General features: G+C 44.4%; 2 protein-coding genes and 1 long non-coding RNA gene across 7 annotated transcripts; 1 reads left to right on the forward strand and 2 right to left on the reverse strand.

Annotated features, from left to right (window-relative positions):
• Window positions 1–6,652: 6,652 nt before the first annotated feature.
• LOC146173132 (Y+L amino acid transporter 2-like) lies at window positions 6,653–31,420 on the reverse strand. 4 transcript variants are annotated; one of them, XM_084583162.1, is made up of 7 exons: window positions 31,059–31,420; window positions 19,602–19,823; window positions 19,288–19,389; window positions 14,002–14,264; window positions 10,908–11,033; window positions 10,705–10,801; window positions 6,656–7,927 (listed from the first exon to the last, which is right to left on the reverse strand). In XM_084583162.1, exons 2-7 carry the CDS (start codon window positions 19,676–19,678, stop codon window positions 7,126–7,128), a joined length of 1,467 nt encoding a protein of 488 aa, XP_084439288.1. In that variant the 5' UTR covers window positions 19,679–19,823; window positions 31,059–31,420; the 3' UTR covers window positions 6,656–7,125. The 4 variants fall into 4 exon arrangements, with proteins under 4 accessions (XP_084439290.1, XP_084439289.1, XP_084439288.1 ...); XM_084583161.1 differs by having other exon boundaries at window positions 6,661–7,927; window positions 14,002–14,259; window positions 31,057–31,420; XM_084583164.1 differs by lacking the exon at window positions 19,602–19,823 and having other exon boundaries at window positions 6,653–7,927; window positions 31,057–31,420.
• A 2,856-nt stretch (window positions 31,421–34,276) lies between these two features.
• LOC146173133 (15-hydroxyprostaglandin dehydrogenase [NAD(+)]-like) lies at window positions 34,277–57,574 on the forward strand. 2 transcript variants are annotated; one of them, XM_084585029.1, is made up of 9 exons: window positions 34,277–34,508; window positions 36,541–36,600; window positions 41,329–41,496; window positions 43,819–43,942; window positions 44,830–44,936; window positions 49,259–49,355; window positions 52,160–52,236; window positions 56,191–56,342; window positions 57,060–57,574. In XM_084585029.1, exons 3-9 carry the CDS (start codon window positions 41,401–41,403, stop codon window positions 57,184–57,186), a joined length of 780 nt encoding a protein of 259 aa, XP_084441155.1. In that variant the 5' UTR covers window positions 34,277–34,508; window positions 36,541–36,600; window positions 41,329–41,400; the 3' UTR covers window positions 57,187–57,574. The 2 variants fall into 2 exon arrangements, with proteins under 2 accessions (XP_084441155.1, XP_084441154.1); XM_084585028.1 differs by lacking the exon at window positions 36,541–36,600.
• Window positions 57,575–61,787: 4,213 nt separating this feature from the next.
• Window positions 61,788–63,873, reverse strand: LOC146173134 (uncharacterized). The gene is made up of 3 exons (XR_014702312.1): window positions 63,361–63,873; window positions 63,135–63,273; window positions 61,788–62,308 (listed from the first exon to the last, which is right to left on the reverse strand). It is a non-coding gene; the product is annotated as an uncharacterized LOC146173134 (long non-coding RNA).
• Window positions 63,874–71,645: the final 7,772 nt, after the last annotated feature.

The following is a 71,645-nucleotide window of genomic DNA, read 5'->3' on the forward strand; positions in this document are numbered from 1 at the left end:
ATTTGAACAGAACACGGACTGCCATTACTAACGACTGGTAAAAAAAAGCGGAAAAAAAGCATTACAGTTATGTTGTCACTGGCTGCGCGTAGCAGCTTTAGAAGGTAATTTACATTTCTTGAATTTCGCGTAAATAAGTAAATACCCTATATTTAGGGGCACCACAAGAGTCGAATAAAAGGGGCTTAGAGCCCCTCTTTCCGGTTTCAGTTAGGCCTCACGCAAAGTGTATCAATAAACGTCATTGGTGCTAACAATGTTTACTTCGAAAACTCCCGCTTATTTGTCAGTTGCACTGATGTGTCACCTCTGTTACCAGAAAAAGGCTCTGTTTGCAACTTTAGTTATTTTTCATACTTACGTCTGTGCATATTAGTGACAAGAGCCTGCATCTACGCTATGAATCCTTTGTTGTCGTCGCGGCCTTTGGAACCTTACCTTGGTTACGAAAGCGTGTTAAGTAAGAGAGAAAGCTGAAGCAGGCGCAGAACCGCTAACAGCCATCGTAGCGTTTTCAAAGATGTGGGCATATTGACGCTACCTGAACACCATTGTAATACGAGACGCGTAGAAAAGACCATTCTAATCTTGTCCTGAGGCGCGTGCTATACAAGAAACTATACGGTTCCGTAAATGGCCCATCCATTTCGTTTCTTCTCACGCCTTTCTCCAGGCAGCCATCACAATGGTACGCGGCCGGTTACATAACCCCGAGCTACTGTACTCCGAGACAATGTAAAATGTAAGAAGAAATCTGTTGTCGCTGCCAAGTCTCCACTCGCATTCACAATCGCAACGTGCGTACTACTAGTACCTGCTGTCAGCAACCGGTTGCAGAAACAAATACAGGCTTCCTGCCCGGGGCAAGGGATGTCGTGCCACTGTAGGAGTGTATCCCGGAATAAGAACAGGACGCTTGCACGAAGGCATCCGGGGCGCGCGGGTGAAGCAGCCTGCTTCGAGGCGGGCTAAATTGGCCGACCACTTAATCACGACGGCCTGCCGGTCCCTCCAGAGGCACGGGGCTAAGGGGTGGGGCTACTAAGGGGGGGGGGGGGGGGGGGGGGCCGCGGACTCCAGAATAGAAAGTCATTGTTCGCTCGGGTGATTGCGCGCCTCAGGAATTCTGCGAGCGCTTTGTTATACTTTCTTTGTTGAGTTGATTCCGCACTCTCTTCCTTTAGTTTGTTTTTCTTTTTTTTAGGCTCGGAGCACATCTGCGGTATTTGTCGGCACGGCATCGTTCCAGGTAAGAGAGAGAGCATTGTCGTAACACCGTCCGTTTTTGGGCGGGAACGATTGTTCCGCGTTGCGGGGCTTAAGGAGAGTCTCTTCCTTTGTGCAGGGTTTCTCTCTCGCTTGGCACCAGTTCCGTTTTCTCTCAAATGTGTCGTAAAAACAGCGAGGAGATCAGTGAATCACAAGTCGTGGCTCTCGAAACGAAAGTCTTCGCTTCGAGCCGCTCTCCAGCATTCTGCAGCTTCGCATTAAGTGCTGTAGCAGGAAGAGAGTGCAGTTTGAATGCACTTTCATGCTGAAAACTCGACCGTTTCGTCTTTAAGACTTCATACTGCTATTAAAATTGGCCGCATCTATTCGTTTTATTTTATGTAGCGTACACGGCAAATTTCAAAAGGACTACTATTACGTAGTTTAAGCGCACGTGTCACAAATAGCCGTCTATATTCCTAGTTCTGCATACACGAGGCACGGCTTCTCGTGAGGTAAGACGCTTGCTCATTCAGATTCCGGATTCAGTTGCAAAGTACACACGGTCTAGTTGTTTTGCAGATCCTAGGTTGTCATGTAAAGCGCGTTTTATGTCCTAGGAGAATTAGCCGTTGTTATATGTTAAACTCAACTATTTGCATATCCGGCAGTTCAGGTTAAATTGTCAACAAATCGCATAGTGTGCAAATGCAAGTTTCCCACACAAATGAGTGGTGATGTTGTCTGTTTCTTTTTTTTTTTTGGTTTTTTTGTTGCTCAAATAAATATTGGGTTGGTCATTCATGTTTATCAGAGATACAAAGAGGCCAGTGGATGGTGACGCAATGCACTACAAGGATTACGCAAAAAAATAAAACCGAAAACAAGATATCCCTGGACAGCGAAGTACCATTTTATTGCAACACGGTATGTTAATAGCGAAATTAATTCTAATACCAGGGCTGCAACTAAGCAGGACATTTCGCTCAGAGCGCACTGAAAGAAGGCGGAGTTGCAGATGCAGCATGGCCGTATTAACGGGCCACGTTTTTTTGCTTATGTCGCAAGGGGAACGTTAAAGCGAGAAATTTACTTCCCCCCCCTGAAAACCTTCCACCAGATACTTATGTGGTACTAAAGGTGTAATCTTTGCTGGTCGGTTATATAATCATGTATTTTCATCAAAACAAATACTTCTTGCTCACTGCGCGTACCGATCGTTACAACATTTTATTGGTGCCATTTCAAATCCACGGAATAGTGAGAACGCATCGAAGGGGGATACGCAATATGACAATGCATTACGGGACATAATAAGCGTCTTAGAGCAAGACGCTTATTAGTGCATCAGTTCCTCTATTAGAAAACAAAGTTAGAGATACGACAGCAGTATCCGGACGGAGTGCTCCCAATTAAATAGCCTCGTTTAAAAATAGCCGCTGGCGACCGCATTCTGCCAGCATAACAGAGGGCTGTCAACCGCTGGTGGCCGCTGACTCACGTCGGAACCATTACTAACCTGATGCTTTATTTCTGGCACCGCTGTGAATGTATAGCATTTAAAGCAGGCTTGTTTGGACCATGACTGACACCGCTGAAATTCCGGCACATTAAGGGGATCAGGAGACGCGGCCTCAGATTTATGTGTATATTTCGAGAGCACGTCATTGTCCGCCTGTAAATGAAAGAGAAGCTCTACTCAGAAGCGATGAAAGTGGATGGCGTTTAGAACGCTTTCTGGCTTGACTCCACTTTGGAAATGTGAGGGCAATGTGTAAAATATAAGTAAATTATTACGTCACACATCATTAAGGAGGGAACATTTAAAATGCTACTTACTACTGGTGAGCACAGAGCTGCAACAGGTTCTGCTGGAAAACGTATCTCATTAATTGATGTGAGGAGCTTCTTAGCCGAGTAAAAACCGATTTTACCCACGCCTTCTTGCACCGGAGATCGCTGACTAAAAGAAAGCTCTCTCTCTCACACACACACACATACACAAGCTCGCGCGCAGCAAACGTTCCCGCGCCAACAAACACAAACACACACACAAATAAGAAATTAAAAGAAAACACAATGGCCAGCACCACCACCGAAGACTTAAAACAGCGGAAGAAAAAAATTCCAGAGGTTCCGCATGGCTACACTTGCAGTACCGTGCGAAAGCATCAGTGGGGTGTAGTTTTTCTTGGTTATTTTTAGCAAACACAACTGCAAATAACTTTAATGTCAAAAGTCAAAGATTTTGGTCAAAGGTCCACCTTTCATACCTCTTGGCATTCATATTTGTCCCGTGAAGTAGTGTTTTCGCAGTAAAAGACCACAGTGGTTAGTTTTGGTGTGCAATGTTTAGTGTCTCGAAGCCAAGCAGGAAATGAGGAATGCCGTAGTCGAAGGCTCCAGATCAATTAAAATCACCTCCTTTGCTTTCACTTGCACCGAGGTCGCGCAGCACACGGGTGGCTCTCCGTTTCGCCTCCATCAAAACGCATCCGCCGCTAGAAGATGGACCCCAGCAGTGCTTATATTCAAGCAAAGTCTTATTATTTAAATCGGTTGTTTAAAACGCGGTACAGTTGGAGCATAATTTAGAAACAACGGTTTGGAAGTGCAAAGAAGGTCACACCGCAGCTGCTGACTATGCGTCTTTTTAGAATCACTGTGTTAAGCCGTACTCACGTTAATGTTGTTACAAGGCTCTGATGTGTTTCCGCTGTTACTTCTATGTTGGATAAAGGTTTTCTCAATGCGAGAGTATAGACATATCTTTTTCTGCAGGGTTGTGAACCATTGGAGGTGTTAATGTGTGCGATGAAATATTTTTATGAATTGGGTAGGAAATATGTAGCTACGTGTACAAAGTTTAGTACATTTTTATTACCACATTCTTATTAAAACGCAAGAAAAATAGATTTATTTTTACACCTCACTAAGAAACAAAATTTTTACATTCTTCTTTTTGGTCAGAAAGTTGTGACAAAAAATCCTAATCACATAACTACCTTCCGAAAGACCGACTATGTACCCGAATTCAAGCTCAAAAAATGTCGTCCTCTTTTTTAATTACCACAATCGGAAAAACATAAGTCCCAGAAGCGAAATACCCGCATTACACTTTTATTATCAGCTTTTAGAAACAGTAATGTTTGCCCTTTTTCCCCACGGATTTCTTCAGCACTGAGTTAAAATGAAAGTTCTTAGGAGCCATTAAAAGTACGTCCGCTTCATTCGTTTACTCAGGGAACAATTTTAGCGAGCCATGTCCAGAGACAGATTTCTTCCAGCGAAACGCGACATGTGGCGCGACACACACTTATGAGAGAATGGGACATGATGCGGTCCACGAAAAAAAATATAGCATAGACGAACAGTGGAGCCGCACATTTTTCATATCGAAGTACAACTTATGAATAAAGTGGCTGATGTCTCTCAAATAAGGCTCTACAACAAATGGCGTGGCCTGACTATCATAACATAATGGTCAACCTGTTATTCTTGGATATCCTCTTAGCTTCCGCCAGCTCCCTTTACAGTCATGTTACCAGCACCAAATGTCATAACTATACAATGTCATGGGAACCGATTGACGTCAATGGTTGAAAAACTGCTGCTTTTAGAGTCACACAGCCAAGATCGCATTACCTTCAGTTCTTCAAACCTAATTAGTAAGTAATAAATAACTAACTTTCTATTGTCAACTGACCACAGTAGTTGTAGATTCCCCACATAAACAGCGGACTCCAATTTTTGCACCATGCTATGATTTAGTTAGAGTAGTATTTTTTCTACCGGTCTTTGAAGACAGCTCCTGCAATAAAAAAGCTCCCACATAACAGCAGTACTACTTGAGTGGCACAAAACGCGTCTCAGAGAACAAAATCCATTTTCCATGGTGCGCTCTCACCGATAGTGCTTTACATAAGCACTGGTCTAGAGACATGAGCCAACAACACGCCACGTAATACCTTTGTTTGATGGCCGGTAAATATATGAGCGTAAATAGTACCATCGAGCGACCACTGCAGTCATCTGCTTTTCAGTGTGTACCAGTTTCCATTTGACATTGCTTTTCAAGCCAAAATATACAGATATAGCTAATTATTGTTATGTAATTAACGGTATAGGGCCAAAACAATACCACAAACTTGGTCAGGCGACTCTCAAAAGCCTCCAGCTTTCTTCACTGGAGCTAGGAGACATCGTTGTTTAAGATTGGTTGCACTAGCTCGGACATCTTGTATAATATGTCACATGGACATGATTGTCGGTAATACATTCTTCTTGGGGAGCAGAACATTTTCGATAGAGCCGCCTCCAGCGGCGAAGGACTGCTTTTGCCTTTTTTCACGAGGGGGCATTCGAAGAATAGTTGTTGCACAACTGAACATAATATGTCATACAATGTATCTCTGACGTGATCAACAGACGCTGACAATTTGCTGAGAGAGATTTGTGTGCCTGGTGCAAGAAAGGAGGAGCATGAGCAGTAAAACCCTTTTTTTTTTGGTCGTCCTAATTTTGATCCCGAAGACACTGATCGTCTGCCGGGGTCCCGCTAACGATCACTATTTTCGTCGCCTAATGACTATCAATTAATGCTTTCTTCCTTCTCCGCTTACAGCAGGTACACGAGTCTTGTATCAGGTTCTGAGCCCCTGTTGTCCATACAAACAGCGCAGTGCACAGAATGCTTTAACCATACGTAAATTGCGCACTATTCTGGTATTACTTCATTAGAAACACGCGAAGGTGTGCTGTTATGAGGTAGGGAGTGTGACGGAGGTGAGAAAAAGCGGTTGCGCTAACATTTTTGACGACAGCTAGAACTCTTTAATATTACCAGTTGCGAAACTTCCCATAGGGCACATGTGTAAAACAAATGGCGGTTCTGATTGGTCGAAATTCGGGTGTTTACGAATAGTGGCCATGGCGGCGTCCGCGGCAACTAAACAAAACTCTGCTTAAGTTGCAAACTTTCATATTTTTGATAAATGCACAACCAGAGGGAAAGTCCAATACACTGAAGATTTGCAGGAGCAAATGATATTACATGTAACAGTCGTAGAAGTAATTAGGTTAGAAAAAGAGAAAAAAAAATTTCCAGAAGGCAATGACGGCAATCTCAGAAAGCTTCTATTGACCGCTTCTAGATGGCGCGACAATTGAAAACTATTGGAAGATTGGTGGCCTAAAAGCCGAAAAGTAACATAATGTCAGTAATGTAGAAACACAAATTCAATAAACAGAATGGTGGTATAGTTAAGCGATGTAAAACAATAATAAGATATATGAAAAAACACGAGCATGATAGCAGCTGCTACCGCCCCGTTTCAATGGAGACACTCCTATACTCCATCCATCGATCCCATTCACCCGAAAAGTATACGTATTAAAACTAGATGCTTTTTCAAGCGGAGTTTCCCAACTGGTGTGATTACTAATGAAACGCGAAGACGCGACTTATAATACAACAAAAATCAAATATTTCCTGCGAAGAACAGCTCCACGCCTTCTGACAGAAAAACGCCTGTGCTAGAAATAAGCTTCCCCCGAATAAAACAATGTCATTTTCCCAGCGCATTAGTACTTTGTATTTCATTCCTTACTGATGTTACACGTCGAAGGAAGGGAGCATACTGAACCGCCGTAACATCTTTATTAATGTGCTTCCGAGAGAAAAATAAAAACTTTTGGTTTAAAATCTTTTTCACGGAACAATTTTTCACAGATATCTTTTTCTTAATTTTAACTCTTGTCTTGTGGCACAAGATGAAGGTACCGGTAAAACAAAGACAGTGGATTTGATTGCTCAGCAAAAGAACTGCTGTCGAAACAGTCCCGCATACTCAGCCCCCTCCTTTCTTCAAGGCAACTGTAGAGAGCTTATCACATAAATATCACAGCAAGTCGGGACTAGTCCCAGTGAACGATGCGTTCTTCGTCTTTCACGAGCTTTTCAAGTTCGCTTGCGCATGGAGCAGAATTAAGACACTTCTGCAGGAACACGCAGATACGCTCACATCCACGAAGCCTAATCTTCTTCCATACAAACAAATAATAGTAAATAGCACCGGTTGCGAACGTGGCCGCCAACAAGGCGTATTGGTACGCGTACCGCCTTGCTTGCACTAGGGTCACAGCAGCTAGGGCGATGCACACCAACAGTCGGAAGACGGCGATCACCGTTGGTACTCTGTATGGTCTGGGCGAGTCCCTCATGGAACGGCGCAGCAGGAGCAAGCTGACGACGCAGGCCGCTTCCCAGACGTTGCCAAGCAGAATACTAACCTCTATTAAGAAGTGAACGGAGCCTACGAGGGTGAAGATAAGGGACAAGATGCAGCGACCAACCACGGCCGCAAGAGGCACTGAATTTTGTACATGAACGAAGGACATGAAGCGGGTCAGATGCCCTTCTCGACTAGCAGCGAAGAAGATCCTCGAAGAGGCAAGCACGTCCGCACATGTAGACCCGAACACAGTGAGTGCGATGACCAGCGGCATGACGGCGGCCATGCCGCGACCCCAGGTGGCCCGAACGAAGGTCACGGCAACCGCGTCCGTGCTTGCGATTGTCTCAGCGTCAAGCACCACAAAGAAGGCAAGGTTTGTGAGCAAGTAGGTTATTACAGTTATGATCACGCTGGCTGTGATGGCGATGGGAATATTTCTGCCAGGATTCTTGATCTCTTCAGCGACGCATGTGATGCAGTTCCTGCGTGAGTGAGGGTAGATATTGTTATGCTGATTTTATACAGATCATGGCAGTCTAGATGAAGCACATTGCACTTTTCTTCCGCAATCCAAACGCAAAACTAGATGTGTGAGTTTACACAGTGTCGCTATTTATTAATAATCACCGTGAACGAACAACTGGGCGCTAATCAAGATATATTATTTCCTCTTCCAGTTATCCGCATACATGCTATTTCATCCACCCACGCAGAAAATACGTTCATATGTAAACTTGATCGGTTTGATTCAGTTTATGGGGTTTAACGTCCCAAAGTGACTCAGGCTATAAGAGACACCGTAGTGGAGGACTCCGGAAAATTCGGCCACCTGAGGTTCTTTAACGTGCACTGACATCGCACAGCACACGGGCGCCTTACTTTTCGTCTCCATCGAAAACCGGCCGGCGAGGCCGGGATTCTATCCCGCTTCCTTGGGAACAGTAGTCGAGCGCCGTAACCACAGCGCCACCCCGGCGGGGTTCAACTTCATTGCTATATCAAGTTATTTAAGGGTATTAAAAGCACCTTTTATGTCTTCGACTGCGTGCTACGCTTTTAACCAAAGAGGCCGCTTGGGGTAAAGTTGTTAAATATTTATTTTTCGATGGTAGGTTGATTATTTTAGTTTTTGTCGCCCTTTGCTGACGTTCACATGGTGAAAAGGCGAACTTAGTGCAGACACATTTTGAATATAAGTTGGAATATTTTGTCGCCACTCAATAACCTGATGACGTTGATTTTAATGCCTTGGCGTTAATAACCTTCTTGATGGCTCGTTCGTTAGCCAAGATGGTAAAGTTCAAACTTATGTGTCAGTGTTAGAAAAAGTAGGAGAGGCTCGACTTGATTAACCCAATGGTAGTGTGCTAAGGGGTACTGGTATGGTTCAGGTCGAGGCATTTGGGTAAATCAAGGGTCCAAACAACATGAAGTCAAAAGTCGAAGGTGAGATCATTGCCAGTCATCGGTCAATTATAGGCTAAGCTAAGCCAGCCTCAACTTCAATTACATGAGCGAGAACACATGGATGTCACGTCAGGAAACAGCCGAGCTCATCAGAGAGGTGCACATGATATACAACGGTGGTCGATTGTCATTTCACCCTTCATATACCAGCGCCTTGACTTGTGACGTACCAACTACTACCTCCTGTAAGATACAGGCTCGCGATTTTTTGAAGCTGCGAACTACGAAAGAAGAAATGGAGGGTGCGTGTGAATATGTGTGTGGAGAGCCCGGCGATTGCTATGGCAATCTCCTTATGGAGGTCTTTATGGAAACTTCTAATTATGTCACGAAACAGCTCAGCCAATCAGAGTGACAGCACACAAAATTCCGACGCTTGGCTTGTCTAATCATATGAGTGTACTTCTCAGCACACAAATAGAGAGTGCTCACAACACCACAGTCTGCAGGAGAAAATTCCTTGGAGGCACTTAGATCTCTTACTTAGATGTTACCGCACATAGAGTGTGGTAAGGCGAAAGCCTTTCCTGTGACTATTTGCACTCACTTGCTTCATTTCTCTCTCTTTTCTTTTGTCCTTTTTTTTCTACTGTTTACACTTCTTTCCCTTCTGGTTATTTTCTTTACTCCCTCATTCTTTTGCACAGTTTTGACGTCCGGGGTTGTTTTGATATCTGCACGGTATATCCACGTTCCTGGATATTCTAACGTCTAATTGACTTTTTGTGTTCAATTATTTAAATATTTACTCCACAGCAACGATATTGGGCACAAAGACATTTTGTTTCATCCTCTACCTCATATAAGTAACCTTTTACTCATCATTCAGTTCATTTCTCGACAATACGATGTGACATCCTCCGCGAACGCACGAATCCTGTCCACACTCATGAGCTTACAAAGGCTTTCGCCCTAAAATCAGATTATGTCCTCGATATCAGTTCATTTTAGTGCGTTATCGCTAGGGCTTCCGCTCTCCTAAAAGCCTTTGTGTGTGCAGGTGAGAGGGATTGCATGCGTAGGTGTGTGCGTCTGCCCGCCCGGTCGTCCTCAAGAACATGTTTCAGGCAGGTGGTAGTTTAAAGGTGACGTCACCGCTCATTGATAGACTTTCATTTCTATGACGTCCCGAGAAAAAATGGTATTTAAGGCTTGGCAGTAGCTGTCAACTGCTGCTCTTTGGTGATGGTAATAAACCCAACGGCACCTTTGGAATCCTGAGTTAAGCACACTTCTCCAATAAGCAATGCAAAGATCTTTGTGTGGCTTTGTTAAAGTGGGGCTGTATGTACCTGTCACCCCTGCCGTCTTGGAAGGTATGCATAAAATGTGTCATCCTATTCTAGGGAAAACAACATTAACAGAAACCATGAAAAGTCAAGGTAATAAATCGTGCAAAACCGGAACTACCCATGACAGCTGAAAATAAAGCGCGGTTAGCCCTAAGATAAACAGATCGGTAATTTTTTATACATTTTCCAGATAACTAAACCTTCATTATCATATACGTTCAGACATTAGAAGGCTGTAATCAGTTTATATAGTTCAATCTGTTCGCAGTGTATCATTCCCGGCAATTTCAAACGTTGGTATTGTATGAATAAAGTAAACAAAGTCATTGCTGGCATTTGAATTGCGGTAATTTATTAGCCGCTCGATATTGCTCAATACCATGAGTTTCTTTCGCCAATACCAAGATTCTTTTCTCTTTGAATGCCATTAGCGGTTAATCTGTTGCGCCAAAGCGACACCTAAAGGTCTGTCGCGGCAAGAAATGAGTGAAGTGAACTACCATCCGGAGTAGCAGTAGATCGCAGAGTACGTTGCCGCTGCAAGGTCACCGGCCGAGGGTTGAGTATCGGAGGTCTGAGCATCCCAGATATGATTTCCTAATTTCCATGAGAAAAAAAAAAGAAGATAAAGGAGCACCATATTATGGCACTCTTTATTTATATAACCGCAATCTTATCATGGCAGTTCTTACACCCAACCTACCTCGAAATGCATGCACAGCGCCTGTGATAATGACTGCATACAGGAATGCGCACTTTAACCCCGAAAATATATCCTGGACCTTCGAGGACATCTTTACAGAGAAGCAGTTCATCGCCGCTGCCAAAGCTGCGAAGAGAAAGTGAAAAGGAAGGATATCAGGATCCGTTACCGCATTAAGTAGGCGGAGCAACGATTGTGCTAACAATAGAAATACAGATAATTCACAGGGCGACGTGTAAACTGAAGGCGGCAACGGGAAGCAGGAGACAAGCTTCCGTGATTATTCTTCACATCAAAGCGCCACGTGAGACCGCCAAGCTTGCGGGCATCTTGCTCTCCGTCTCAATAAAACAGACATCGCCTGCAACAGCACCAGCAGATGTTGACAGCCTATTCGCGTCATGCCAGCGGGTGGCCTTTAGCGCTTGCCGCCTTATGCCGGAACCGTCATCAACACGAGGCTCCATTCTCGCAAAGACAGGATATGTAAAGGATGCCTTCTACCTAAACAGGTTATGCACAACTGCGCTGCACTTTAGGTCAACGGTAACGCTGCATTTGTACCTCTCTCAGGCTTTCTTTTTTCGGCTAAACACATCGCACCGTCTAAAGATGTCCGATGTAAACGGATGCAAGGTATTCGATCCACGATGCTCGGCAATATTAAGGTTGACTCTATAGAGCTGCAGGTAACATTAGACTGTTGGGTAAACACATTAAGGACAAAGGACGACATAAAGCGATAATCTTTTTGGAAATAATATTATTTTCTTCTGGCCCCTCACTCAGCTGAGGTCGAGATGTAGCCCTTGGTTGGCTCATGCAGTCGCTTGAATGCTGTCCTCCATGTAAATCAATTTAGGTTGCCTCGTTTGAACGATTTCATTTGCGAGCCAATGTTGTCCAAGAGGCAACGTTTCAGACTATAATAGCAGCTTAATTGTCCATTATGGCAAAATCAACCATCTAAGCTGTCTGAGTACCTTGCTCCTCCCGTTATTCCCGACGTTTTAAGGGAATACGACCTTCGAAATGACGGATGCTTTTTTCACGTGAAGGAAATTAAAAGAAAGGTAGGACGGAAACGAATAATGCGTGAAAAAGGAAATTATCCTCAAAACTTCTATTTTCCTATGATGCGCTACCGCCAGGTAGACCACAATGCACATTTTCTGATGTTCACTCACATGCTAGCTTTTAAGCAACGTTTCATGATTTCACACCCTGCTCCAGAATGTACTTGTATTTTGTTTGGTTTGCGGGATTTAACGTCCCGAAAAACTAAGGCTACCGTAGTGGAGGGCTCCGGAAATTTGGATCTCCTGGGGTTCTTTAACGTGCACTGACATCGCACAGCACACGCGCTCTCTTGCTTTTTGCCTCAATCTAAAAGCGGCCACCGCAACCGCGATTCAATCTTGCATCCTTGGGTACAGTAGTCGAGCGCCCTAATGACGGAAAAATCACAGAGGGACGTACTTGCATTTTCATGACGAATAACTGTGATGCCGTAATGGCATTCCACTTCGATTTCCCCTTCTCTTTTGCTTACGAGTGCACCATCCTTCTTCAGGGTAAAAAAGAGAATCTCAATTTTACCCTGAAGAAGCACGGTACGCCGTCCGAAACTGTCGGTAAAATAAAATAGGATAATCGAGAAAGTTGTGTGACATCCTGACATTCTGTCTGCGTCATCACCCGCAGAAAGAGCCGAAAAGAAGTGTCAAGGAAAAAATATTCTCTTTATACCACGACATTGCTTGGAAAAAAATGCGCCTTTTTTCTTTCTGAAAAAGTAATACATAACAAAACACAACAGTCGTTTTAGAGAGAAGAACAGTTTGATGCAAGTGTCCACACTATGCTTTTATCTGCAACTCTTTCAGGCAGCCTGGAACCACGTGATAAAAGGTGGCAAGCTGCTAACTGCGCTTCCTCTCAGCTCCTATGATCACAGGGAACGCGAGAATCTGCTCCAGTGACTGCCAGCACGTGTTCCTAGTTGACAAGACGTCAATGGCGCCTAATTGCGTTCTCCTGTTGATCGGTTGCTCCTGTTTGCCTTTGTACCCGCCAGTTGTCCGCGCGGCAATATTTTATTGCCGCACATGACATTAAAAGCGTTCACCCCTGATAAATTTGGCTTTTTACACATGTGTATAAAAATTCCTTTTACGTCATTCTGCCAATATGAAAAATTATTTATTGAAATGAGAGATTGAAGGTCCCAAAAATGTACGTGTACGAAAATGCAACTTCGGAATCAACTTTCGTGACTATTTGCTTTTCTCTTCATGCATTTAATTAGGAACATCGAGTTTACCTGGGATTCACTTGTATTGCTTTGGTGGTCGAACGTATTATGCATAATTGCAGATTGTTCGCTGAATTGGGAAGACTTTTGGACTCGCACATAAATATCTCGACGAGAGAGAGAAAAATGCAACATGGGTATGACTTGTTGAGACCCATCTTCTTTTCAACGCCCTGAAGAACAAGCTCGTAAAAGATTTTTTAGTATTTCGAAAATATCAGTTCCAGGCGACAAGATCTGCATCAAAGCGCGCTCTTGCACTGGTAGTAATGACGAAAGGCACATTTATACAGAATTGAGATTACGTAAATCACTGAGGGAGATTATTTGCTCATAATAAGAACGCAGGATCAGCTTACGTTTTATGGCTTATATATTCGGATTTCGAGAACGCAAGATCAGTTTACGTTCTTTAGCTTTTATATTGGGAATGCCTAACCCTAATTTTCTAAACAGTATCTTTAAATTCTTAACTGTTGTTTGAGTTCATTCGTTACAGTCGTACTTCCGTTAAGAGTGATCATTGTTTAAAGCCAGTTCCGCATATTTTGTGCGCGCACAACCTCTTCTCTGGTACGCTGTATCTCTAGAGCCTTCAGTGAAAATACATAACTACACGCAGAATTGAGTTACAAGTAAATCAACATTACGCCCGACCGAAATGTAGCCAAATTTCAGTGTGCATTCTTCTGGTCTGCACATCAGCACTAATGTAACGTAGTCCCTGTAAGCTATACAACGAGGCGCAACGTTATTTAGAGTAGTCTGGAGACAACTTACTCAGAAAGAGCGATGCGACTAAGACGTTGACTTCGTAAGGTGGTGTGCAGTTGGGGTATGGCAGACTAAGCAGGTATGCCGAGAAGGTCAGTCCCTGTATGGAAGTGGCAGCGGGTTCCACGAAGAAACACGTCCAGGCGAAGAAGAAAGCCGGGAGGTCACCAAAGGCACCGTACGGCCGCCCGGCAGCCAAAAAGAAAGCGTAGTCACCGCCAGATGCCGGTAGCAACGCACCCAGCTCAGCTGAGCAGAGACCACCTGCACTTTTCAGGGGGTTTCCTAAGTTGCTTCTTTTGTTTGTTCTTCCCGCAAGTTATGTAGTACAGAACTACTCTTTAACACTATGTTATAAGGTGAGAGTCGAAATCGGCTGCATTATTTAGTAATGGCCTAATTTAAAGGCCTTAATCTTGAATTTTTTTCTTTTGGATTGCAGAAAATAGATTGAGATGTTTATTTGGATAGGGCAACCGCCACGGGAACAACATTGGGTTGACTGGAGAGGTAGGGCAGAGTCCTGGGCAGAGCCTGTCTTGCCCTGAACGTCGCCAGGCTGATGACTGTGGTGAGACGGTAATAATGGATCGAAGATCACTCTACAATATAACCTAACAACACTGCAGTTAACAACCAAAGCTGATGATCCACATGCTGCTTAATTACTCGTGCAGTGAGTCTGCAATGCAATTGTTGGAGATATCAGCATTATTAAGCTTCCAGTCTGGCGATTACTAATGTAATTTCTTCTAAACCCAATAGACGTAGAAATTTTTTACTGATATTAAAAGGCCTCCTTCGATATTATCATTGCAGTTGAAACTCTAAGAGTAGGTCATAAAGTTGCGTTTTCTTGCTCTCAGTATGTTTTAATGCGTCTGTTATCGGCTTATGCTTCACCGGAGCAGATATCGCCATAATCGACAATTGAGAAGACAGAGCTAAACTCTACGACCAATAAACTTTCGTGGTTCCCTTACTTGCTAGGTTCAAGGATATCGCAGAAGTCTACGATACCCTTCTTAATTCGAACTCATCAAAAGTCAAGCATGTCTATACAGAGAAACTATTATCTAAACACCCGCTTGCCATATGCAGAACATTAGTACGGCAATATCACACAGCACTCGAGTTCTCAAACAACAGCGTCCTCTAATAAGGATGGCTTGTCCTACGGTAGTTGGAAGGTAACGTCAATAAAGGGAACAGATGTTGCACACCGTGGACTAATTATACAGCGATGTGATCGAGGGAATATGTTACACAAAAGATGACCTTATAAAGATTTGAGGAGTGACCTGTCCTCAGTAAAACCCATTCGCATGAAGTGCGGCTACTATCAGCACCGCATGAATCGTAGACTAAGTAAGTTACCACTTTACAAAGATTGTCGTAAGCGGAAGACCAATTAAAAATATATAGCTGTATGTACCGGAGCAATATCAAATGTTTTAACGAGAACTTGTGCGATTCTAAAAGTTAAGCTTTCCAAAATACTGGAATAATTTTTGCTTTGCATCCCGTGCGTTCGGTTTTGTTTCTTAAACCGTTTTAATAGTTTGGTTGTATGGGGAAGTCCGAAAACTTTAACATGAACAATTGATCTATTTTAGCGGCTCGGTATGGATCTGAATGCCTTTTTTTGTTCGGCAGAATGCGTACTTTACTGCATAACTATATGCAGAGAAGAAAAGCGGGCACCATTGTCGCCTCCTTTTAGTGCTCGAAAATTTTCGTAGATGAAAATTAGGTCTCTCGGACATTGTTATCACTGCTACATCGTCTCAGGGCTCCCCAATATTTTTGGTATTGGCAAGACAATTGTGAATGCACATGGTGCAAATACCATGGTCTGTCTACCTGCCTACGTCTGCAACTTTATGGTTGCATTTTTTTTAAACTGGCCTGCACATAACATTATGGGTGAGAACAAGAGCATACAAACTGTTTCGATGATGCGCGCGCGCGCGCGCTCTTGAAGGTTATTAAACTGAAGAGAATGTGATGTCCACAAAAGGTTACTTATCATGGGCGTATATTTTAAGCTCGAAAGGCTAGTTTTATAGGGCATATTCTCGATGGTAAGAAGGGCCTATGAAATATGATAGTGTGATGCGGAAGTAATGTGGCCCGTGGGACGAGCGCCGCGAAATGTTTATTCGGTCTTGACCTTCATACACACCGCTCTTTCTACACTAGTGTCGCCATCTATTCTGCGCTGTGCTTACTAACGCGTGCAGCTGTATACTAAGACGGACGATAGGTGACGCTCTTGGGCGTAGAAGTATGGCGGCTGTAATCAACTAAGAGGGAAGCGCAGATTGGGACGTGAGAAGAGTCACATCAGAAGAGAAAGGAGTCACACGTAAAGGAAACCTTGTCTTAAGAAAAGTAATTTAACAAAACTTGTCATTGGGCGAGATGGTGCATAAGGCTTGATGGGCGGAATTTCAATTAAGAGGAAAATATAATTTCAATTCACAGGAAAATATAGGTGGTATTCACTGAGGTCGTACTACAAGATGGCGCGAGCATCATCACGCCTCGTCCGCCATGCTGGAAGTTGCCGGTGGCATCAGCGAGCATCGGCTCGCGCAGTATCAGGTTCGGTGTCAGGGGCCCATCGTACATTGCAAGTGATCCGTAAAGATTTATCAAGTTCTTAAATACTTCCGCATCCACTGTTTGATGGGGAGCCCTCTATGCGCATGGAGTACACAGCAGCGATATTTTCGTGCTCCGGAACATAACACTGCCTATTCGGTGCTGCAACAGGCATTCACCCATTCAACAACTCAACAGCAAAAGTAGCCGGCTGCCCAATGCGCGCAACATGACTTGCAGTTCATTAAATCCGTTGTTATCTGCCACTGAGGCAGAACACACCTTGAAGAGAAAGCGCATTAATTGTCCCCATTCAAAAGCTGGCATGGTCGCGAAACGTACATTTCTAGTGATTGATTGATTGATTGATTGATTGATTGATTGATTGATTGATTGATTGATTGATTGATTGATTGATTGATTGATTGATAAAACTTTATTTCCCATAGTAGGGGTCCTGAAGGACACTCGGCTAGGCGTAGAGGGCAGCTCCCACGTCGGCACAGAGAGCCCGAAGCTCTCCGCCGCCGCGCCGGCCTCCTGGACAGCCCGAAGCTGATCATGTAGTGAAAGGTAGTCGGCAAACTACCGATCGAAGCTTGCATAGGCGCTGTTCCAGCAATAGAGCTAAGCAATGCATTTGCTTAATTTGGGTGACAGAAGGTCGAGCAAGTACTGCCACGCACTCAAGGCTAAACAGCACACACAGCGAGCAGTGTCGGCAACGTAGCACTGCTTGAAATGCACATAACGCATGGAGCCTAAGCTCGCAACGACGAAATGGGCAGCGATAACTCTTGATACAGTTGTAACACGTTACTTGCAAGTCGACAGAGGTGACAGCGCTAGGTAAAAGAACAGACATGGCGCTATTTACTCACCTCTAAAAACGGCGCGCCGACCACCGATGCCCTCACGCAGGTGTGGCTCTTGGCTTTGCTCGCTTATGAAAATATTAAAACGCTTTCATAGATTTGTACGGTTTAATTTCTTCACCTGTCACAAAACTTCAGTTTCTTCACTTCCTGTTTCGGTTTTACTGGAGAGGATTGCGAATTGTTTTAGTCGTGCCCGTTCATTTTAGTACACCTAGCGGTCGCTAAAAGACTCTGAAGAATAATTCTTGTTGCGCTTTCCCTGCCTCGATTTCTGAATCCCACTGCCATTACCATATTTTGCAGTTCGGCGAAGGTCCACATAACGTCTTGTTTATTCACGTCTGAAAATTCTGGCGTACAGTATTTATTTCGAAGTAAATTAGAGCGGAAAAGTTAATCATGATAGATACAAGTATGGGTATATCACCAAGGGCTCTTTGCACTCGGCACGCTGGCGTAGCGTTTAGAGCAAGTAGTTATTCATCATTCAGTATTTAATTAATAAGACGGAGCGTCAAGATAGTTGGTGATTTGAGGATAAGATAAAGAATCGGGCCATAAAGACTACACACAAAATAGGGAAAGCATTGTACATAAATGCGCGATGGAGAAATACAACTGCACCTGCCGTTTCTATGCAAGAATACGGCATTTAATTCCTTTATATATGAGCGAAAGATACATACGCTACCTCCTGTGCAGCGCACACGGGAGCAACCTTCATGAATATGCATGGCTAGCCTAAAATTGGCGATAAAATACGTGGATGGTGTATTCAATCAATCCGCCCGCGCCCCTTCTGTACAGAAACTACCTACAGAAACAGCCTATTAATGCGTATAGAATCCCGTCGAAACAAAAAGAAAATCAGATCAGAAAAAACTCTTAATCAACCACTCTGTTGTATACAGTTTTCATTGAAAGTAAAGCCGCTTACAGCTTGCAGCTGTAAAATACCCAGTTTTATTTATAAAGCCGTATTAGCTCACGTCGCTTTTACTGGTGGTACTGCCTGAAGTATTGAGGCCTAAAATTGACTTGTATATTCAGGCAGCATATAACGAAAGGTTAGACTGTTGGTCATCAGGATGTTGAAAGAATACGGTCTCGTAAACGTCATTCGTTCTCCAGTAGGTGTTCCAGCGGACCAGCACTTGTAGTATAAGGAATCGTACGTCAGAACGGACTCCAAGTTCAAGAACCTGGGCACACATTTCCTCCTGCCTTACTGTCTTGAGTGTAATAAGTTGCTCCTAAACGCCCTGAGCACGGTAGACGTTCTGAAAAAAATCCTCCCCGCTCAAATATCATCTATTTGCTGCTCGAAGAGCTTTGGAGGCAGGGAGTGTACCTACATTCCTTTTTGTCCAAAGTAACTAAGCAACGAAGTTTGCTGCTCCCTGTTTATTGTAAAACCTTTACGGCGCGCGAAACATAATAGCAAAGGTGTTCCTTACCTTAAAAGATTTCAAAGCTTAAGGGGCCTGTATAACTTTCTTACATGTTCCAGCTACAAACTCTTGTTTCAAAGACGATGTATTCCCCTTATTATGGTTAGGCTACTTGCTAGCTTTGCGCTCGTGAAGCAAGGCTTATTTAGACTAAGTGAACACTTTACCCTGTCACTGAGGCTTGCATGCGCGGTCCACTGAGGGCAGTTCGCAGTTGACCTATATTGCTTCACGTTTTGGAACGAGAGAACAGCTTTTAGGTACTTTGTTTGATCCTTATAGTCAGTGGGAGAGCTATTGTCAACATTTATTTCGCAAGTCGGGAAAGTAACAGGAAACATAGTGTATGTATTTACCGATAAATGCGTTGACGCCACCAAGGGTCCATAATAGAAGATCGATGCTGATCGTCTTCGAATTTCGCAGAACGTTTCCAGGTGTGATAAATATGCCAGTACCTAAAAGAAGGACATTATATTCAGAATACTGTCATTCAGGAAAAAGAAATTTTGCTTTTTCCTAAATACTTTAAAAGATTACGGCGAAGCCATAAAGTAAGCATAAGCCGTGCATATTTATGCAGTGCGTCATTTCAGTAGTGACATGAGGCGATATATCAAAACAGAGATATATCCCAACAAGACGCGGCGCGCAGGACAGAATGCCTCACCTATGATCGCTCCAAGGAGGAGTGTGATGCTGCTCAGTAGTCCTACGTCCCTTTTGAGAGTTAGTTCCTGACCGCATTCGTGCGTATCGTGAAGCAACAAATTACGGCTGACGTCGTCGTCTATAGAATCCTCATCGATATCTTTGAGTACTTTATATCCGGTTCTCCTCACATGCCCTGGCTCACCGTGAGACGATGGCGGTTTGTTCCTAGAAAAAAGTGCTGCAATGAAACAATATTCGGCATAAATCAGCTTTATGTAATAAGCCTACGAGGCGTAATGTCTTTTCCTATTCACTCCAACCTGAGAAAGACGAGCGAATATGAAAAGATTGATTTCAAGACGGGTTTGATCACCTCCATGCTTCACGGACAGGAGGTGCGGGCTTTAATCCTATATCTCAGTGTACCCCTCGGTTTGTACACGGATACAGGCTGCCCCCAGCCTCGGCTACCTTGGGAAAGAAATCCCGTAAAATATATAAGGTTCCGACCCCACCCCTTTTGGACAAAAAACAAAAATCGCAGGCCATTGTTCCTTTCGATCAAGTAGATTTCGTCCCATTTAGTTACTTAAATTCGAATCAAATAGCACGAAAATTTAAATCGAACACTCTCAAATAACAACTCTTACTGTTGTTGACCACGCCGTTCTACGTGCACTCTATCGCAAAGCTCGTTATTTTCTCTCTGTTCTCATATTCTACGTATTACGCTTGGATTGACTCGCTTCATTAGGACTTGGTGGACTACCAACGAGCCATAGCGGGGTGCAGTAGCATTCCTTCTCATGTCGCAAATTATACTAGTTTTCTTCGCCCTTACAGAGCATGGAAAGCACACACGTACTGCTGCTTAATAGATTTCTGTATAAGCAACCATTCTGTTCTGCATAAAATAAGGCTACATGGTATCACAAGAAGTTGATGTCCTGCCAGCAGCATCACATTAAGTAAGACAGGGATAGGTGCCTGCTGCTGATTCAGGTGTGAGTTCACAAAGCCGTAGTATTCTGAAGCGGTTCGAAATGGCACGACCCACAAAACGAAATCATGGACTAAGACAACAAGCACATGTTTAAGTTTAAATCGTCGACTTACAATTGATAGCTCACAGCGCCTCATACTCAACCTCAGGCGCAAATAGGGGCAATCATTTACCAACATTTTAGGTTAAATACTTTCCGTCCTAAAACATCACCTAAATATATTATGCTCTCAGTCCAAATTTCAGGTTTAAACTCGGCAATGCACAACGGGAAGGAAAGTACAAAAGTACTATAATATGAGACGTACTCTTAGTCAATAAAACTAATATGATAATTATTGTTTGCTGTAGTGTGCCTAAATGTGTTTCACCACCTGTGAAAATTACTCGATTCCGGATGCTTTTTTTAAGTCGCCACCACGAAGTGCGCCCTACTAAAGTGGCCGCATTCAGAACTCCTCAACGTCAACAAGCATTGGTGCGCTAAATCACCCCGCAGTTAATCAATCATCTCTATTTTTCAGCAATTTAAGCTAGCTATGAGCAGCATTCACGCGCCTGGCATTCTGCATCACTCGCTAAAGCGCTTGTGCAAGCACTTGGTGTCGGTCGCCCAGCGATGCTCTTCACCCTGCCCACAATACATCGTACAGTACTGAACATCCGTTTATTAATAAGCGTTAATTCCAGTCCTTTTTTACTGGAACATACAGAAAATATAGAAACATTGTAATAATTGGAATTTCAATTTAGTTCTTACCTCACAGTCATGACAAGGTTTTAGCATGAGAGAGAGAGAGAAAGGAGGAAATAAAGAACAAAAGAAAGAAAGAAGGAAAAAAAGAAAGAGTACAGGGTCGTCACATGCACCCCCTAATACCCGGATTCAAACCAGACCGCCTGCGGCTACGTTTCGATGGAAGCGACATGAAAAGACGTCCGTGTACTGTGCGATGGCAGTGCACATTGAATATGCCCAGGTGGCCGAAATTACTCCGCTGCCCTGCTCTCTTTCTCTTTCTCCGCTTTCATTCTCACCTTTCTCTCTTCCCTTACGGTGGGGTGCATGTGTTCACGAAGAAAGTGTGACAGGTAAGGCGCGTTTCCTTAAATTAACTTAAAAGGCGGATCCTGAAGGGTGGCAGTTCCTGGCCCTACGCGGCTGGGACGGTAGATCAACGCCGCTTGCGGCGGGGGCTAGCCAGCCACCGAATTGTATCTGTTGTAGGCCTTCATTGCACCCGCCACTGCTTCGGTGGTGGACGCCGGCTGTTGTTGCGGCGCGCATCTTTCTTTCGCTCTTCTTCCTTTCTTCTCTATTTTCTCTTCCGTCCACACGAGGCAGCGGAGGTGGCTCAGCTACAGAGCCAGTAGCAGAGAGAGAGAAGAAACCTTTATTTAGCCGAATAGTTATATAGGGCCGAGTTATATTGCCCTACTAGATGGCCAGCAGGTCAAGCCTGTTAGCGACCTCGTAGGCGCGCTTGAGGATCCGGTCTTGTATGCACGGGTCCGAGCTGCGCAGCAGGGTCTCCCAGTCATCTGGATGCAGGATTCCTCCTAATTCTGGAGGTGGGGGGTCCTCTTTGCATCCCCAGAGTATATGGTTGAGGGTAGCTCTTTCATCGCACAGTGTGCAGTCAGGAGAAAATTGGCTGGGTTTGGAAAGGAGTTTGTTTGGAGTCTCCTCCAGGTAATTTCGTGTTCTTTGCTTAGACGCTTGTGCGGGGGCGGAAACTTCCTTCGTTCAAGGCGGAAGTGGTGGGTCAAATCATGAAGTGATATAAGATTATCCTTGGCTGTCCCAGGAGCGGAGGTGGTCACCGCCCGGCCGACTAAACCTCGGGCTGTCTGGTGAGCCGCCTCGTTTCCAGGGTTGCCAGAATGTGCCGGTACCCAAATCAATTCAATGTCTCTATCTGGGAAGGGAATCTTATTAAGAATATTTAGAGTAAATTGTGCAATTCTACCTCGGGCGAAATTGTGTATGGCGGTCTTGGAGTCGCTGATGATAATATCTGCCTCTGAACTTGTAATGGCTAAAGCGATGGCTGCCTCCTCGGCCATTTCGGATGTGCGTACACGGAGGGAGGCCGAGAAGGCTGTGGCGTGTGTTCCCGTAACCCCTGCCACTGCAAATGCTCTTTTTGGAACTGCATACTCAGCCGCATCAACGTAGATAACACCCGGTTGGTGCTTATGAGTCTTATGAAGAGCCAGGGCCCTGGCCATCCTCCTACCCTCGTGGTGTATAGGATGCATGTTTTTGGGCAGAGGCTTCATGGTGAGCCGCTTCCTGATTGGTGTGGGTAGATCTCTCGGTTCATCTATTTCTGACTGTGAATTTGCGTCCAGTGCGCCGAGGATGCTTCTGCCTGTTTTAGTTTTTGTCAGCCGCGCAATCTGTGTGGTGATGTGGGCCGCGCAAAGTTCCTCGAGTGTGTTGTGAATGCCGAGTTGAAGAAATTTTTCTGTAGATGTGTAATGAGGAAGCCCTAGTGCCGCTTTGAATGCTTGTCTGGTGAGGCACTCCAGCTTGGTCTTCTCTGCGGCATAGAGCTGTAGGTAGGGCACTGAGTAGGTGAAGCGACTGAGAACAAATGCCTGCACTAATCTGCACAGGTCTTTCTCTCTCATGCCCCTTCTCCTGTTGGCAATTCGTTTAATCAGACGGATTGTCTGATGGGTAGTGGCAGAAAGCCTGTTAATTGTCTCCGCATTCTTGCCATTACTCTGGATTAAGAGGCCCAACACCCTCAGTGTCTGGACTTCTGGTATGGGTTGTCCGTTAACCTTAACAGTAATGGGAATAGAATCTTGATGACCTCTCCCTTTACCTCGAATGATGAGGAGTTAAGATTTGAGCTGTGAGCAAGTGAGTCCTGCTTCTGCGGCGTAATTTTCTACCTGGTCAACTGCCAATTGCAGAGTTTCCTCGATTTCGCCATCGTTACCTTTATTGGTCCAGAGGGTGATATCATCAGCATAGAAGGTGTGGTGCAAATTTGGAATTTCGGCTAGCATACCCGGGAGGCGGATGAGTGCCAAATTGAAGAGAAATGGGGAAAGGACCGAGCCTTGCGGTGTACCTTGTGTTCCTAACGTTATTGGGGCGGATGTTATGTTTCCTAGTGTTATGAGGCTGTACGTTTAAACAAAAATGATTTGATATAATTGTATGTTCTGATGCCTGGATTAATACTACTTAGATTTTCAAGGATGATTCTGTGTGAGACGTTGTCAAAGGCCTTGTTTAAGTCAAGGCCCAGGACGGCTCTGGTATGTTTGTTTCTGTCCCTGTCGATTATATCCCTTTTGAGACGAATCATAACAGTTTGGGTAGATAAGTTTGCCCTGAAACCAATCATTGTGTCCGGGAGGAGACCGTTGTCCTCAACGTAGTTCTGGAGCCTAGTAAGGATAATGTGCTCAAATAGTTTTCCCAGGCAAGAGGTCAGGGAGATGGGCCTCAAATGTTCTAGCGCTAGCTTTTTGCCATGTTTAGGTATGAAAGTAATATTGGCATGCTTCCAGCATTGTGGGAGGGTGCCTGATTGCCAATGATGGTTAAGGAATTCCGTTAGGGCGAGGATCGACTTAGGGTCCAGATTTCGGAGAACTTTATTGGTTATTCCGTCCGTTCCAGGTGCTGCGCCTGTGCGCAGTTGACCCAGCGCTTGCCAGACTTCCGCATCCTCGATGTCCCTGTCGAGGTACGCATTATCCAACCCAATGTAGTCTGGCAGCGGTCCATTGTCTGTGGTGTTTACATATCGTTGTTGGAGTTCATTAATGAGTGCGTCCTGTGTACCCGGATACTAGTGTACAAGTCGAACCAATTGGTCTTTTTGAGTCGATTTAAGGTTACTGGGGTCTAGAAGATGCTTAAGTAGGAGCCACGTCTTTTTGGTGCCTAGCTGTCCATTCATGCTATCGCAAATTTGGCCCCACTGTTGCTTTTCTAATTCAAGAGAGTACTGCTCAATCTCCCTTTCTAAGTGAGCAATTTTTACACGTAGTGTCCTGTTGTTGCGCTGTGTTTTCCAGCGTCTAAGAAGGCTAGCATGCGCTTCCCACATGTGGAGTAATTTATTGTCCATGGTATGTTGCTCTGCAGACGCAGGTGCCAATGGAGTGGCATGTTCTACATCTAAGGTAAGATCAGAGATCCATTTCTCCAGGTTAGAGATATCGGTTGGAGCGATTTGCTCCCGAATTTTGCGAATTTTTGTCCCAATCCGTAATTTTGATGGTCGTTTTGGGGGCTTGTTGGCTTGGATTTGGAAAGCGGTTGAGATAATATAATGATCACTGACAAGTGGGACACCCGTGTTTCACTACCGAATATCGCCAATGTTTTTAGACAGCGTGAGATCTGGAGATGTATCGATACTGACGATATTACCTATTCTTGTGGCAATTTGCGCGTCTTTGAGAAAAGAGAGGCCAAGATTTTGTGCTGCAATCCAAATTTTGGTTCCTTTGGTACTGCATTTTCTGTATCCCCATGCGGTATGTTGGGCGTTAAAGTCACCGACGATTAGAAGTTGAGCTCTCCCTGCTGCTCTAACGACCTTCTGAAGGAGACCTGGGATCTCGGTGCCTTTGTCTTTGGGCGAGCTGTATACATTGAGGACAAAGCAGCTTATGTTTTCCTTACCCTGCGGAAGGATTTAGATGAGTGTATGAGGTACTGTTGTTCCGTCTATGTTGTGTTGTATCGCTACTACATTTCTCTGAATGAGAGTTGCAGTGGCAGGGAGTCGCCCTCTGCGTTCATCAATCTGAGATTGGAAAACCTTATAGCCTGGTAATTTTACGATTGCGTTTGTTTCTTGTAGGGCAATAACGTCTGGAGGTTTTTGGAGGGCTTGAATATGGAACTGCAAGTTGCCTTTTTTGTTTCGATACACCCTGCAGTTTCACTGCCATACCCCAATTTCCCGGCTTCGCGGAGCCATTTTGGTTAATGGTTGGCAATAATAGGGGGGGGGGGGGAGGGTTGAATAACTTGTGCCGGGGGCGGGATGTGGAGGGGTAGAATGGATTCTAATCGTTTCATGATTTGCAAATGGAAGTTTCGAAACATGATTTCAACTTTATCTTCAGGCCCGTACATTTTCTTTTCCTTCTTCCTACAGCCACAACAACAACAACTTAAAAAGCATCTCTCAGTACGGGTCCGAGTGTTACGTGCCGACAAACGAGCTTTGTGCGTGGACTCCAGCGTTTGAGGGCTTGCATCAGCATGGGAGTGGCGGCCGTGGCGGCGCTGTATAGGTGCAATGTGAAGGGGCTCCAATAATACTTAAGGTCGTGTCTCCGCTTTCGCATTATTAAGCCTACGCAACCCTAAGTGTTTCCATGGAATTGTTTTTTGAATATGTAATAAGAGCACGAACCCCTGCCACACACAGACTGAGGCATTGTTTAATGTTTTTCATCTTAAGCACCGCAGTGCGTAGCTAGCGACATAGGACCTAGAGTATGGTCATGCTCACAACAATAGAAAACGAGACAACAAACTCTACGCAGGCGCGATATAGGTACAGTGGAAAGGTGATCCTGTATATGGGGCTGCGACCACAATTCCATGCCATGGGCCGGACCAGACGCCACATTTTAAGGCGAAAACCTTTATAGGCTCATTGGTGTGCGCAGAAAGTGCGCCTATCCGCGAGTTTATCACATCCCTGTCGAAGAATGACGTGATTTATTAGTAAACACGAATGACTGTATGAGGTATAGGGTGGAAAAGATGTCTATACGTGCAAAATTTTGTTGATGTGGAGTAATTACATTTATTAGAGCCAAAAAAGTCATTTCGACGTCCAAATAGCCATGGGCATTAGTACAGTGTACAGACGTTAAAAAAGCCACGGACGTCGAAATTGTGCAAGATACGTCAAAATTGTGCAAGAAACTTGCAAAAAAGTTGCAAAGCTTTAATGTCAGGGCTCGTCATTTCGTTACAGTTAAACTAGAAAATAATCAGTGAATGAAAGAGAAAAAAAAACATTTAAAAACAGTAAAAGAAACAAAAACAACCAAAAGAGAAAAAGTATAATGAGTAAAAAGAAAAAAGAGGGGAGAAAAGGAGCAAAGAAAAAGGAAAAAAAAAAGTAAAAAATCTGCGAAAAAGCGACAATTGAGTACAAAGAGCCGCAGGAAAGGCTCTCACCTTACCGCACTTAAGAGAGACCTTAGTGCCTCCAACCAATTTGTTTCCTCATTTCATTCCCCAACTATCCATTACAGGTCGAGAGCAGACAACGTACAATGAGATCGCCAAAATATTTGCGATTAATAGCTTCCTGTACGAAACATATCGGATATGCGACACAAGCAACGTCGCAGCTTGTGTCGAATTCGAGCCATTGAAAGACTTCGAAGATTTTTTGAAATCGCTCATTTTTTTTTTCTTTGGCGCGAGATAGCCAGATTTTGTTCAGCCACAGTGCCAAAGGTAACGGCGTTTTAGAAATTTTATAAAGTGATATGGCTATAGATGATAACAGGCTACCAATCTATGCTTACACCTAAATGTCGAATGGTAATGCTTAAAGAGTCAATTATCGAAATTTATTAAACCAACCCTGTGTTTAACTTTATTCCCCACGTTTGACACCTTATAACACCAACTTACGGGGCCCCAGGAGGCGTTCTCGTGTCTACAAAAGCCTATCTTTAAAAATGGGAGGTCGGCTTTGCTCGAAACACTGATACGCGCCGCCTTGCATCGCATTAACGTTCTACGCCAAGTAAGCGCTTTGTGTGCACGTCGTTTTGGAGTCAGCATCCCGTTGGCCGTTTTCGGCATCAAGCGTGTTTTCTCCCGAGCTCGGTAATGCGTGGCAGGGTTTTCCCACGGCGGATGAATAGAACTTGCAAGCTTACCTCTATTATGTCTGGATTGCCAGACTGAATGAAATATTCCCCTTGGTATTGTAATTTCGTATTGCACTTAATTGCACTGAGGTGCCGTATAGGTCTATATGTGTCCTTCGAGGTTATTACTCTGTGTCTGCTGCTGTATTTACGCAGATGCTGCTTCATTGCGTGGCGCGAGCCCAGACGCGTACGGGTTTGGCGAACTGCGTGCTAGTTGTACAGAGGCCATTGACAGTCTGGCTGCGACTGTCGCCATCAGACATTGCCCGTGTGTGTAAGGTAAGCACGTGTATCTTTTCAAGTTTCACTGCGTATACGGGCGGAAACAAAATCCAACGCCGACGAAGCACGCACGGAGAGTATGCGCATGGAATATCGGCCCTGATTAAAATTATCATGGTATATTGCGATATCACCGCGCAGCACAAAATGTGCTTCTGGTTTGTTTACGAATGTCAGCGTAGAGGGGCCTCTTCACGTGTCACACCGTAAGCTTATCCGTTTGATCCTCGGTTAATTCTGTTGGGTGAAACAGACACCACGCCACTGGCGAAAACCGTCATCTGTCCATCTCTGTCGGTTTCATTCGCTTTGTATTGTCGCTGCTGTATTGTCCCTACCAAATCACAGCTGGTATATATAACTTGCAGTGACATCGTAGTACGTTTGAGCTCCCTTAGGTTTTGCACCCCCCCCCCCCCCCTCCTCAAATGTGGCTGCCGCGGAAGAGATACGATCCTACAACATTGATTTGACAGCCCATCGTGATAGGCACTTGCCTGAAAAGGCAGGGCTTAAAAAAATAAAAGATTGACATTCGTACGTGCAGGAGCGAGGAAGATAAGGATGGCATTTCGTTTTTCGATGTGTTTCACAGGGGCTCGCAAATAATGTAATCGTTTCTAGCAGTAGGGTAAGGAAGCAAATGACGTGTCACTCAAAAATGAAAGTGTTCTCAACTGAAATATTGTACCAGCTATGTACCAAATATGTACTAAGAAAGTACCAACTAGCCGAAACAAGCTCGCGACGATATTTGTGTTCACTGTGAATAAACACATAAACATTTAACGATGCGTGTTTTTCAAAACTACAGAAATTCGACGAAGATTCACGTCACTCGTTGAGGACTACGCCGTGCGACTTGAGATCTTTGTTACGAAACTTCGTTTGTGAAGCTGTGTTTGTACTGCAGCTGCGAGAACAGAAATGACAAAGAGGCTCTGCCTGTTCTAACGAAGCACTTTCGCCTACGCACGCAGTTATAGAAAACAGCAGACAGCCACTTGTTCGCATTCATATTGCGGGCGTCGCCGTACAGAAGTCTCATTGATACGGGCGCCATTCATGTTGTCCTTTACTCATTCCATCCTCAACCACGCTTTCCAATCTTTTGAGGTATGGCACACTTTAAGAATCTCGAGACTTCACATGACTGCAAATGGCAGTTTTTCTTCTTTTTTTTTTCAAATTCAAATGCAGTTTATTATCCGTCAGAAAACAAATAAACGGAGGAGGTTCGAGCAAAAAGTGAAACATCTTCACTTGATTGCGCTCAAGCCCCCTTTTTCATGGCATACATTGACGGCACACAGGTGGACATTATATAAAACATACTCATGCTTTTCACGAAACAAAGCAAACAAAATGTACAAAGTTAAACATTATAGAATGGTCTTGCAAAGCTCTCTTGTGGAACTTACATGTGCAGCAAGAACAAAGCAAAACAAATTAACTGTAGTAATTTACAAACAGAATGGAAATTGCATACAGGTACAGTCTGTGTCAAAAGTTTAAAGCCCAGGGGATCTGCTTCTGAGCCATGTAGTGGCGTTAATTTAGAACTAGTGGAGTTCCTTTCCATTGGAGAGGGTAGGACAAAAACCCTTCTTACCACCAAGAAATTGAGAACATTGGAAATGCATTACAGGCCGCACGCCATGGCCAAGAAGCAAATACCCTGAGCTTTACATTTTTGACACAGACTGTACATAGTCATAAAGGCAAACGGTTTTACACAGAAGTGCATGTTATTATTTCAGTAGCTATATTTAGTACGAGTTGGCTGATGCTTGCTCAGACAGGAAATACCTATTTCTTGAAATACTAATGTGGCTAATGTCAATTCCGTTACGTTCGAGACTGTTTAATAGTGTTGGTAATGAACGACGTAGCATTTGTTGGTAATAATTTGTCCGTGAATAAGGAACTTTCCAAGGTTCTGAAAAGCGTGTGTCCCGTACATGTGTTGATCGAGTTAACTGGGCCCTATATTTTAATTCTTGCTGGCGGTTACGATGCTGTTGTTTATATCTTTTTGAAAATGTATTTAGGTATTGATTATGTACACTTCTTACATTAGGCCGAAGTAAATATTCACCTGTGTAGGCTTGCGAGTCGACCCCTACGATATGCCGAATAGATTTATTTTTGAGCACGTGCAAACGATTTCGATTTGTGACGGCTGTTCTCCCCCAAACGAGAAAGCACTAACTTATATGTGAAAAAATTAAGGCATTGTATATGTGCAGTTTAATAGCTTGTGGCAGGAAAGAATAAAACCTCGCTAGTATTTTATTTAATTTATATATTTTGGTTATAGCATAATTAACGTGAGTGTCTGATAGCATATTTTTGTGTAGATATACGCCAAGTGTTTTAACTGAATCAACAAATTCTATTGGTTCGGATCCTAATGAGATATTTAACAAGTGTGGTGTTTTTGATTGCCTGGGAGTAAATATGACTGCCTTTGTTTTTTTCGTATTAAATTTCAGGAAGTTCGCTTTACTCCATTGATAGAGGTCTTGAATGATCGTGTTAATATCACCTGGCATTACACCGCGTTCGGTCTCTCGGACCCCAACTATTGAATGTTTCCCACAAGGAACAACGCTTTTAATAAACCCCATGATCCATTAGCCTCTGCATTATCGATTTGGGGATTGGTGGGAAATGGCACATAAATATGTTAGGAACGAAAGTATATGCTGCGGAATATGCGTCCTGCAGTGTGTTTCCGATCAAGCCCTGAAATGATATTTTTTTCACATCGCCTTTTTTTTTTTAAGGATGCATGGCTTAGGTCCGTCGCAGCGACCGCTGTTTAATTATAAGCGACTAACTGCATGGAGTGGCTAGTTTTTCAGTTTGGAAACGCAACGCCAGAGGTAATTCGCAGCTTGGCGTCGATCAACTCATACCAATGCAAAGTGATTTTCAGCAACGAAATATTTGAAGCGGAATTCTACGAGGATTGAGACGTTGGAGGAAATATTGCGTAGCTCTTAAGTTGCGCCCCCCATTGACAACTCCTGCCAACTCTACCATGTGATGTCGTCTAATTGGTTCACACAACCAGCCGACCAATCAGCGTCGGACCATGTCGTTAAATGTCACGTGTCAGAGGCATATTCGTGTTCTCCGCTAACAACACCAACACCGACAACGCCGGAGTTTTTGAACAACGGCGTCCTTAACTGTTTCGCGCTCAAAAGTTTAAAAACGAGGACCCACAGCACTGTAACAGGGGAACATAGAGCGGGAGAGAATGCTAAGTGGTGAAATAGTGACTCACACATTTTGGGTAGGGCCAGGCACAAGCGTACACCTCAGAATCGGGGCGCCTTCTTGACTAAGCTCGATTCCGGGTCACACATTCATACATCTCGGGCATTCTTCGCGAGCTCTTTTTTCAAGGCAGTTACGCACGCCAGCCTTTCGTAAACAAATCTGCCCCGGCGACGCCATGTTTCTATTCCGCCGCCGATATAGCCATCGATAAAAACAAAACAACGACCATCGGTCGGGCGTTAAGGCCGGAAAGCAGTCGCTACGTGGCCGTACATGTGTCCGCTGCGGCTGTCGCCTATTCCGCTGCTTGAGGAGGCATTGGCGCTGCGAGAGGCTGACACGTTCATGTGCGCGCGCAAAGCGCAGCAGCTGCGTCTGCGACGGATCTGGCTGCGACATCCCTGTTTGATGTTTCTGTTTTATTTTTATTTTTGTATGTGTGTGTCTAGCTCGTCGTGCCGGTGAGCGCTTTCCGGCTCGGTGCAGCGTACGCAGACACTCCAGGGTTATCTCGGGATTGTTGCCGGCGTCACAAGCAACGTGTCTCGAGTAGGTCGATGCTGCGACTATGTTTTGGCGCGAAGATTCCGCGCGCTCGCCGGTCTCCGCCAGGCGTGTTTGCGGAGCTTGACCATGAACTACAGGGTCTTTCACACTTCGATGAAATGCGGGAGCACGTGGTCGTCGCGCTTGGTGAAACGCTGCCTCTGGCATGTCGGGGATATATTGATGACAAAGGCGCGTGCGGAATAGGCACGGCCGGCTGTGTTTTCCGCGCATGCGCCTGGTGCATCCCATTCTCGCCGAATCTGGGCAGCAGCAGTTTTATTTGGGCGATGGTCACACACTCCCTGTTTCTCACTAAATGTGAAACAGCCTGTGCCCATCCAAGAACGGAATCCGATGCGCACATATTGCTTTGAAGTGGAATTTCTTTTGTAATAATCTTGGCCGATCGCGGACGAGACTTTTTTTCACAAGCGTAATTGCGATATGGCTGTGAAAGCAATAGTCAGTTTTATTGACAGGGATATTCTAGGCTGCCGGAGAGCTTCAAAATGTCTAATTATTTCCTTGCATTGGCACAAGAGCGCAGAGAAGAATGGAGAATAAAAAAAAATTCTGTATTCCGCTTTGACAAACATTTCGCAGTTGAAAACATCCTGGCGTGGGAACCAAATGTGGAGTTGCCTCCGAATTTCATATATGGAATTTCCATAACCACACTGTGCTGAGACCTCCTATGCCAGCAGCTTTCTGGCCTACTTAACTGTGACAGCGACCAGCCCGGATAGGCTGTGCTCACCGGTGCGACATCCGCACAACCATGGACCTTTCTTTAATTAACTAGAATAAATGAACGCATTAGCAACTGAGAAAATGCTGGTGAGCAATATTTTTCTAATTTAATCCGATACTAACACGCTGAGCAGTTTCTACGATCACCAAGACTGGTTGCGAGTATTTTGATCTCGAAGACGATTTCATGTAAACTTTAAACTGAACATGACAGAGGGTGCAAGTATAACCAACTATCTACGATACCGTATGCATCGATTCCTAACCTCAGGTTTATTTTTTCTTCTCCTTTGTAGAGCACTTTATCTATCACCAAACACCTCTTTAATTTTAGGCGAATTCTTAACTTTCACCTTGCAGGTACGATGCAAAACGTTAACTTGCCTCTTGAGCACGGCAACGCGCTTGTTAACCCATTGGTCCATAAGAAAAAAAAAACAATTTTGTAACTTCCATAACTGCAGTCTGTGTGATATACGTAAATCTGTTAAACATGTATTGGTAAAAGAGCACGAACGACGTTTTCTTTCATAATGTTCTCGAAAACACACTAAAAAAAGATTGTATTAATTTCCTGCCTTGCAAATGCGTCTTGTTGGTGCTTAAACTGGTTATGAAATCAATGTCTTGATATTTCTGATTGAACCCTGCATTCTATTGTAACCGCGCACCCTACAGACCGTAACGTTGAACCTGTCATTTTAGCCAATTTATGCAGCACCTAAATGCCACTTATGAAAGAAATGTCTTCCAATCAAATTTGCTTCCGCTGTTGATTGACTCAATGTGCATTCTTGACACAATGCTACCATTTTAGTTGTAGTGCCTGCCAGGATACTGCTCCTACAGTTCTTCTCTCACTATTTTGTAAAATTTCTGCATATATTAACCTTCCTGTACATTACCGCCCGTAAAATGCATAAATGGAGAAGATAAATATTATATGCAAGAAAAAAAAATTATCAGTGGCATAGCAGTACAGTCTGATTGGCGACCGCTGAGTCTCGGGTTGGATTCCTCTAACATAATCATTTTCTTTTCAGCAGAATTGAATTAATTTACTTTGCATTCTTACTTTTCGGTGCGACTCATTTCTTTCACATTCCTATATGACGTGCGAAAGTGTGAGACCGATTACCTAATTTTATTCTTCTTACGCTTAAATTTGTCCACTTTCAATTCTGCAACCCTACGGCTGGGGCCCCTCGGGTTCTCGGATGAAATCATTGTTTCCCGCCAACAACAGCGCAGACAATGCCATCAAGCTTTGCCCTGACCTGGTCCACAACCTTCTGGTATTCTGGTTTAAGAATGATCAAGGTCAGTTAAGTGCACCTGTATTCTACATCTCCTTTCACGCAGCAGGCTATGTAACCTTGAAGTGTGGAAAATATCGCTCACAACACGAGAACCCATTTTGTTCGGTGGCACAAAAAAAAAAAGGCAGCTGCCCGTCTACAATTAAAGTTATTAACAAGGATAGTGCTTATCGATATTGTACGGCCTTGCAAGTTTTATCGAAAACATTCTCTGAATTTCATTTTCAGTAATTTCTGAAGCCCGCCATACGTATAGGCAGCCTGCAATGCAGTTTTCTGTTGTCGATCACAGCGCCGTAACACAAACTTGGCGAGAAGAGCAAACATATCCTTCCGAGAAGAGCAAATACTTTTGAAGCGTTTTCGTAGCGCGTTTTAACGCCATCTGCATGAACTTACAGGAATCAGATTGCACGCTCTGTCGAAGCTTTGCGTCTCGTGTGTCAGGCAGCTGGGCTACATCGAGAACGCCTGGGCAAGTACGTTATCTGTCACACGCTTATCTTTAATAGTGCTGATTATGCTCGGTCGTTTATCGCGATTCAAGCGACTAACCGCAGCATTTATGAGCGCACTGTGGAACAACTGCAGCGCCATGTAGGCACTGCAGATTCCCTATAATGCCGCATTTTAGGACGAGGCTACGACACTTAGATACTCGACGACTATCAGGAGCTGGCCCGCATCTACATCGATCTACTAATCGCTGACATTACCCGATTGCCATCGTAATGCATCATGGTCCACTGAAGCGACACACCGAGACCAGGGTAGCTGGATTCTGAAGTGGGCGTTGTACTCACGCTTCCTTAGACCACGCCTTGTCTTTGTTATTCAGGTTAGTGTTTTTCCGTTATGTCGCTCTGTTTGGGATGGCAGTGCCACAGTAATAATAAATAATTGGTTCTCAGGAAGGGAAAGGCGCAGTATCTGTCACACTTGTTTCTGTAGACACCTAAACTGCACCATAAGGGAAGGGAGGAAAGTGGATAGAGAGAAAGAGAAGCTGTAGTGGAGGGCTACGGAGTAATTTCGACCACCTGGGGATCTTTACCGTGCCCTGACATTGCGCAGCACACAGACGCCTCTTCGTTTCGCCTCCATCGAAACGCAGCCACCGAGGTCGGGATCGAACCCGGGTACTCCGGGCATCACCCCGGCGAGGCCCGCAGTAATCAACCAAGCCCACACGATGTTCACAATCCCACATAAAAAGAAAACCGCAGTAATCAACCAGTTTACTTTTTATGTGGGATTGTTAACATTGTGTGGGCTTGTTTCATCTATTATGAAATGAACCGCTAATAGGATTGCTACTGCTTGAAATGACAGCTTTCACTAAACATGCAGCGAGGCCTTTTTTTTTCCTTCTGATCTTTCTACTTGCACTGTTCAAGGAGCGTAGAACATCAATTGTGGGCGTGTGAGGAAAGCATCAAGGTGTGTTGCATTTCATTTAACTAACGAACGACGTTATCAGCGGTACACAATGATAAGACAGACGCTCATTGCTTGCAGTTTTCATACAGTACAGTCAACGTGTCTAGAGCGCTGGAACACAGACCGGTCGCACAAAGAAAGTGAAATTTTTGAATAGGGGCCATTTCTAGGGATAATGATAGTGCTAAAACGAAGGCACGTAGGCATACTATTTGCACTGACGACTACACTCTCAATAAGAGCAGCCCACCCAAGGTTTCGCTTCGTTTGCTCAGCAGCCCGCCTCTCCAGCGCTCTATATATAGACAGGCGTGCTGACGATTTCTAAGCGGTCTCCGTTACTTGTATGCATGATTCCGCCCACTGCCCATCATCCATTTACATTTTTTTTATGCAGCTGCCACTGCAAACAATACAGAGGACCGTGCTTCACAGAAATATCGTTTGACTAAACATTTTCTAATAATTCCGCCAATGCGAAACTGTTTGAAATGAATACGGTTTAATTTATAGCGGCATTTTAATCGCCATCACTAAATATTCATCATATTTATTAATAGATAATCTTGAATTTTATATTCTTGAGTATATCTTCGCATAACAACATTTTATGACACCTTAGTAATAACTTTATTTTATTTTATTTTTTTTTTTTTTTGATAGCCGCGAATGGGGCTGAGTAGATCGAGAATGGTTGACTGAACGTAATTGCTGTTTGCTGCTACTTTTCTTTGAACATCTACATAGTTTTCTTCGGATAAACTGTCTGAGCTCTGTTTAGAACGCCAATTGTTCTCATCATGCATCCTTAAGTTGCGTGTTTACACCTCTTCGCCCGAAGCTTCGATGAAAGCGAAGTCAGTCATGAGATTTATTAGCGGGAACACGGGCCGGCGTGACAGTCACTAGCCATAACTGTGCGATATGCGGCGGATGCTTTCAGCGACAATGTAAACGTAGAGGTGCGTCCCTGCGTTTGGCAGAAAAGTACCTCGTCTATTTATTGCTGCCACTCCGATACCGCAACCCTCTGCTGTCATCATTTCAGGGTCTTCCCCTTTAGGATAAGCATCGCACCTGTCCCGATTCTGTGAGCTGCACTTTTATAGTGATGCCACATGACGTAAGTCTGGGGAAGTCGCAAAGCTGACAGCTACGTTAAGCATTGCCATAGGCAGCCTTTGAGAACAGTGTTGAAAGCCGTTAATTGCTTCTGAGTATTTCCACAACTAAGCATGCTTGCGAACTGAGCGACGTGGCTCCCTATGCAAAAGTATGAGGTAGGAACCAGACACAGGCACAGCAGCAGAACCCTTTTCATAATGTTGCCAGTAATCAAGAGCCTTCACGCATCACTGCAAATAGGTATCGAAGCTATCTGGCGCTTCCATGTTTTACGCTTATACGCTTATCTGCCGATTCTTTAACAGTACCGAGAGAACGTCGCAGGCCAGTGCAGCGGCGACCAGCCGAAGCAAGGCGGAAATCGGGTGAGCGAACGAGTCTAAGGTGTAATCATGCTGATTGAGCGAGTGTCATCTGCTAGGTTATTTTGCAGACATATGCCCCGCCGGAAGCAACCCTTCGAATTTCGTTTCATGCCAGATTTCTGATAGCCCTTGTTCCAGCCATCTGAGTGCTTGTGGCTTCGATTGGTGTAAACTTGTGTTGTTCCAAGTGCACTTGCCCCCAGTTCCATTCGCAGGTACTGTCTCGAAGAAATTTCATTTGGTAGTGTAATCAATGTGCTGATATTTAAATCTCCTAATCAATAATTTGTTCCTGAAGTAACGATTGCAAATAGTTACTGGCATGTTAGGTTGTTTCAAAATGTGTGTTCTTTGCAGATATTCGCGCTATATACAGCTGATAAAAACAAGTGACAGCTTCTTGGAGCATCGAAACCTATCAGCCGATTGTAGCTGAGGCTGGTTTATACTAGCAGAGGAGGCTTACTTGAGCAGCAGGAATTGCGGGCATGCTCTCGTCTCCGCTTGCTTTGTCAGCTCCTGTGTCTTCCGGCGAAGCAGCTCCGGACAGTCAACGGTCGCTCGGTAATGGTAAAGAATTGGCCGGGTGCGCAAAAACATCCTTTAACCTCTGTGACATCTGCGCGCGTTAAAGAACTCAAGGTGGTCTAATTTAATTCCTAGCTTGCTGCTACAGCTCCTGAAAAATTTTGCGTCATGATCTCAAACAGCCAACATATACGTATTTACTTTCTGGCCATTATCGTATTTCTACTGTCCTGTGATGGAGATCGGCATTTTCGAGAGGCTTTACGCGGTATCAGTCAAACTGACTGCCACAGTTTTCTGGTAACAGTCACAGGCCAGGTGGTAGAAAACTCGAAAATTGATGATGATCAGCTTTCTACCCACGCTAATAACAAAACTTCAGAAATATAAGTGAAGATGTACAACTCCTTTTTCATCCCCTTTATTTACCTTTTTTTATTATTTGAAGCTTTGAATGTATTTGTCTCGACAAACCTGGCATTTTTTTATCGCGACTTGATTCATCGCAGGCTGTCTTTAGTGAGTGTTAAGCCTGTTTTAACTGATGGGGGTTAAGCTGTTCTTCCTGGTATTGTTTTGGAACAGACTGGCAGTTTTCAGTAGCCGTAAAGCACGCACAAGCGGCACAACAATTTGGGTGGTGCAGTGGTTACGGAGCTCGACTACTGTGCTCAAGGACGCGGGATCGAATCCCGGCCTCGGTGGCCGCTTTTCTATGGAGGCGAAAAGCAAGGCGCCCGTGTGCTGTGCGATGTCAGTGCACGTTAAAGGATCCCAGGTAATCCAAATTTTCGGAGTCCTTCACTACGGCGTCTCTCATAGCCTCAGTCGCTTTGGGACGTTAAACCCCACAAACCAAACCAAACCATATCTTAAATTACCTGATCCTCTCGTGGCGTAGTCATCAACCACTGCGTCCTCTGAAGCTGGCTCTTTCGTTCACTTCGTTCAAGGACACTTGTTGGGCTTATCGAACTCATTTGGTAGCAGCGATCACATCAGAGAATAACCTGTAAATGCTTCTCTGCTCCGTTTGGCATGTGTGCATTCTTCTTTAGTTGTTTTCTTTTCGCTGCTGCCCAGTGCGAGTTCTTTCCTTCATTATTCTAGTGTGTTTTCTTTTTCTTGGGTCACCCACGAACGAGATTATGAGGTCAGATTCGCAGGATCTCAAAAATGAACGACTCCAAGAACTAAAATTTTCACATTAAGCGTATGAACACGACCTTCGTACTGAAAAGCCTGAAACACGAAATAAAATAGAGGACCGCAGCCGAGAGTATGAAATATATAGATGTCACAATCGGAGAACTGGAAACAGTTTGATGCTGATAATGCAAAAAAAAAGAACATTGCACTGGAAACTGAAAACCAGACTTCGAGTAAAATGTGAACTACTCGAAAACAACTCAGAAGAGCGCGGGAAAAGAATCGTATAGCTTGAAGCAATACTCGAAAAATTCAAATATTGAAACCAAAGGAGTCGAAAGACAGGCAAACGAAAACGTTCTAGACATATTCTTTAAACAAATGATGCAGTTTAACTCGTTACTTACTAGAACTAAAACCGCGAAGAGACAGGTCGGAAGCAAGGGGACAACACAAGGTTGTTCTGACAACTGCCTCGATCTTGTCTCCTCCGCGGTTTTAATGTTACGATGTCTCACCGACTTGTCTACAGGGATGCTTTTTTTAGCTTCATCACTTTTGCTGACTTCGTAGCTTGTCGCCGAGTGCCAACTCAGAATAAAAATGAATTCAATGTCGTTGTTCAGTTCATATCACGTGCAAAGCGCGATGCGACACTCCGAAAAGCTGAGAAACCCAAGCTCCTTATGCTTACATATTTTATGCTCATATGGGATCCGGTAATGTCACTAAACTAGTGTATGCAAATGAGCACTTGTATTTGTCATCAAATAAAAGCAAAACGCAACATGAGTGGAAATCGGTTTGGTCGTTCAATGGCAAGATCTACGCAAAGAAGAAAGAAAAATCAAAGGTCATACAGAAGTCAAGAGAACGCGACCTTCCACTGATAACCATGGAACTAAAGTAAAGCAGTAGAAGCTTAGTATAAAAAATTGTGCCTTTGATCTACAGGAATCAGTTCCAATCTCTTCCTAATAAGGAGTTTGCCTCCTTGATAGGAATACCCAGTCAACATCTAGTAAGGACGAAGTCATAAGTAATATTTTAAGCCAAGTTCACTTCACATTTAATACTATAATGGTCACTGAAATTTGTCATCACGAAGGCTCACGATTGCAAAGGATACAAGGGCTAATTTCTTAACCGACCAGTATGGAGAGGTTATGGTATTGTTAGTTATACTGAAAACTCCGAAAATACAACCTAATTTCAGAATATAGCAAACTTACAGTAGGTTATAAAATGCGAACAGTACGAAACAATGAAATATCAGTTGTGTACCACCCTCCCAGGAGCAACATGTGTTTCCTGAACGTTTTCGAAGTGTTTTTGGAGTATGTCTTTGGGATGCAGTTGCAACCTATATATATATTCCAGAAACTTTAGCAAAAATGCGTCAGGGCAAAGTAACACAACATTCAACTTTAGTGCCAGGCTGTCCTCAACTGGTTCCACAAACAGTTTGTGCGCCCACTCGTGTCACATTGTCGAGTACATTACATTTGCACTGAAATGCAAAGTAAAATAAAAATGGTCGAGCTAAGTTTTTGTGACTGAGAGTATCGAACAACGTAAGTTGATAGAGCACCCAGCGCGTTGGTGTGCTACCTCGCCGAGCAGTGCTACGCGAGCGGTCCTGGCGGTTCCTGCGGTTTTGTGCTGAGAGATTGCGCGGGCAAGGGAACGCCGCGGCTACAGTCGGGTTTGAGGAATGCGTTTGCTCCATAAAAAGGATACTAATAGCCTTGTGTTTCCGCGCTAATCACAATGTAAATACGTATAAATAGAGTTGAATATTTGCCTTGCGGCCACCCGTGCCCTGCCTGCGTTCCTCCTCCTTTTGGGCTTTGGGAAAGGACATGCTTGGGCTTAATTGGTGCTAGCTCTCTTCTCGTCTCACGCAGGGTCGCATCCCTCTTCTAGCGTATATTGTTTCTGTACATACTCCCGCAGGGAGCATATTATTACAGGAAAACTGCTCACGTGTAGAGTGGAAGGGCAGAGGGGCATAGGGGGTGGGTAGGAGAGTGTGCCCATGAGAGACACATAACTTGTGCGTAGGATCGCTTCTTGTTGCTATGGGGTGAACAGCGGTTAAAGCCCGCAGCGCAGCATGGCTCAACGGGCAGTTCGGGTTACGGGCTGGTCTACATATCTTATAAAAGGCCTCTATACGACTTGCACCAACCGCTCCCTTCTCCGAACCACAAAATCAGATGGTCGTCAAGTTGTGAGCGAATGCACAGGATTGGGGTGCCGTGAAAATTTCCCGGTGTAGGCAATGGCTGTCTGGAAGCAATAAATGTGGCCGGCTGGGCCGTAGATCTCAACTGACGTAAAAATGTATGGTTGGCGATGCTTCTGAAGTAATCTGTTCACCGCGCCAGGTGTCGAAACAACACGCATTTGCATCCACCTTCACGTTGGCGCACTTCCATTCTCGCTCTGCTACAACTCCATGCGACCTGCTGGCTTCGTGCCATCATTTACCCTTGCTTCAACGGTTCTCGCAGGTGCCGCAACCGTAAAGTTTAAGATGCAACTAGCGCTGCAAAAAGACTTCTATGTGCAGGCTTTCTAGAAAAGTAGCTTCGAGTCACAGAAACTACAGATGCGCTTCATCTATGTCTTGTGCTGAAATACCCTGTGCGATTCTCCTCACAACCGTATACGAAGGACCGTGTGTAGTGATTAGCCAGGAATAGGAGGGAAGGTTTCAACATGAGGAAAGCTGCTTACACAAGTCGCGTCGAAGACTGGCTACTGCTGCTCGTTCAACAAATACGGGAGTACGTGTTTGGACAGCTACATGCGTCGTACGATACGGAGGTACAGTTTCAGAACACGACTGCAGTTTGTTTCCCTGTGCGGAAGAACCAGATTACGACACAGGCACGTCGAAGTGAACAGGCTCGAAAAGGTCTATCAGTGTATTCGTTGCCAAGGCATAAATATTTCGTAAGATTATTTGGGCCCATTCTATCTTCTCTGTTCCTCGAGTGGGGCAATTTGTTCTACACGTAAGAAGGAAGCTTGCTTGCATCGCAGCCGGCAGAGTCTTCGAGACTGTCGACGACGCAGTAGGCTTCTAGGACCGAGCGGCTTCTCCAGATCCTGACCATGAAAGATTTCACGGGAAAGGTGGCCCTTGTCACGGGGGCTGCGTCAGGTTTCGGAAAGGCTATCGCCGACCTCCTCCTTGGGAAAGGGTGCAAGGTAATTGCATTTGTTTTGACTGCAAGTTCAATATTCCTCCGGCTTGTGTTCCGTACCGAGTCGTTGTCATCGGTATGCTGCCCGCTTGGCTACATCACCGATCACAAAACGCGCCGTGTTTCGATACCTCTGCAGCCTCGCTGCTATGCAACACTAAGTTGCTATACTGTCATACCAAGTGCTCATGGAGTTTGAAAGTTCAGTGATGTAAGCCTCTTGAACTATTCGCAGCCTATAAAGGGGCCGGAAACCTCCGCTATCACCGTGTAGCTCGTATCGGCCCTGTAAAGATCTATGGCTAAAGGAGTGCTTCTGACTATTTTTGTATGATATTTGCTTCTTATCAATAAGCGAGTTATTTTCGCCGGACAATCAAAAGATGATGGTTCCACGTTTTCCATTTAGATTTCTTGTAATGCGAATTTAAATATCCATTTTGTCATGCATGTGTATTCACGCGTACAAGGCAGATTAATTCGATAGCAATTCCAGAGTCATTGCAAACTGATTGTTGAACAAAATGCTTGATTCACTGCTTTATAGAGTAATTATGTGAATAGATAAGACGATGGGCTAGCAATAAAAACAGCTGATCTACTTGTGCTGCATATGAGGTATAACAGGAGTTTACTAAAATGGTGCGAACTCTCTACAAGTCTTCCATGCTGTCACTTGTCTTTATTTTACAGCTAGGTGCAAAATGCGCCGTTAGATAGAGCATTTCATCAGTCGTGAATGTTACTACGGATGGTGCAGGGAATCGTAACCGTAGGTCCGACTTATATCAGTTATAACTGTACAAGGTATCCATAGATGCACTGCGCAGTGAATGCTATTGAGAATGCATTGTGTACTTGAAGCAGAAGTCTCCATCTTTTCGGCCCTGCCATGGCGGGGGACTGGTTAAGATGCTCGGCTAGTGCTCGCAAGTGTGCGAGAACAAATCCCGACCCCGGCGGCCGCTTTTCGATGGAGGCAAAAAATAAGGCACCCGTGTGCTGTGCCTTAAAGAATCTAAGGTAGTCGAAACTTTAGGGTGCCCACCACTACGCCGTCTCTCATAGCCTGAGTTTCTTTGGGACGTTAAATCATATAAACCTAAATATATCTCCACTTTTTTCAACCTTGTAAAATATAACAGGCAAAATCACGAGAAGCTGAGAACTAATTAGCATTATCTAATATTTAGCCCTTGGCTACGGTTAGAAAGTAAGGATCTATAAACATAGGATACAATAAAGCTCTGTATGCCTTCAAAGTACTGCACTAAAATAACTCAATGGGCGACTATTGGCATTATTCGCATTTTCGGCCAGTAGGGGACTAGGACCGTTTATATATGAATGTGTTTGTTGCAGGCCTAAAGTGGACACGATTAGCGTGCTCTGAATTCAGCCTCAGAGCATACAATAGCATTGTTTACATCATCTGCAGTTTACTTTGTGCACGTTCGCTATGAAATTAAACGCAATGTGAGCTGCCATAAATAGCACTTGGCTCTTTCTTTACCGAATGCGGCTATTCTGGTTGACGAACATCCAGCGCAGGCACTGAGTTTTCCTGGCTAATGATAGCCCCCGTTCCCCTCACTCAAACAATGATGAACCTTGAAGAATGAAAATGCTGGAGCAACAAGCCCCACTTCCGGGAAAACCTTTTGAGATGTCTCGATCCGTTTTGAAAGGATCAAGCTTGCTCCCTGCCATGGTGACATTAGCGTAAAAGTTTCAGTGAGCATTATGCCCTTTGCCACAATGGGTTTGTATAGCGTTTGGTAATCAGGAAAACGACTGCGGTGTTCTTTTGGCTTGTACAATACACATTGCGCTATTACATAAATGACCGAAAGGGTTATATCTTCATTTTGTAAATCTCAGTGGCTTTCCTAACAAATCTAAACGCTAGAGCATATTATGCTATCATTTTGACTATATAGAAAGCCCAGCTGAGATATTAGAAACAAGCTTGCAGACACATTAAACTGATGTCAGCTTTGCCAATATTTGCATTTCCACCCAATTGTCGCTTTTAGGCTTCACCTTGAAGTAACCTGTAAACTCTAAAGGGTAGCCCGCAAGAGACATTATGACGTCTTTATAACAGTCATCACAATGGTATCTCGATTATTATCTCGGTATCTCGGTTACATTATAAAGGTTTCTCTGCCATTCAGTCATTATATCGGTATCTCGAAGGCCTCTTGCTTCTAAGCATGCAAACACACATTTGTTCCGGTCGTTATTCAAGAACGGTACAAAGCCCATTTGTCTAAAATGCATTCGCTATCGAAAACGCTTCCAATGGACTCTTTTCTTCTTTCAGGTTGCACTTCTCGATATGGACTGCATCTTGGGCAAGGAGACGACCGCTGAGTTCCAGGCCAAGTACGGAAAGGAGAGCTGCATTTTTCTGCGGTGCGACGTGACGGACGACCAGGAGCTAGATGGTTAGATTTCGTTTTCTTCGACAAAAGTTTAGAAAAAAAAAATAAAACACGCATGCAGTGTCGAACCATAGTAATGAAACACATGATTACTACAGCATCACTGCTGTCAGAAATGTTTTCAACACTTTTCGGAACCTGTTCTGAAGTATGAGCATTCTTTAAAGCGATAACAAAGAATTCACTAGATGTACCATTCGAGATTGCAACGAGGAGACGTGTCTGTGAATCGATGATCCTTGTCCGCTTCACGTAATACTCAGTGAAGCGACAACAAGTGGCTTCATTCATCACTCTACCAATTGTAAGCATTTAAGAAGTAACATCGCTTCCTTATTGGGCTTTAGTATTCTTGTTGTGTGTGTGCACGAGGTTTAGGCAGGATTTATAGGTGACGGCAAACAAGCGAGTCTCACCATGCCTAATGGCAAAAGTCTCGTTTAAAAACTACAGGTGAAAACCGGGCCTAATATGATAAACAAATTAAAAATAATTAACCGCCGGTCATCTAACTGATTCAGAGCCCTTAACGTACGTTTTCTGTAGGCCGCTTAAGGTAAACTTATCTCCGATTACAGAATTCCGCCTACTTTCACTCAGCTCGACCTGCGAACGCTGCTGAGAAAGCGACGTACGAAAACTGACCGAGCAGCCAGCGTAACAACGCAGCGAACGCACAGCCACCTCAGATGCTAAGAGCACATTTTCTTTTTTCTTAAAGCGATGTTGGGAACTTATCACTTATGTTTCATGCTCTCAACGGTGCCATCTTGAAGCATGCATTGCAAAGTATTGGGGAACATGCGGTGATCAGGAAGCAAAGCGTCTTTCGGCTTTCATTTATATAATCGTCTGAGCATTGCATGCAATATCGTTTTATTTTCTCGTAGATTGCTTTTGCAGAACCAGAGCTCACTTCCGCGCTCTCGACATTGTGATCAACAATGCTGGAATAGCGGGAGAAGCAAGGTGGAAGAAGATCTTCGCTATTAACATGGTGAGTGTTCTAACGCACACCTAGTTGCCGCTCTAAGAAAGAAAACAGGCGAGCAGTCATAACTATATAGGGCAGTAGGAGGAGGAGAGTGAATGTTGTTATAAGTTTACTTACACACCCCACAATTAGGGGAAAAGTGGGGAGAGGTTGTTTAGTTTGGTTCATAGGGTTTAACGTCCGCCCCGCTGCGGTTAAGATGCCAGACTACTCTGCCGGAGTACCTGGGTTCGATCCCTACCACCGGCGGCTGCAATTCGTGTCGAAATTACATGAATGACAGGATAGGTTGTCACGCGCTCTATATACTCCTCGAACCGAGCGACAAAATTAAAAACCACAAAAAAGAGAACACGACCACACACGAAATTATGTGTCAGCCGGGGCACATGGGGGTGGCAGGGAACCAAGAGGCCAGTAGTATAGCTCGAGCATACACTACTTTCCGAGCACTCGACGAGACCACGGAACTTTCGCCAGCACCCAAGGAATACTCTGTCAAACCAGAAACCTATATAGGCAGAACAATGCGATATCCCCCACCACACAGTACTCTCAAGAGAGAGGAAGCTGTCATTTGGAGACAATAACAGACAGGTTAATTCATACTCAAACCTACAGATTCTAAACAAAATGCACTCTACTATACAGATGTCCGTGGTGAGACGAAAAATCCACACTATATCACATCACACGGGCCTGTAAAAACATTGACGTGGTCCCTAACATACGAAACCGGAGTGCGGAGCAATGGCAGACAGCGTTGTCCTGTGACTGCTGCGAAGTCAAGGTCTGATACACCGAGCTCAACGGACGGTAGTGGCCAGCGGAGCCCTGGACTGAGGGCAACCGAACATTGGGTAGAAGGGGACGAGGTCGACGGAGAGGACTCCTGGGGATGCAACAAGGAGACACCTCTGAAGACGCCCCAAAAAGCGCCCCAAAATAACATAGGGCTAAATAAAGTTCCTTCCTTCCTTCCTTCCTTCCTTCCTTCCTTCCTTCCTTCCTTCCTTCCTTCCTTCCTTCCTTCCTTCCTTCCTTCCTTCCTTCCTTCCTTCCTTCCTTCCTTCCTTCCTTCCTTCCTTCCTTCATTCCTTCCTTCCTTCCTTCATTCCTTCCTTCCTTCCTTCCTTCCTTCCTTCATTCCTTCCTTCCTTCATTCCTTCCTTCCTTCCGTCTCTCCCTCCCTCCCTCCCTCCCTCCCTCAAAAAGCAGCTCAGGTTATGAGAGACGCCGTGGCGGAGGACTTCGGAGATTTCAACCGATTAGAGATTTTTAACGTGCTCTGACGTCACACAGCAAACGAGCGCATTGCTTTTCCCCTCCATCGAAAAGCTGCCACCGTGGTCGGGATTCAATCCCGCATCCTTGAGGCACAGCATTCGAGTGCCCTAACCAATGTACCACCTCGACGGGGCAAAAAAGCGGAAAAAGGAAGAAATCAGGAAATCATTCTCAGTAGTCTCGCATAGCCTGAGTTATCTTTGGGCAGTCAAACCCAGAACCCAAAGCAAATTATTGTTCAGTTCTTCTCAAATTGCTTAACCGAAGTTTCAGATGTAACTGGTATTGCTGTTCGGTGTTTCATAATTTAAAACTTCTCCCCTCTGATCAAGCACACAGATTATGGTTCTCTCTCCATACGGGTTCTTAAGATCGCTGCTGCGTGAATGACCTCGAAAACAATCTTTCTCGAGTGGGCAGAAACGTACAGAGTACAAACCACTTACATGGAACATCTATGCTGCATGCTCTGGTCGTTTTTAGATCTCAACTCTAGATATCTAGCGATAAATATTCGAGAACGGTCCGAGCGGAATCAAGCCTTGCTGGCCGGGGCGTTTTTATAGCCACTTGCACATTCGGTGCGTGCAGCTAGTGTTCTGAACAACAGTTTTGCCCTTTTTACACACGCATATGACAGACATTGATCTTGTCGATGCTGAATCTAGCTCGCAGCCTGTATAGCCGGGACAGAATTGGGCTGCGAGGTAAATATATCTGTGGAATATCAAAACTCTATAGGACCTGTACACTGGCTGCCGAGGAATATATTTTTAATATCCAGTACTGTAAACAAAATCACAGCTCTTAGCTTTATGTATTGAAATAAAAAGCAGCTTGCTCAGAAACATGCACATGTCGGAGTTTTCGGCATGCACTATTTCTTTGCTTTCTAGGTAAAACAAGCTGTCTTTCCAATTAATATCACGTGCTGAAAAATTCGACGTCAACTTTTACTTAATCTCCTGCTTTGTAACGTCATCGGCTCTTTGGCAAACAATCTCTGCCACCATATACCCTACAGCACTGCGAAAATTTGTTTCAACCTTTTACTTAAAACGTTGTATTAGCTGTGGTGGCGACATTTTCACCCGCTCTTTGTCTCTCCCCGGGCGAGATTTTTATTGTATAATCATTCCCTCCGCTAGCCATTGTTTGTTGAATAAGGTTCAAAAATTTCATACTCACATCGCGAAATGGGCGTTCAGCTCTGACGCTTACGCATAAATGTATGCACAGTTATGGGCTTAGCGGGTCTTAAACCTTGGCCCGAGTACACATGTGCTACTACTGTACGGTGGACCTTTCCCGAAACGGACTTCTGATATTTTACTATCGCTTACTAATAGCCATTGGACGTGGCAAGATAATGAGCTGTTGAAGCGATACAGGAGTGAATGCTGTAGCTGTTTCCGGCGCTGTGCCTGTGGCTATGTCCGGTTCGGGTATTTGCCTGGCTCATGTTTATTCCTATTGCCATGTAGCTTGAACCGACAGCTCTTTATGTAGCGAGGTGAGGGGCAAACATGGAAGTATCGACAACTTTCGTAACAGCACCATCGAACCTGACTACTCCTCCCCCCCCCAACGCATTCCTTAGCCTGGCCCTTAAAGCTCCGCGCACCCACCTACGTAGAGAACTGTACAGCTTGCCGAGAATAGCTCGCATGGACGTGTTTGGGTGGCAGCCGCTAGGGCGAGGTAGTAACGTCGCGACTGCGCCTAGGAGCGGCGCCTTCGCCGAGTTAACGGGAGCAGATTTCTTAGTTATGAACAAGCTTGTTTGAAGCAGTGGCGATTGTTATATAAACCAAAGGCTGATGAAGAAGTAACAGCTTCTGTTCAGGCCTTGTCAAGGGAGTAGCTCATTGAAGTGCCGATATAAAACAAGCACAAATAAAATGAAGAGAGATGGAGAGAAAGAGTGTGATTGAATTAAACGACGCCGGTTCTCGACGTACGTGCTCTGAGTTTATAGATTCCCGTCGTTATGTGATGGATTCACTACGTTTAGGTTTCCTTCGTCTGCCGGTAACAATTCTATATGACAAATAGCGTGACCGGTTGGCGACGTTGGCCACTAAAAATTTTGTATATTGGACAAATTTAATTGTCTACATCAAACATCGCCGCCGTTATTTCTGGGCCGGTGCTCCTGCAGTTATTGAGCTATTAGGAATTTGCCAGTAAATACCCCTTCTGAATTAAGAGGCTATTGCTGATGAAGTCAAGACATCTTTCTTGCCTGCAAATATCAAGTGGGGCGGTAATCCATTGAAAGCTAACTCTACCACCACTTATCTAATGCTCCCTGGCTTCTGGATAGGTTACCAAAAATAACTGAGCGACCCATTAGGGCAGTGAAAATACAATACACACGGTGTAGTGAGTGGGCACTGCTATGAATATGCTTATTGTATTGCAAGCTGGATCTGAACTTAGCGTATGTGGGAGCTGAAATTGGAAGAGGAGACGGGATGATAACCGCCATGCAGAATTAATGGCTCGCACAGGTGGCACGCAATGAATTACCGTCTTTGCCAAAAGTAACCAGGCTGCAGGGTCTGCTTCTCGGCCGTGTGGTAGTAAAATCATACTGCATCTGAAGCTCTAAATCTGTGAAAGCTAAAGGCCACCATTTGTCCTCCCTTCTTAACGAGTTGTGATCATCTGGGAATCTTTATTGGCTTTCCAATACAAGTGAGAAGCAAAACATGCAGCCTGGTTACTTTTGGCAAAGACGGTACATAGCGGCTTCCATATGTGCTTGACCAAATCACATGAAATTTAAAGAAACACCAGTTATTATACCGCTCTTATCAGACCCTAGCAGGCAACAATGTCATCCAGCGCCTCTCATGGAGTCCGGTAGGGAGCGTGTCAGCGTTTAGGAAAAATAACGATTGAAATGTTTGGTGCGTGCTCATTTGCAGCATTTTTGCAATATCATGGCGAAGTTTGCACGCGCAACGACACCTTCATGTCTGAGTTCTACGTCTTACAATGATCGAAATCTTAGCGAAATCTACATCTTGCAGGAAGCGGTCTTCTGTGGTACACTGCTCGGCTTCAAGTATATGGGGAAGGATAACGGCGAGAAAGGTGGACACATTATCAACGTTGCGTCTGTCGCAGGTGAGCATAAGAATTATTCTTAAAAAGAGCCACTCTACTGCAGCTACTTTCGTGGATAGCGGAAAATTTTGTCATTGCACACCAACTACTTTGCTGTTTTTCGCATTGCGAATTTATCGCACCTGAACACAAATTATATCACACATGTCAATTCATCATACTTCTCAACATTGTTACGCACAGTATTCGACATTTTTTTTTACTACATCATTCTGCTCCACACTAATATAGTCGATTCTACATATATTATCATCATCATCATCATCATCATCATCATCATCATCATCATCATCAGCATCAGCAGCAGCAGCAGCAGCAGCATCAGCATCAGCATCATCAGCATCATCATCATCATCATCATCAGCCTGATTATACCCACTGCAGGGCGAAGGCCTCTCCCATATTTCTCCACTTAACCCGGTTCTGTGCTAGCTGCATCCACTTGACCCCTGCGAACTTCTTAATCTCATCCGCCCACCTAACTTTCTGCCGCCCCCTGCTACGCTTTCCTTCCCTTGGAATCCAGTTTGTTACCCTCAGCGACCATCGGCTATCCTCTCTTCGCACTACATGTCCTGCCCATGTCCATTTCTTCTTCTTAATTTCCCCTATATGGCTCGGGCAAGTCAGATATATTCATACGAAAAAGAGTTACTTGCGTTCGAAAGATGTCTTCTGGGGGTTATAGCTCTTAGTGGGGCTTGTCTTACAATTATACGATAAGTCGGTTTGCTATCTTATACCCTTTACGTAGTTTTGCTCTTGTGGTGTAGCCACACTCTTTCCTTTCGATACGTTTTTCTCAAGCTATAGTCATTTTTTCCTCGAGCTGTTTTCGTTTGTCATTATCAACCACTCCAAGTCATTTATTTTTGGAAGCAATAGGATAGACTTTGTGGCCAACTTGTTCTACCTACTAACAACGAGTTCCAGAAAGCATAAAGAATTCTTGCTTTGGTTTTCATTCTTTTGCTGCTTTCGGACATTTTGTTTTGTTGTTTTTTGTTTTCGTTCTTTGTTTGTTATTTAGTTTTCCTGCTCATGATTGTAGTGTCAAAACAGGGTTAATGGTTAGGGCGCTTTCGGGAAACTCAAAATGCAACCACGATATTGCTTGCTTTGGTTGAAACTGAACAGGACTTAGTGGAGAGTAAAATATAATTTAAAAGTTCAAAGCAGTGTGCTGCCCTTACACACTACGCACACCCTCTCTCTAAAATACCAGTTTGTATGGGCTTCTGGATGTACCTCATTAAATGTAGCACGATCGATACCAGTACCATACAAAGCAATGGAGTGTACCTTCGTTCGGCACGGGGACAGCCTAATGCCTCGCTCCACTGCTGAATTAACAAATTTCACCTCGAAGCATGGAGCATGACAGGTTGGAATGCCGGTCGCAAGAACCCAGTGGACGTTCTACTCGACAAATGCCTAGCGTTCTTTTCTCAGTTCCTCGCCGAAATTTTCGTTTCATAAACACTGATTTGTTTTATGCACACAAAAAGACGACACAAAAAGACAAGGGAGACAGGACGTCTTTTTGTGCGCATGAAACCAACCTGAGTATGAACCAACTAGCCCCACAACGCATATTACATAAACTCTTGCTTACTTGCTCTTTTTCGTGATCCTCAATCACTCATTTTCTTTTGTTTTATCTGGTTCCTCATTTGCAGCTCGTGATTAGCAGGTTCATAATCTCCAATACTGCAGTTGACGTCCAGATAATTATAGAAAATTTTACTTTTAAACTTAAAATATTGGCGTATGCTAGCAATAAGAAATGGACGAAAATAAACCCCATTTTCATTTCACTAGTACAGTAAGAAACCGGTCACCTTCTTTAGGCGTCTTTTTATACCTTTCAGAAAAATGCCGGGATAGAGCTTTGGGATATACGCTCGCCTTTTGATGGCGAATAAATGTAAATGCGCAGTGGGCTTTCGGGTGAGAACACATGATATGGATGGATGGATTGATTGATTGATTGATTGATTTAGTTATTGATTTATGAGTAAAGGAATGGTTGTATTAGTTGTACGAGGTAGAGGGTGAAAAAATGTGTGCGCAAAAGAATTCGGTAATGGGGAGTAATTGATTAGTTGGAGCAAAAAAAAAAAAGCCGATCCGACGTCAAAATGGCCAAAGACATGTATATAAGATGCAGACGTCAAAACAGCCATGGACGTGAAAATGTGCAAAATACGCCAAGATTTTGCCAAAAAAAAAGAAAAAAAAGAAAAAGTGCAAAAACATTGCAAAGCTTTAATTTCAGGCATCGTTATCGCATTACAACATAGAAAAGAGTCTTTCAAGAGCAAACAAGAAAACAAAAATTACGGCAAATGATCGCAAAGAGTCACAGAAAAGGCTTTCGACAAACCGCAATTGAGAGATGTAAGTTCCTCTAACGACTATAATGTTGTAAACCTGCTTTTGATCTCTGGCCCATGCTTGCTTCCTGTCTCTTAATGCGGCACCAATCATTTTTCTTACTGCAGCTTGCAAAATTGTTTTCAATTTAATTTGAGGCTATGTTTTACCCTCCCCGTTTCTTCACGATAGGTGAGTTACAGCTTTCATGAGTTTCATTGAGAGATACAGGTAAAGGCCATTCATAACATGTGAGCAACTACTATAAGCACTCAATCCACTCTATCGAATTCATCTAATTTCTCCTCGTGTCCGGAGCTGCGGTTAATACTTGGTCTAGGTAGACGCGTTTCCTTACCACTTCCAGATCCTCGCAACCAACCTTGTTTCACATTTACAGCCTCTCTCTTTCTCTGACATTTGTGCAGGCTTGGTGGTGATGCCGCCCATTCCTGCGTATAATACCGCTAAGACGGCTGTTGTGGCCATGACCAGGGCGTTTGGGGTGAGTACCTACAAGTTATGGCACGTGTTCAGCCGCCCAAGAGTACAATCTGCCTATCAAGCTTGAAGTGTCTTCTCAAATGCGTTTGTGGTTTATTGCATGGACCTCCTGCCTTTATGACCACTCCTTGAAATTTGATTTCGTTCATTTGATAAACGACAAGCAGTTTCCTTTGAATCCCGCAAGAAGTGCAGATGAAATTTCGAACTTCGTCAGTAAAACATTAGTAAAGATAACGTTTGTGCAATTTCATTTTTTTTTTCTGAGGCAAGGTTACAACCATCATGTCTGAAGCCCTTATTTCCAGCTGTAATGCAGGCAATAATCAGCCCTAGGTTCGTGCAAAACTCATGAACCGAAAACCCAGTTGAATTTTTTACTTCTGTGTTCCCCTTTATCCCGTTAACCAAAGAGAGCGAAAAGCTGCATTGTGGCGCGTTATTGCATGCATATTCATTTATTTATGGTCTGATCATGTGTAGAAACTTTAAGCCCTCCCTTTAAGCCTAAGTTAGAATATACTGCAAACTGTAGCCGCAGTGGCTCAGTGGACAGAGCAATTGGCTGCTGAACCAAATGACGTGGGCTTACTCACGGCCGCAACTGCCGCAATCTGGTAGAGGTGATAGCTTAGGTGCTTCGCACGGCGCGATTTCAGAACACGTTAGAGAATCCGAGCTGGTCGATATTTCCGGAGCTTTCCACTGCGGCGTCCACCATAGGCTTAGCTGCTTTATGTAGTTGACCCACTAAGGAAGCCAAACTAGTTTATTTCAAGGTTTTCAAAATGCTTAAAGGTCCTGCATTAAACAAGGAAGCAAAGCAATATTACTGACGGTTGGTGTCTTAGTCATGATAGATCCGCAAGAAGACTCATACAGAGCCAACCAAATGCCAGTGTTCAGCAACTCGTGCTCTTGTAGCATACATAGCATACATACCACACATTGATACACGAGCAGTGAAGCAGCGAAGACAAAGTGAAAGAATTTTGTCCCTTAATAAGCGTATGCTTCCCTCGCGAAGAAAAAATATTAAGCCAAGCAATCAAGTAATGCCAGCAGCGACATGTTACTTATGCGAAAATATTCAAGCACTGGACAGCCGTACCCTTTCGAGCCAGCGCACGTTATAGAACCTCAGATAGTTGACATTATCCGGAGCATCTCACTATGGCGTGTTTTAGAGGGTCGTCTTATTAAAGCCAACTTTCTTCCCTGTGGTAATCTTTACTAGCATTATATTGAAATAATATTTTATGAACCGCCGCTAACTGCTTCGACGATGCCATTTTTTTTTTTTCGAAGCATTGCCCCGAGAACGTACCACAAATACAAAGACAGCATTAACGAGCTCGCCTCGGGCTCCTCGGTAGGCTGCCGATGAGTGGTGTTGTTCTTCCCGTACAACCAATGTCTAACGTGCTCTTTATTTTATTTCATTCCTACCTCTATTTCAACCTTGTTCTCTTCCTCCTCAGCTGTTCTTTCCCCGCAGATATCGCAGATAGCTCTGCGTGACAGGCTCACTGCAGCACCATGAATGGACTCAATTCGGCGTTGATTCTTTTTAACTACCCCATTACGATGCCACCTGAGAAATAACCGCAGATCCGGACCATGAAAAGGAAATAACAAGAAGAATAAGATTGGGATGGAGCGCATTTGGAAAGCACTCGCAGATTATGACTAGCAGCTGACCGGTATCGCTCAAGAGGAAAGTATACAACAGTTGCATCTTGCCTGTACTCACCTATGGGGCTGAAACGTGGAGGCTAACCAAGAGAGTTCTACTTAAGTTGAGGACAACCCAGAGGGCTATGGAACGAAAAATGGTAGGGGTAACATTAAGAGATAGGAAGCGTGCACAGTGGGTCAGAGAAATAACTCAAGTTACCGACATTCTAGTGGAAATTAAGAAGAAATGGACATGGGCAGGACACGTAGTGCGAAGAGAGGATAACCGATGGTCGCTTATGGTAACAAACTGGATTCCAAGAGAAGGAAAGCGGTGCAGAGGGCGGCAGAAAGTTAGGTTGGCGGATGAGGTTAAGAAGTTCGCAGGGGTCAAGTGGATGCAACTAGCACAGAACCGGGTTAAGTGGAGAAATATGGGAGAGGCCTTTGCCCTGCAGTGGGTATAGTCAGGTTGATGATGATGATGATGATGATGATGATGATGATGATGATGATGATGATGAGAAATAACTGCTAAGCCGCCTCTGGCATAGAAATGACACAGGAGGATACATACGCGTCAAAGACAACGATGCAGTCTCCGCAAATGTGCATTGGCAGTGAATGTGCAAGGACTTGTCACGCCAACGTGAGAACAGGCCGCCATCACGCAGGCTTCGAGAAGTAAAGGCACCCCTTTCAGGAAGGTGCCACATATAAACTCTGGAGAAAAACCGTTCCTGTTCGTCAGAGATACGGTGGACAGCATAGTCTTGCGATATGTCTGGTTTTGAGAAGAATATTTAAGTTCCGATTGTATACCAGGACATGTCGCAAAAATATGTAGTACGAAGGACGTACATGCCATTTGCGAGCAAATATAGTATAAAAAAATGTGTAAACAGTTTTAAGAACAGTCAAAGCAGGAGCACGGTACCCGCACCTTTTTTTGATCACAGGAATACAAAGTGACGAAAATTGGCAATGTAATTCGATACAGGGGCTGCAGTTGATATAAAGTCTAAAATACGTTCGTGAGAAGTTTGCCAACTCTACTTACAGCAACGAGACAGCTGGGATGGTAATGTGAAATGAAGATGGTTTCAAAACTAAGGGCTGTCATTTGGCAGGAATAGCACATATGAATAAAGAAAATGAGAGCTGTTATCCGGTCACTTGTATGGTGGCCTGATACTGACGGTTGCCATGGACAGACTGTACGGCTACACGAAACACAGCGGTCTTAGCTCGGGAGAAGCCAACTTAGCAAAAGAGGTGGAAAAACACGCTCGGAGTTTTTGCCGTACAGTACATCATAAGCTGAGATCCCCTCGTTCCGATGAATGCCTCAGTACCTAAAGCAGATGTTTCATCGTATGCACGTTCTGCAGAGTGGGCGATATTATTCACATATTGTTAGGACATGCTACCAGGCCACATGCATCGGCTGCTGAGAGAAGTCTCGTGATATAGCTATCATAAAATAAATTAACCTTGAAGAGAAAATTGGTGCATTGCGACCTTCATGGATTACCTGGCACGTATTCAGCACAAAATAACCATAGTCCGGTCCATGTATCAGAATTCCAGCATTCACTTGCTGGTTAATTTCAATCTCGTCTAAATGGGCAGCGGAGTGTGCGTTCCAGAAATTGTTGTATATGGTCATTTGTCTGGCGCCGTTATTCCTTACACTATGTATTACAAGCTGTTTGCAGCAGTGTATAGTACACGAGAAGTAACTTTGATCTGTGCCAATCAGGTTGGTGCGCACTACACGGTTCCGGTCCTACGACTCTATCGCCGGCTGCGGTACACAACTTTACGAGCCTAATAATGCATTTCGCGCCGCCCACTTTCGCTCAAATTGCCCTTAACCATTGTAGTGCTGCAAAAGGCATGTGAAGCAAAGTATAAATTAGGCTCTCTTAGGAAGTGGGGACATTTTCAAAACTGCGCGTTTCAGTCTTTTTTTTTTTGTCACATAGGAGAAAGTTCCCAAGAGTGATTATATTTTTTTACATACGAAGCGCTACCTGCAGCAGTCAGAGAATCGTGAAGGATGTTCTCCCCAAACCATCACTTGAAAAATCTGCCACGGAGCTTGACGGATGAGATTGTGGCATAGGCTTCCTTCTCAAGACATACTATACTGTTCATGCCGAATAGTACTGTACAGCTCACAGAAAACTTGGCATACCTTGAAAAAAGAAACAGTTCTCCGTTCCTAAATGGCTTTTGTGTAAATTCAACTGTGAATCTTTTTCCTGTGGCGCAGTCTGACCTCCACTTCAACCGCCACGGCGTCAAAGTGAACTGCATCTGCCCCGAGCCGATGAACACGCCCCTGTGGTATGCCATATCCTCATACTGCAAGACGCAAGAGGAGAGCGCGCCCATGGCCGCGGAATACGACAAGCGTATTATGCCGTACGTACCCCGCCATTCCCAGCTCTCCACAGTTGAATATCGTTCGCGGCAGAAAATACCAGAAAGCAACCCCAGTAAGCAGTTTAGGACCGTTGCACTCCAGGACTTGTTAGCATTCCTTGTGTGCGCAATGGCAAAAATTACCCTGAAACCATAAAGCCTACGGAATCGGTGTTCGCGTTTTTAGTGGGTGGTCAACCATTGACTGGATACTCTACATTCTATGTGCGCCCTACAGTCTTCGGTATTTCAATACCGTAGATACAGCAATGTTGGCACAGCGCAGCATAATGGGCATTTTCCAAGGCTGAATAAGTTTCTCTTGCTTATTTAACTAGTGTGCTGATGAATAAACGAGCCATACCACTCTGTAAGCTCTAGTATTTACATCGCATGTTTTTGTTGCAGCATTATTCTCAACGCGTGCTCACTACAGAAAATAACACGAGGTTTTCCTCATCCAGATCATCGGTTAGGGAGCATAAAGCTAAGAAGTTTTTTCATGGGTGGTTAAATGGATGCGAGACACAGAAGATTGTTAGTTAAACGTTTCCTCAGAGAATGCGCACGAATAGCAAACTAGGATAATTGTTAATTTTCGGTGTTGCTCATTGACTTCTTTCGTCCAAGGTAAGACCCAGCAGCAGTCTTGGCCAAATTCAACATAGTGTGCATATGACAAGTTCCTTTACTATTAGCTTTTCTATGTTGTTTCAGAGTCGACCACGTCGCCAAGGGCATAGTGAAGATTCTGGAAGACGAGAAAAATGGTGCAGCCTTGACGGCCATCTGCGGCGAGGAACTGAAGTACTTTGAGTTTTCTAACGGAACCAGTGTTTCGTAACAAAATGTTTAAAAATAACTTGTCTGTCATTCAAATCGATCCAAGGGTACACGGGTTTGCATTACAACATATGAACAGCACGAAACTAAAGTGAATAAGAGATAATAAATCAGTGAGGGGGAGGGGGGTACTCGAGATCTACTTTGAAGGTATGATGAGAGTGCGGTCTGCGGTCCTTTCTATTCACACCTGCAGATTCATACACAGCCGTAAAAGAGTACTTTACCTGAAAAAGCACATGTCATTCATATAAACATGCTTTTTCTCAAATCGTACAAACCTGTCCTGTATGACTTAGCCAGTAGCACATCTCGCTCGCTACCAGAACGTCGCTGCTATAAATGTCGCCTAAATGTTTGTATTTCTTGAAAACTGTTATTAAATCTAATTCCTTTATGAAGTTCGATCCTTCGAAATGTTCAATTACCTGTAGTTACCATTGCAAGTGATGTTTCATCAACTTTCAGTCCACATATCGTGTGCCGTTTAACGCTATCTTTCATGCTATTTGGAATACCGGCCCTAGGTATATGCCAGTGACATCATGAGCCTGCCGACAAGTATATTTCTTCTCACGCCCAGTGACACAGATGTCGGCTTTTCTATGATGTGGAACCCTCAGAGCTATCAAGTTAAAACTTCGCCGTGGCTGATATTGTGATAAGCCCGAGGCTACATTCTGAACAGTCAGCCTAGATTTTCACAGATAAGGGTTCTTACCCGTGTGCTCTTCATGCATACCGTTTCGAAATAACGTTGAAGCGGATGAACGCGGCGTCGACGAGCGCTAACTGGGACGCTTAAAGGCTGCTTGTTTCTTTCGGTATAGGCTGCGTTGCGATTCTGCGATCGGTGCAGCAAACATGGACATGTTTGCCGCGCTGGTCGGAAGGCCGTGTAGCACACAGCTAAGATGGAATGTCCAACGCTTTATAGGCTCATCCTGAGCACTCAAGGCATGAAGGCATGAACGTCCGCGTTCTTAGGAATTCCATGCACGGGGTGTGCAGGTAGAGTGATGCTGTTTTGAAGAAACGCAGCCTCTGATTTATTTCGGTAGTGCGCGCTGTTCTTTGCCTCTACAAAGTACTGACTGCCTTTTCTGACTCGCTGACTGCACTGATAAACCATGGTAGTGCTTGTTGCATTGACGCTATTTTTTTTTCTTGCTCAGCTGAAATCTCAAACGACAGCAGATGCTTTGTGAGACGCGTCACATTGGAAAATCCATGCTCAAACCTGGTGGATTTGTACACTTCTTAGTTTTTGACACCCACGCCCGTTTCACACACCAGACGTTAAACCGCGGGCGAAAGCTTCTCAGTATTTTGAAACAATGTACAGCCTTTTTCAAAAGTTTATAGCCCAAGTGTTCTGTTTCTAATCCGTCTAGTGCCGCTCCTATAGCATGCGTGGCAGTCGTTCACATTGGATAGCGTAGGAAAAGAAATATCCTTACCTTCAGCAAAATTGTAACTGTGAGAATGCATTACGAACCGCATGGTGCGGCTCAGAAGTAAACCCCCTGGGCTCTAAACGTTTGACAGAGACTGTACCACACTAACAGACACATTCTCATGCTCTACTTGAACCTCTGGGAAAAGTTGCGCGTCCGGCGGTACTGTGCCCGTAGATGAAAGTAGTGGTGCAATTCAAGGTCACATGGGCACAGTCGCTTGCTGCAGCAGCTATATTTAAGTACTGTGTCGAATTCTTGTGTTTCGTGGAAATCGAGCTTATTATAGCGGCCAACCACTTCATCGGACTAAAAAACCGTAACAATTATTTCATCGAAATCGTAGCCGTGTGCGTGGCAACGTCCGCCATGACGCGGGAGGCATGCGAGATTTCATTCAAGATGGAATGTTACATAGTCAAGAGTTCGGCACAACCGTGTCTGGGGCGGGGTAATCAATGTAACTGCAGAAAATACTCACTAAGTAAAAAAATTTGGTTTTAAAAATGACGTTTCGGGACCCGGGATCCCTTGATCACAATGAAAGATTATACGAAATGGGTCGCTTCTTATCGGCGCACTTGGCAGTGGAGTGAATGTGTGTAGATAAGGAGGAAGTGACAACGCTTGTGGTCGTTACTTGCCCGTGTGTGTGGGCTTCCGGAAGACGGTACTGGCAGGTTCGTTCGATATGCTGAGAACACAAAAAAAACGTCAAGAAAAGCGATCATTCCGGAAACTTTATCCTTAGAAAATTGAACTGCAGGTTTAAAAGCGTTGAGACTGTCTCGAAACTGTTTGGCGTCCTTAAGGTTACTTACATCGAAAATCGTCCACATGCGGCTTAAAAGAGCTTTGGACGAGTACGAAACGATTGCAGGGCTGAAGGTTCGAAACAGTTAAGCGCTATGCTGGTACAGCTTACCAACACCGTCCCGTACGCTTCCGTCCTATTCAAGAGAGCAGGGGGGGAATTCTGTAACGCTCTCAATTTCGCTCTCAAGTTGTAGAGCGTGACGTCAAATTGACGCGGCTTTCACGTGACCTTAAGACGTCAATCGTGACGGATTACGGAATCGACCAATTGCCAGCGACTCGTAGCATGACTCCGCCCCTGAGGTCCCCGTTCCGCGTTCGTGCCTACTGCTACACATTTGTCGCAACGCTAGCCGAGGCCGACGAGGGACCGTCTCCTAAGTTTTTATGAAACGACGCAGTTAATACGCAGTAAATAAAATTAATAAATATTTATTCTGCTGAGGAACTGTATTTACAACTAACTAACATGAAGCATAAGGAGATACGTTTTATGCTTCGCAATTAAATTTGCTCTTTAGTAACTTTTTGTCTCCGCGAGGGCACGCTGACGGTGTCAAAGAGGGCACATGGCGGCTTGCCAGAAAACAGCTGATTCCTCGGCTAGTTGCTATTTTCCGTGCGTCGCCTGAAATCGAGGTCCTGTGCGGATGTCGTGAGCAGCTGGAAAAATCCGATTGAAAACAATGAAGGCTACGAACCTGCAGTGATCAGCGTGGTGAAAGCGTTGGGCATGAAAATCGACGAAGTCATCAGCTTACTGAAGAGTGTCAGCGTTGTCAAACAGTGTTTACTATCGATGGCAAGAGCGACGAGTGGGAGGTATGTGGTCTGCTGTTCTGTTTGTTTAAAAGAAAATACAAGAAGATCATGAAGGCTACATTACTGTGTTTGCCGACAGAGGAACGTTTGCACTTGCAGTAAGGCAGGTGGCAGCTACTATGCAAGAGTTAGCAATTGCAGTGCGGGAAACGAGATCCGACACACGACCCTCCACCACGGACTCCTCATGCAAGCCACGGTGACAGTCACTCCTGTGCTTCGCAGCCAGTTGACTTCGGCCACATCGGGCTCCGTTCCCGATATTCCGTTGATGTTTTGATGTTGATTGTTTAGTCTCTATAAGGTACACAAACTGTGATGTTAATGCTTCCTTTGGTGTGTTCAGAGAAATAAAATACTTTATTCAGAAATTTGATATAGTGACCGAGGAGAGGACGAGCTTGTTCAGCCAGGTCTGGACAGGGATGTGCAGTATGTTGTATTTCGCGCAGCAGGCTGTGTTTGTTAGTGGCACATTGCTGAAACGTTGTCAGTGTCTGTTCATGTTGAACGGTATCCCCCCCCCCCCCTTTTCGACGGGAAAGACAAACACATCACGCAAGCTTGGTGCGCGATGCCGGAGGCGAGCTGGTGAATCTGCTAAATTTCCCTAGTCTTATAAACAAGGGGCCCACCAGTGAGGTGTGCAGATTACCTCGAAGGCGAAGAATGTGTGCTAGTTTTGAAGTGTCATCATGGAGTCTGTGCAGTGTTTCAAAAAGATGTTCATTTTACACACATTCCTCATTCTATTACCTTTCCATGTTGTGTGCATTATGTACAAACCATTTCAATTGAAAAGCCAGTTTGCACAAAAGATGCTTTTTCTGATTATTTGGTGAAAACAACTTGGAAAATAAATTCCGAGGTCAAAAGTAGGTGACAATTAAGTAAAGAGGTGCTTATCACATGGTTATGGTGTATGAAAGAGCGCTGAACACGTTTTGAGGGGAGCCTCAGTTTGAAAGCCGAGCCCACATTTCGATTTTGGTTGGTTGGTTGGTTTGTGGGGTTTAACGTCCCAAAGCAACTCAGGCTATGAGAGACGCCGTAGTGAGGACTCCGGAAATTTCGACCACCTGGGGTTCTTTAACGTGCACTGACATCGCACAGCACACGGGCGTCTTGCTTTTCGCCTCCATCGAAAAGCTGCCGCCGAGGCATTTTGGCTAGCAAACCAAGGTTCCTCCTCAACCCTTGTTTAGTGCTGTTTTGTATTGAGTAGCCATCTTATTTCCCTCGTTCTACCATGTTTATGGTGTAAAATATTTTTGAACGCTCATGTCTTAGCTGCCTCTACTGTCTTAAAGCTGCTCAGCAGTCCCCTTGCAGTTTTACACGTTTTATTAGTGTACATAACATCTGCTCACACATTGCCTTAACAATGTATGTGTGATGCTTATTTTATTTTCACTAGAATTTTGTAATCATTCAGCAATCATTGTGGGCACTGCAGCCTAGTATTTGTACACCATTCTCCTAACAGCTGTTACAGTATTTAGCACTGCGAGCAAGATCTCTAGTAGTATACCATCCAGCTGGCATTTTTACCTCTGATATGTAAGCGTTTTGCACACTGCACCATGCATACAGTACCTATTTGTATAGGTAGCTTCAATATGTTGAAAGGGAGCGGCTTCTTTGAGCCCGATAATTATTCTGCAATATACATGTCAATGTTGTATGGTCATTGTACATCAAGGTAAGTGTGCTGGTATGTATGATGTCTCTTTCTCAATAAAAACACTCGAGTGAAATACAGCGGCCAAGAAATAAGTGCTTCTACTGAGTATATGTGGCAGTAAAAAATCTTTGGTGCCATTTTATGATTCCAATAAGCGTCATGGATATTTATTACCTTGCTGTAACGCTACGCTTTTCGGTTTAAGCATGTCTACCACACAGCTAGTGACCACAGCCAACTGTGCCAGGCTGCAAGGTGATAGCAGAGAAGGGACAGCAAGTTGGGTCTGGGATGACTTGGCATTGGTGTAAGCAGCCATGACTCCAGTGGGTAGTCACTGTCTCCTGCATAACCAAACAATGACATCCACTTAAGTCCGCCTTTTGCATGTTCTAGTATACAATCAAAGATCCATACCAACTAGCCCGCAGTGAGGTGGTAAACATTCACAGGAATGTTGGCAACGTGTCACAGGGCTGTCCAAGCAAGCATCATTGTAAGGATAGCCTTGTAGTTTCACAGTGATATAAACAAAAATGTGTTAAGATTACCTGCACAACACAAGCGCTACGGTTTCTTAGGCAGTAAAGAGATTTCAAACATTGAATATTTGGTTCCTGGTGCCATAACACTAAATTTGTACATTAACAAGCATTCATATGCATAACTATAGTCCGTCTTATGCATGCAGCTTCAGCGAATTCAGACAATCGATCACTCGCCGAAATACAAGTCAGCTTCTCTGTAAGGCTCGTAATCCAACCAAAGGGTCTCGTTGTCACACAACAGACTTCTAGTTCTTGCTGAAATGAAAAGAAGCAGGCGCTTTTTGCAGCGTACTCACACTTTCGAGTAGCGAACGTGTCGTAGGGAGGGAGCGTAACGAATGGGGGCAAGGCACTACAATCCCTAGTCCCTTCGTTCTGTATTTTGAGGTATATACAGGTATTGAACTTTCGTCAGGTGTCGCTGGGTAATCTCGAAGACAACAGCTGGAAAGAAAAGAGATCTTTCCTCTGTTCGTTTTTTAACATTGCGAGGGGGAACGAGTCCTTTTGGTTAGAAAACAAGACTTGCAGAGAAGCCAACTTACAGCAAGTGGTCGATTGCACATATTAATGCATATAATCAATATCGTTCGATAACCGACGCGGGTTTTTTACAGCTTACCCAAGAAAAGTCGCAGGCGTTTAGCAGGCCTTCGTTCACCTTTCGGCGTGCAGGAGTACCGCTAGACGAACGCGTTGTTTGGAGTCCTTGGTCCCACGGGGCAACGAGGGTCAAAAGTGCGTATGTTCGCGTCGCAGATCTGTAATAAAATAGGCACAATACAAGTTTACAATGACGTTTCGAAGTCGTAGCCAAATACACACAGTCAAAACCAACATTTACTCACTACTGTGATGTTCACAACGTAGAACCCCTTGCCTAGCGACTTCTTTCCATATCGCACCGCGGCACCTTGACGACAATCAGCGTTCCGCCCGATGGCTTCCGCTATCAGCGCACGCACCTGCTGATCGATGCCTATGCGATGCAAACGATGTTACGTTCCCGACGCAAGCTGGTAGCCCCCGATAGCAAAAAAACGCGGTGCGCATGCAGCCGCAGTGGCTGCGCACTCGTCCGTGAGCTGCGTGAGCCCCCGTTCATCGATGTTCGTCGGCAATCGCCGCACAGTCACTCCACTTTCTGCTGGTTTCCGAGTTGAACACAGTCGGAACAACTAGACCGGTACGTCAAACGTGTCTTCGTCCTCCCTTCTACGCCGTGGATCGCACCGACACAACTGTCACACAGCCAGCGCAACGCTATAGCAACGCAAGGAACACAGCCGCCATTTTCGCTCTACTCAGTTGACTGGTTTTGGGGTTACCTCGTTTCGCTCACAATTTCAGTCAATATTCAGCTCACGGGCAACGTCACCACTTTAGTCTTGTTGATGACGTAAGCGCAGTCACCGGTGAGATCAGTGATGACGCAAAATTTCAATATGGCCGCCGACCAATAGGAGCAGGGCAAGTTGAGCGGTTTGAGACTGGTTTTGTATTGAGAGCGTTACAGAATTCCCCCCCAGCTCTTCTATGCACCAGTCTCTGTCTGATCGCCTCCAGTAAATAAAAGAAAAATAATGGCTATCCTCGGCAACTTCGAAAAGAAGAATGCCGCTCCCTGCAACCTGCACAGCCCAGGTTCCTTGAAGAACAGAAGCTTGCAAGCGTGCCTTACTCCCGAGGGACAAGTCCTCTCGCGCGTATATTCGCGAAATATAGTGTGCGCATTGCACACGTTCCACCCAGAAAGCCAAAACAACTATGCCACTGGAAAGATCGTCCTGAGCCTCCACATTATCCCGGAGTCGTCTATAAGACCACCTGCAAAGACTGCGATCAAGAAGATCAAGAGACCATAAGGACGACGTCAACAAAAGTGGTGCGGCTTCAAACGCCCGTTCTGAGCGTACTTAAATGACCAAGAACCCCATTTATTGGGACCACGCCACAATCTTGAAAACGAAAAAAGTTTTGTTTTCCCGACTGCTTCTGGAATCTTTCTGCGCAGAGACCATGAAGAATGTTATTAACCGGAGAAAGCCCAATCTCTCTGATTCCTGCGCACACTCACTTCGCTGTCAAGCGCGCTTATAAGAAATGGACTATTCCGCCCGTTCTTTCATTGTGATCGCATGACAATAGGGGTTCCGAAACGACACGTTTTAAAGCATTTTTTTTTTTTTCATTACGTGGCGAGTGTGTGTTTTCTTGATTATTAAGATGGAAAGCTTCAGCAGTGAGCCCGACGTGATGCCGTGGTGCGATGGACCTGCACTTGAATGCCGGCCCTTCTGAAAGGTGGAAACAAGTACGTAGCACACGTATTTACAGCTTTAGGTAAGTTACATTTTGGTTTAATTACAACTGACCTCTATAGATAATCCCAACCGCCTGAAGAGCAGTATGAAGCGATGAGGCTAAGAGCGACGAATTGTGAATCGCATGTTCCAGATGTAGGGCTGCCAGAAGCTTCGTTAACCACGCATTGACGCCGGAAGTGTCGCAACCACAATTTGACAGCTTCTTCCAGCATTTTAATCGCACGGTATTCCACAGGAATTGTGATATACGCGCATCTATAGATTTTATAGAAAGTATGCACGGCATGTTGAAATAAGGGAGCAGCTATACTTCAAGAAAGAGATATGTACCGAAGTCTTTCTGAGGTCATATTCTTTACACCAATAGTGTTCTGCTTAAACCATTGCAGCGTCTGTCTCATCACCGATGGAGCGAAACACCATCATGAGCACCAGCGCAATGCTATCGAAGGCAAATATCAATCGGCCGAAACACAGACGCGAACAATATCGCAAGCTCAGCGGAAAGTACAGCGATGATCGCCACACTGCCGCGGGACATTAAGTGAGTGTTCACGAAGAAAGTTTATGCTTACCGGAAAAACATCATCTCGAATGAAATCCTTCGAACACATTTGCGTAGTCGGGGGCACTGTTTTCCAGACCCAAGTTCCTTCTTTACAGTCTCGAGGCGCATCGTCAGGGTTTCTCGAACAAAAATCAGATACAGTGCGGTACCTTTATCGAGGCGACAAACGAAACGGAACGCTGTAGAACACTGTTGCTTTCCTTTTTTTTATTATTTTGTTACCTTCCATTGGCCTCATGAGTCGAAATCATTTTACGAGCATTAAAAACACATAGCTGTCGACTATTACGACAAATAACGTAACTGATTGCGACCTTTCTCGCGGAGGCCGCTAAGAGGGAAGGGATATCTGAAGTTGCCAATAAGTAAAATTTCTTGTGTTTTTTCTATGAAAATTTACGTAATAATCTTCTGAGCCCTATAATAAGCTGAAGCTTTTTCCTACTTTCCCCTAAGGTTCATTACATAGCGCTTAGTAAATAATTAAGTTTGTCTTGTTGCGGTGAGCCAGGCGCAACATGTGTCCTGTATTCAGCCAACGTCCTCCTAGCACGAAAGTCTACGAACAGTCTAGCATCGAAGGTCGAAAAGTGGTGTCGAATCTTAACAGAGTGGATAAGTATAACGTAAAGGTGTCGATTAAGAATCACCTACGTCCGGCCAACGCTAATCCTTTCGCATTCGCTTCCACCCACCGCTCGGCTGGTCCTTAAGCTCGGAAGGATTTGTTTCTGTACCAGGGAATAGCCAAGAAGATGAAAAAAAAAACAGCAAAACGAAGGACATTTTTTATTTGAAAATAGAACAGACTTGCAATAATTTGTTTCAAATAATTTTAAGAGTTAACTATGCATATTACTGGTTTGGTCTTTTCGGCTTCATTCTTTTCAGAGTCTGCTTTAATTTCGTGCTAACGTTACGTTTGTAATTTATTTACGCTGACAGTTGAGGGCGTTCAATTTTCTTATAGCTTAGGAAGACTGCGGCTGATACATGGCTCTTTACTTTCTCCCGGCTTCTCAACGCCCTGCGCTCTCCACTTTTCTGCTTATGTTCTCTCTCTCTCTCTTACGACGAAAATGCGTACTTATATGGCTCAGGTAGCCCTCTTTTAATACGTTCATGAAGAATACGAAGCAGTAAAAATGCCAGAAAACTGGAGGGTTAAAATGGATATACTTCCTCCCGTTACGCCTTGCCTTGTGAATAGCACAACCGTACTCTTGAGCGCCGGTTCCATTTTAGGAACATAGTCTTTTTTTTACCTTGAAACCGCATGTAAGACGCATGTAGGCATCGAGATGGTCATAATGATGTCCAAACGCAACTATAGCTGACTGAAGCACAATTGTAGGCATTCAGCTCGAAGTCCAAGCGCAAGTTGCAGACATCGTAATATAGCAGATTGAATCAATAATACTAACTGAGCTCACGGGGTTTACATCTGTTCGCAGTTTCCGCACGGAACATTGTTATTTGCTGTTCCTCTTGTATGTTTACTGTGTGTGTAGAAATATCTTCTTGGCATTCCAGACGCAGTGCATTATGTAGGTGTCTAATTTTATTGCGTTTCCAAAAAGAATAGGCCAGTACCTAATACTGTCATAAGCACCCTGCGTGCCAGAGGAAAGTGGTGGATCTATTACACTAGGGTAAAAGTATTGGGCTTTTTCCACACAAAATTAGGGGCCAACATGGATTTCCTGTGCAAACTAATTCGTTAAGCGAAGGAATGCAGTACGTGTTCTGTTGCCCTCTCGCATATATTCATTTACCAATCAGTGTTGTGTCATGTCTATCCCTTGGTTGCCCCCTTTCTAGGTATCATATTCATCCAATGTGCATATCTACTCTTTGTTAGTCTATCTTTACTGTATATTTTACCGCTTGGAATGTGCAAGGGCCGCACAGAAAACTGATTGCGAAAGTCCAGCACTCGCTCGCTAAAAAATTCTTTAAGAAAAACAAGCTGTAACAATTTTCTTTCTTACGTTGCCAATTTTTCTTAGCTTTATTTACTTTTAATTCATAAAACGATTTAAATTATTCGGTTTTACTCGCTAAATCGGTCGTGGCAACATATGTTCTTCTGAAGGTTAGCATTTCTCGACTTATCCGCTTGATTAATAGCTGCTAGTGGTCTACTTCACCTCTGTATACCACCATCTGATCGAGCATCAATTAATCCTGGGTACAATTCTGCTGACAATATTCATCAGCGACATAAATGCAGTTAACTTGCAAAGCACACAATATTTCAATCCAGTTACCGCTATCTGGAATTCAGAATTGAAATTCGTGTATGTGGGTCTCCCTTTGCATCGAGCTGTTCCGATCAGATTACTCCGTACGTGTTATAGGCAATTATAGGATACCCTAGCACTTCCTAGTCTTGATGAGATTATTCTGCAGAATATCAACGGAACCTTTACTGTCGCCACAGCGCCAAGGATACCAACTGTCCATTCGACATCTTGAGAATCCCGGCTGCCAATGACCACAAAACGGCCGTCGCGATTAAAACTCAAATGCCTGTTGCGAGAACCGTCCATCCGGACGTTGGAGTTAGGACACTCCAGTAGACAGAACAGCCTACTCTCCGGTCTCTTCTTGCCGCAACACTGTGCACGCCACGCGTATCCTACCGCAACTGACCCGTTTCATTTCGCCCAAAACATCAAGCTTATGAACCCTATTCTAGCCTCGTAATGCTGCGATAACTGTTTAATTTTCTGTCAATTAATTTGGGTGTTCGATCGTTTCTTCGGCCATGCACCGTTGCATATATAAGTTTATACAATGAAATCTGATGTTATATTTAGGTTCAATTAGCATCAATTTACCATCTAGATTTTTGATTAAGCTAGTGGATGCGCCGTATACTTAGCTTCGACATTTTTTTCGGAGTGATGTGAAAACTACTACCGTGAAGCAATGCTTTCGATATTTACCTTTAGGTGTCTATTCGAAACTCTGGAAAATGTTCTGCGTCTGACACCTTACATCTTAAAATTGATGGCAGTAAGTTAAAGGCTCGTAGCGGGAATTTCGCCTGGTGCTCTATACTTCAATAATTAGGGTGTGCTGAGGAATCGTCCATGCTTTGTCGAGGAGAGCGGATTGTAGCAGCCAGTCACATCTGTCTGACCGTGCTTGATCCCCACAATTATGAAATCTTCGTCCTGTGCGTCTAGGTGCGTAGAGCAGCATGGGACTTACCAATCACTCTCAAAGTCACTCTCAATATATATTACCAATCATTCTCCATATTCCCACTGGCCAGTATGTTAGGGGGCCACTGAATGTCCATTACCGGCTTTTCTGAAAGGTTCAAAACCTCAATTGTGTGCAGAATTTATTCAGTGTTATACAGGTAAGTCGCTTTGAAGTTTTCGCGAAACTGAGTCCGTACTTACATTTTCGTCATTTCGCAAACACGTGAGTGGAGAAAAGCTGCGTTTCTCTATAGTTTCTGATTTAGTTTGTCATATAGGCTTTAGTTTCCTCATTTGACCAGCATGATATGATCGCATGAGGATTGACGAATGGAAATCTGAATTTCTGTAAACACGCTTTGATGCCTTTTGTGGGGATCGAGCCGAGTCGCCCAGCAGCGACAGTTCGGTGGTTAGGGCGCTCGACTACTGTGCCCAAGGATGTGGGATCGAATCCCGGTCGCGGCGGCCGCTTATCGATGCAGGCGAAAAGCAAGACGCCCGTGTGCTGAGCGACGCGTAGGCTGAGCTCTGTCAGTGCACGTTAAAGAGCCCCAAGCGGTCAGACTTTCCTGAGCCCTCCACTACGGCGTCTCCCATAGCCTTAGTCGCTTTGTAACGTTAAACCCCCAAAACCAAACCAAACAACATGTTTGAATCGAATAACTCTTCAGGTCTGCGGGTACTTGAATAAATAAAACAAATAAAAAATGTAAACTATTTGTATGCATCAAACAGCGGGTAATGTTTAAAACGCAACTCCTCTTTAAGCTTATAGAGAGCTGCGAGGTATCACAAATCTACAATGCAACGCGAGAACACAGAAAAGAGAGCGCGAAGCCAGGATAATGACTCACTGATATTATATATGGCTGGGTACACGCGAACACCTCAAAAATCCGAAGCCGCCTTGACTAATCCCGAATATAGGTCTCACCCTCACACATTCTTGGAGCACATGGCAAACACGTTATTCGCAGTTTCACACACGAAATGATGTAGTGAACAAAAGTGTCCCGCCGGCATCATCTTCCCGTTAGTCCCTCTTATTATCTACCATAAAAACTAAGCAAATGTAGCAAACAGCTAGGAGCTCCAAGAATGCTTTCACCGCCGAAGGCAGGCCCCGCCGGGGTGGTGCAGTGGTAAGACGCCCGACTACTGTGCCGGAGTTCCCGGGATCGAATCCCGGCCTCGGCGGCTGCGTTTCGATGGAGGCGAAACGAAGTGGCGTCCGTGTGCTGTGCGATGTCAGCGCACGTTAAAGATCCCCAGGTGGTCGAAATTACTCTGTAGCCCTCCACTACAGCCCCCTTTCTCTCTATCCACTTTAACTCCCACCTTCATCCCTTCCCTTACGGCGCGGTTCAGGTGTCCACAGAGCAAGTGTGACAGATACTGCGCCTTTCCCTTCCTATGAACCAACCAACCAACCGCCGAAGGCAGACACCACATGCGTGGTAGCGCATACGTGTGTACTGCAGCAGTCTCTTCTTTTTGCCGCTAAAGGCGGCCAAGGTGCTGCAAGCGAGTGGTACCTTCACGCTCGCGATGCGGCGCAACAGACCGCGACATCCCTGCTGCCGGATAACTTTTTTTTTTATTTGGCTGGGTCGTCGACAACGTGTGTGTTTTCCGGCTGGAAGCTGCACACGAATAGGCAGAAATGTACTTCAGGCATTCTCAGTAGCGTCAAGGGTTTGAATCTCTGATGCACTGCACTCTCTCAGCTCCGCCTAGCGTATCATATATGCGGCTTTGTCATGCATCTCGAAGAGGTAACCCTCTAGAATCAATTTGAATGCATCTTGGGATCAGCAAGTTTCCTATTGCTGCGGAGAGGGGGATATGTTTTTGTGTATTTCTGACAAGAAGCGATATGAAAGCGTTCTGAAATGGCAAAAGTCCGTTTTATTACTCAGAGGTAGCCAATACGCTGCTGTGTATTTGAGATAAAAAAGGCTGTTTATTAAATACTATAGCGTTCAGACGGTCAGCACTATGCAATTAAATTCCCACCGCTTTAATGAAAGCTTCACTAATGCAGAAAAAAATGAAAGTTCGTCGCGGTCTATAGCCTTTCGCGAAGAAGGTGCACTTGTAGGTCGGATTTAATTCCGGCTTAGCTTTTATTTCGCAGCTCACTTTTCAGGGTGAAGCAGGCTTCGGACATAGATCTGTCACATCGAAGGGGCGCCATAAGGGCAGTACACTCTTTACGATCTTTCAGCCGTTAATCGCAACTTAAGAGAGCAATACAACAGTGGTGTGCCCTGGTTACATTGCGCACGGATAAGGATGAGGAAGACGACGACATGAAATGAAATTAGTGAGAAAGAGAAAGAGAGAGAGAGAAAGATAGAATAATAAAGTAGGTAAATTAACTAGGCACTACCTATTGGGCTGCCCTACACGTGGGAATTGGACCGAATGGAGAGAAAAAAACAACAACAATGAAATAGTTTTCACGAGTGCCTAAAGTGACTGTTAAACACGCGGGGTGAACGACTGCTTTTGTTTGCTATAAACCGGACACCGCAGAGCATATTTTATTTGACTGATTGCAAGCAGTATTTTCCTGAGACGTCTTCGCGAGGACTGTAAGAAACGGCCTGCCATTTACGTCAAAAGGTATACGGTTCTTGCCTGTCCGCAATCAAGAGGGTATGCCGTACTACTCATAATAATTTGCCTCCACAGTTCATAGAAAACGACAATGGCTGTGAGACACACTGAAGAGGATGCTCTCTCAGCGATGGGTTATTTCAGTAAAAGTATGACTTACGTAAAGTAAGCTATAATTCCAAAGTGAGAATCCTTAACGGATGCAAGTTTGAACCGATCTGGCTACCCTAAAGCATTTCTGAAACACAGTGCAGTCTTAGCTTTCACCTGCGCTTTTCGTAGGATTGTACGTTTACTCGCTTTTATCTCCCTGTGACCTTCATTCTGAACGGCAAATTAAGAGCAACAAAAAGCGTGGATGGCATAGCAGTCTAGTTATCTAATGATGATCCGTTCAG

The sequence above is a fragment of the Amblyomma maculatum genome, chromosome 11 (genome assembly GCF_055883805.1).
Source record: "Amblyomma maculatum isolate TAMU_Amacu chromosome 11, ASM5588380v1, whole genome shotgun sequence".
Classification (NCBI taxonomy): domain Eukaryota; kingdom Metazoa; phylum Arthropoda; class Arachnida; order Ixodida; family Ixodidae; genus Amblyomma; species Amblyomma maculatum.

What these genes read in the sequence shown, in the direction of transcription:
- LOC146173132 (XM_084583161.1), bottom strand. An exon ending in CCTCCTTGGAGCGATCATAG is followed by an intron (nt 19,390 to 19,601) that starts GTGAGGCATTCT and finishes TCCTTCTTTTAG; the next exon opens with GTACTGGCATATTTATCACA. An exon ending in AGTCGCATCGCTCTTTCTGA is followed by an intron (nt 11,034 to 14,001) that starts GTAAGTTGTCTC and finishes TTCTCTTCGCAG; the next exon opens with CTTTGGCAGCGGCGATGAAC.
- LOC146173133 (XM_084585029.1), top strand. Translation starts at nt 41,401, where the DNA reads ATGAAAGATTTCACGGGAAAGGTGGCCCTTGTCACGGGGGCTGCGTCA. An exon ending in TCCTTGGGAAAGGGTGCAAG is followed by an intron (nt 41,497 to 43,818) that starts GTAATTGCATTT and finishes TTCTTCTTTCAG; the next exon opens with GTTGCACTTCTCGATATGGA. An exon ending in CCATGACCAGGGCGTTTGGG is followed by an intron (nt 52,237 to 56,190) that starts GTGAGTACCTAC and finishes CCTGTGGCGCAG; the next exon opens with TCTGACCTCCACTTCAACCG.